Below are 72,089 nucleotides of genomic sequence, written 5' to 3' on the forward strand. Positions count from 1 at the left end.
TCTTTTTATGGTATCGGAGATTCAATTTCTGGGTTTTCTCCTCTCTGCTTCTGGTTTTCGCATGGATCCGGAGAAGGTCCGTGCTGTGCTGGAGTGGGAGCTTCCTGAAAATCAGAAGGCATTGATGCGCTTTCTGGGTTTTGCTAACTACTACAGAAAGTTCATTTTGAATTATTCTTCTATTGTCAAACCCCTTACTGACATGACAAAAAAGGGGACGGATTTTTCCTCTTGGTCAGAGGAGGCGCTTGCAGCCTTTTCTAAGATTAAAGAGAGTTTTGCGTCTGCTCCCATCTTGGTGCATCCCAATGTTTCCTTACCTTTTATTGTTGAGGTGGATGCTTCCGAGGTGGGTGTGGGTGCAGTTTTGTCCCAGGGCCCCTCTCCTGCCAAATGGCGACCTTGTGCCTTTTTCTCTAGAAAACTCTCCCCGGCAGAGAGAAACTATGATGTGGGAGATAGGGAGTTGTTGGCCATCAAGTTGGCTTTCGAGGAATGGCGCCATTGGTTGGAGGGGGCCAGGCACCCTATCACAGTTTTTACCGACCATAAGAATCTGGCGTACTTGGAGTCGGCCAGGCGTATGAATCCGAGACAGGCCAGATGGTCTCTGTTCTTCTCCAGATTCAATTTTGTTGTTACTTTCCGCCCTGGGATCAAGAATGTGAAGGCTGATGCTCTCTCTCGCTGTTTTCCGGGAGGAGGAAACTCCGAGGACCCGGGTCCCATTTTGGCGGAGGGGGTAGTTGTTTCTGCTCTATATTCCGATTTGGAGGCCGAGGTCCAGGCTGCCCAGACTGAGGCACCTGCCCGTTGTCCCTCCGGGAAGTTGTTCGTGCCTCCTGAGCTACGTCACAAACTCTTTAAGGAACATCATGATACGGTTCTTGCTGGTCACCCCGGGAGTAGAGCCACGGTAGATCTCATTGCTCGGAGATTTTGGTGGCCGGCTCTTCGTAAGTCTGTGGAGGGTTTTGTGGCTGCTTGTGAGACGTGCGCTCGCGCTAAGGTCCCTCGTTCACGACCTTCAGGTTCCCTTCTCCCGTTACCCATACCTTCCCGTCCTTGGACACACCTGTCCATGGACTTTATCACGGATCTTCCTCGTTCCTCGGGGAAGTCGGTGATCCTGGTGGTCGTGGACCGTTTTAGCAAGATGGCTCATTTCGTTCCTTTCCCTGGTTTACCCAATGCTAAAACGTTGGCACAAGCTTTTGTCGACCATATTGTTAAATTGCACGGCATTCCCTCTGATATTGTTTCCGATAGAGGCACGCAGTTTGTGTCCAGGTTCTGGAAGGCTTTCTGTTCTCGCCTGGGGGTTCGGCTGTCCTTCTCTTCTGCTTTTCACCCGCAGTCGAATGGTCAGACTGAGCGCCTCAATCAGAATCTGGAGACATATTTGCGCTGTTTTGTGGTGGAGAACCAGGAGGATTGGTGTTCATTTCTCCCTCTTGCTGAGTTTGCTTTGAACAACCGTCGTCAGGAATCTTCTGATAAGTCACCATTTTTTGGTGCATATGGGTTCCATCCGCAGTTTGGGACATTCTCGGGAGGGGCTCTTTCTGGTTTACCTGAGGAGGAGAGATTTTCCTCGTCTTTGTCTACCATTTGGCAAAAGATTCAGAGTAATCTCAGAAAGATGAGTGAGAAGTATAAGCGTGTGGCTGATAAGAGACGTGTGCCTGGTCCGGACCTGAATGTGGGTGATCTGGTGTGGTTGTCTACAAGAAATATTAAACTGAAGGTTCCCTCCTGGAAATTGGGTCCCAAGTTTATTGGGCCTTATAAAATTTTGTCAGTCATCAATCCTGTTGCCTTCCGTCTTGATCTTCCACGGGTTTGGAAGATACATAATGTATTTCACAGATCTCTCTTAAAACCATATGTCCAGCCCACGGTACCCTCCTCTTTGCCTCCTCCTCCGATTTTGGTTGATGGCAATCTGGAGTTTGAGGTTTCCAGAATTGTGGACTCTCGCATTGTCCGCGGTTCTCTTCAGTACCTCGTTCATTGGAAGGGTTATGGTCCTGAGGAGAGGATGTGGGTTCCGATGTCGGACACTAAAGCCACTCGCCTTATCAGGGCATTTCATAGGGCTCATCCTGGGAAGGTGGGTCCTGGGTGTCCGGAGTCCACCCGTAGAGGGGGGGGGTACTGTCACTACCAGAGCTTTGAGACGTTCTCACAGCTCTGTGTCTCCACCCCTGTGATGATGTCACTTAGAGTTTGGAGGTGTTCTCACTGTTCTGTTTCTCCGCCCCTGTGATGAGGTCTTTACTCCCAGCTGTCTCTCCTGCGTTTGATTTCCCTGCCTTTAAATCACCCCTCCTCCTATTGCAGGGTGTGGATTATACTTCTCTTTTCAGTTGTAGCTCTGCCTTGAGTATCTTCACTTCTTAAGCTACTAGTTCTCTGGACCTGTGTTCTGCTGCTGCAAGCACTCCGGATATTGCCAGCGGCCCTTGGATCCGTCTTCTCTGCGGCTACAGCTCCATCAGCTAAGTGTGCAGACTTTGTTGTGTACCTGGTGATTTCCTGACTGGATCTGAGGTGGCCACGGTTCCCTCCATATTCTGAGCAGGGCATCGGTGGCCGTGCCCCTTCCACTATTGTAGTGGTTACAGGGCTCATCAGTCTAAGTTACGCGGGCATGCCTCGTTCCACCATTTGGATCCGGGCATGTGCTTTAGCAGCATAGGGAGAGTGTTGAGGGTCTGACAGGGGTCACCCTTTCTCTTCCCTAGTTTGGGTCCGGTCAGTAGCTCTTCTTACTGTGTATGCTCTGGTTACCCTTAAACAGCCGTGACAATTTCTGACAGTCCAATAAAACCGTTAAATACTGCTGTTATATTGTTGGTTGACAAATTCATATTTTTTGTGACCGTGAAGTAATTGTATACAATTCACCTGTCACACTGTTGTCTGACCTCAAGAAATGTTTTCTCTTTATGACACCGGCATTGCCTTACTCTCAGTGAACTTCATTGTTGACTATTGGCGGTTACATTGTCGCCTGACATAAACTATCTGTTAGTTTGGTTTGTGAACGCAAAGAATGAGGAGAGCGTCAAATAAGGGACGTGGCCCAGGTCGTGGTGCTGCTGGTGCAGCTCCTGTTGCCCGGGAGAGGACGTGGTCGATCTGTGACAGCTACACACACAAGTGAAACACCTTCCTCAGGTGCGAGTAAGCGACAGAACCTGCAGCGGTATTTGGTCTGGCCTAATGCGGCTCTACGAATGGTGAGGCCTGAACAAGTACAGGCGATAGTAGGTTGGGTTGCTGACAGTGGATCCAGTTCCCTCACATTGTCTCCCACCCAGTCTCCTGCTGAAAGATCAGAGTTAGCACCTGCAGCCCATGTCCATCAGTCCTTCACCTCACCCCCTTGCAAATCAGCCAAGCAGTCTGAGCCCCAAGTCATGCAGCAGTCTCTTCTGTTTTTGATGACTCTGTTAGCAGGGTTTTCCAGGGCCATCCACATCGCCCTGCCCCAGAAGTGGAAGAGATTGAGTGCACCGAGGCCCAACCACTTATGTTTCAGGATGAGTACATGGGAGGACCACCGCACCACGTCTCGGATGATGACGAAACACAGGTGCCAACTGCTGCAGTGTGCAGACCGACAAGGAGGGCAGGGGTGAAGAGTGGGTGGAAGATGATGTGGAGGATGATGAGGTCCTCGACACCACATGGAATCAAGGTCATGCGAGTGGTGGTGGTCGCACAAAGCCACCAGCACAGCAAAACAAGGAGCAGGGTGCAAAAGCGGAGCGGCCGTCCCCTAGACAGTACACCTGCTACTGCCCACCGCACCAAGGGACCGAGCACACCAAAGCCAGCTCCAAGGAGTTCCCTGGCATGGCAGTTCATCAGACAATGTGCTGACGACAAGACACGAGTGGTTTGCACGCTGTGCAAGTAGAGCCTGAATCGAGGAATAAACGTTCTAAACCTGAGCACAACCTGCATGACCAGGCATCTAAGTGCAAAGCACGAGCTGCAGTGGAGTAGACACCTCAAAAACCAAGAAAGGTCTCTGGCTCCTCCTGCTTCCTCTTCCGCTGCAGTCTCGCCCTCTTCATCCCCCTTTGGAGTGACAGAGGATGTGGTAGCAACGTCACCACCTCGGTCACCAAGCATCTCCAAAATGTCCCATGGAAGCATTCAGCTGTCTATCTCCCATGCACTGGAGCGAAAGAGGAAGTACCCCCCTACCCACCGCCGATCCCTAGCCCTAAATGCCAGCATTTCCAAATTCCTGGCCTTTAAAATGCTGTCATTCCGTCTGGTGAACACAGATAGTTTTAAGAATCTGATGGTGGTGGCTGTCCCACAGTACGTCGTGCCCAGCCGCCACTACTTTTCCAGGCGAGCCATCCCTTCCCCGCACAACCAAGTGGGGGGCAAAATCAGGTGTGCACTGCGCAACACCATCTGTGGCAAGGCCCACCTAACTACGGATACGTGGACCAGTAATTACGGTCAGGGACGTTATATCTCCCTAACAGCACACTGGGTAAATGCAGTGGCGATTGGGCCTGAGGCAGATAGCAGTTTGGCGCATGTCCTTCCACCACCGAGGATTGCAGGACGTTTCTCTGTGCCTCCTGCTGCTTCCTCCTCCTCTACCGCCTCCTCATCCGGTCAGCGTAACACCTTCACCACCAACTTCAGCACAGCCAGGGGTAAACGACAGCAGGCAGTTTTGAAACTCATCTGTTTGGGGGACAAACCCCACATCGCGCAGGAGCTGTGGACGGGCATGGAACAACAGACTGATGAGTTGTTGGTGCCAGTGGGCCTCAAGTCCGGCCTAGTGGTGTGCAATAATGGGCGAAATCTCGTAGCAGCTCTGGGCCTAGCCGATTTGACGCACATCCCTTGCCTGGCGCATGTGCTGAATTTAATGGTTCAGAAGTTCCTGAAAAATTACCCCGCTATGTCAGAGCTGCTGCAGAAAGTGCGGGCCGTCTGTGCGCACTTTCGGCGTTCTCACCCTGCTGCTGCTCGTCTGTCAGCGCTGCAGCATAACTTCGGCCTTCCCACTCACCCACTCACCATGCCCACAAGGTGGAACTCCAACTTGCACATGCTGGCTAGAATGTGCGAGCAGCAGCAGGCCATAGTGGAGTTTCAGCTGCAGCACGCACGGGTCAGTCGCTCTGCGGAACAGCACCACTTCACCACCAATGACTGGGCCTTCATGCGAGACCTGTGTGCCTTGTTGCGCTGTTTCGAGTACTCCACCAACATGGCCAGTGGCGATGACGCCGTTCTCAGCATTACTATCCCACTTCTATGCCTCCTTGAAAAAACGCTTCAGGCGATGATGAAAGAGGATGTGGCACAGGAGGAGGAGGAAGAGGGATCATTTACAAGGGTTTCAGGCCAGTCATTCACAAATGGCTCCGAGGGTGGGTTCCTACACCAACATACGCCAGGTACACAATTGTCCAGCCAGGGCACAGTTCTGGAAGATGACGAGGTGGAGGATAAGGAGGAGGAGATGGAGGACGAGGAACTGTGTTCACAGCAGGGTGGTACCCAAAGCAGCTCATGGGCATCACTGGTGCGTGGCTGGGGGGATACAGAGGATACAGACGATACACCTCCCACAGAGGACAGCTTGTCGTTGCCTCTGGGCAGCCTGGCACACATGAGCGATTACATGCTGCAGTGTCTCCGCAACGACAGCAGAGTCGGCCACATTCTAACTTGTTCTGATTACTGGGTGGCCACGCTGCTGGATCCCCATTACAAGGACAATATACCATTCCTAATTCCGTCACTGGAGCGTGATCGTAAGATGCACGAGTACAAGCGCACGCTGGTAGACGCGCTGCTGATGGCATTCCCACCTGACAGCGGGGGCTCAGTTGAAGCACAAGGTGAAGGCAGAGGACAAGGAAGAGGTCACCAACGCAGCTGGGGCACCGCCAGCACCTCAGAAGGCAGGGTTAGCATGGCCGAAATGTGGAAATGTTTTGTCTGCACGCCACAACAACCAGCACCACCAGCTGATATGGAACGTATTAGCAGGAGGCAGTATTTCAGCAACATGGTGGAGCAGTATGTGTGCACACGCCTACACGTACTGACTGATGGGTCTGCCCTCTTCAACTTCTGAGTCTCCAAATTGGGCACATGGCCTGAGCTTGCCCTTTACGCTTTGGAGGTGCTGGCCTGCCCTGCAGCCAGTGCATTGTCTAAACATTTATTTAGTACGGCAGGAGGGGGTTATCACAGACAAGCGCAGCCGCCTGTCCACAGCCAATGTGGACAAGCTCGCGTTCATTAAAATGAACCAGGCAGGCATACCACAGGATTTGTCCGTACCTTGTGCAGAATAGACATGTATACCGGCCTCACCCAGCCATTGTTAGACTCCAGTGCACTTTCTCACTTTCTCTTTGTATTATTTTTTATATTTCCCAATGTTTTGGGGTCTACCCAAATTTAAACAAAAAGAATAAATAAAATAAAATAAAAAACAAAAACCAGTGTTGCCTAACTCCTTCTCCTCCACCACCGCTTCCACCTACACTGCTACATCCACCGCCTCCTCAACCTCCTACTCCATATGGACCTCCTCCTCCTAGATCAAGATTATTATTTTTTATTTTTACATATTTTATGTTATTTGAAGTCATTTCCCTATCCACATTTGTTTGCAGAGCACTTGCCATGCTCTTAACCACATTTTGCTGCCTTTTGCAGCCCTCTAGCGCTTTCCATGACTTTTTAGAGCCATTTTAGTGCTCCAAAGTTCAGGTCCCCTTTGACTTCAATGGGGTTCGGGTTCGGGGTCACGTTTGGGTCACATTCGGGTCCCGAACTCGAACTTTTTTGCGAAGTTCGGCCAAACCCATCAAACCCGAACTTCCAGGTGTCCGCTCAACTCTACTTACAATCTACAAGTATATTATTATATTAGATAAATGAGGGGCACTCCGTATAAGGGAATACAAACAGCAAATTAATAATGGCTAGATTTTATTAATCATATTATAAAAAGCCAATGCATCAAACAATCACAATGTTAAAAACATCCATAAAATATAATAAAATGCATAAAATAAAATGAATACCCAATACTGGAGGATTTAAATCGGACAGTACACAATACGATTTTTCTGACACAGTCAGATCGTGTATGCGATTCATTTGGAGCCTGATACAGGCTTGAGTTAAGAACGGACTCTCCAAGTGTATAAAGACCCGGTGCGATTATTCTTATTGTGGGGACTGCTGATTATTCGCGAATACAAATTTTTGGACTTTCACGATTGTCTGGCGAATTTTTTCAGGGCCCTTTTCCATTGGGTATTCATTTCATTTTATGCATTTTATTATATTTTATGGATGTTTTTAATATTGTGATTGTTTGATGCATTGGCTTTTTATAATAGGATTAATAAAATCTAGCCATTAGTCATTTGCTGTTTGTATTCCCTTATACGGAGTGCCCCTCATTTATCTACTATTTTCTCTGGTCTGTTTGTGCGGTCTGGGTGGACCGAGAGGTGAGCACCCTTATCCATTCGGTCTATAGGTCGAGTCACTGGTTTACACTGGTTCTTCTAATTCATATTATTATATTAGTATAAAAGATTAATGAAAGACACAGGACTTTTGTATAGAGAGGTACACCTGCATACAAACTGTTTGTTTGCAGTTCAGGATTAGTAATTTAGTTCTATCTCTTGTCACTAGATGTCACTGTTGTAAAAGATACATATAGAACTGCCTGTAGGAGGTTAGGTAGAATGTGGCTGAAGCCACATGGTATGCAAAGATGTCTTGCACTGATCTAAGAGATGACAACAAGACTTGGGGCTTGGTTTGATTCCTTAAGAGGGGTTCTGACAAAGGAAGTGCTTCAGAGATGTCTATGAGAAATACGACAGCAGCAACTAAACATGTTGGTGATCAGCTTCGAATACCCTGCAAATGTCATTGAGGAGATGAGAGGTATTGGTGCAGGAGATAACAATTATGAGAAAGAGGGTTGATGTGTAAGTGACAGGCTAAAATATATTGGTGTCATGCCTGAGGTGCAGGTTTCGTGTGTGAGCATCTTGTGCTGTGTTGTGCTTTGCCCCACGTCGGTCCCGCACTTTGTACATCAGGTTGGTGGCGAGATAGTGGGCTGCTATATTCCACACCACCACTCAACCTTTCCCTTATAAGTAGGTGTCAGCACCTACTTTTTCCAAGTCTGATGCAGCTAAAGGTATTAGTATTGGCATTTGGCACTAGTGTGCTGTACAATGCTGGCATTCAGGGCAACAAACATGGTTTTCAGGAATGTAGGAGATGCATGGGTAAGCTGTTGCTGGCCTATGGAACTGTTAGGCCTGAGCTTGTCCATTAGGAGCATGTTGGTGAACTGTATATCGCAGAGGGCTCGATAAGAGTCAGTGTGCTGGAGGGTAGACTGGATTGGATGAAAGCCTCTCTATGTCCTTGAGAGTGAGAGTGGATATAAAGGGGCCTTTGAGGTGAGGAACTGGATAGCGGAGGTCTACCTCCTGACCAGATTATGGGATCTTTGACGTAAATGCCTGAGAAGGGAAGACTGGTGTGGATAACCTGAGGTAAGAGAATCCTAATAGGAGATCTGTGTGAAGTAACGTAGGCCATTTCCAGCATTCTCTGCTCATAAGTACATAATATGTAATACTAACATGGGGTATTAATGTGTCAAAGTGAAACATTTTCCTGAAAACAGAAACACTCATACTCTTTTTGTACTCGCCAAGGGAGTGTGGCTCATCTGGGAAGAGACGTGAAATAGCTGGAAGGAGCTTGGCTTGAGATGCACTAATGTGCTCCAAAATTTCACCAAAATTTAAGAGCAAAGTAAGCTTAACCACAAGGCGGTAAAAAGTCAGACATCTAAAATTGTTCACTTCTATGAGAGTTAGAAAAACAGGTGAGTATGATGCATGCTGGGAGTTGTAGTTTCACAGCAGCTGGAATGCCAATAGTTGCTGATCCCTGGTCTAAGGCCTAGTGTCACACCAGTGATCAGAGATCCAGGAGACTGTTACGGCACAGAACAGTCTACTGAAGCTCTCTGGATCCGGCATTGCTGGACGCTGTCTGAATGCCTAAGGGCAAACTAGCCTAAATGCTAGACGGGATGAGTAAATCTGCTCCACTGTGTTTTTACATTTACTAACTTTTTTAGTGTTATATTTTTTAACTTTTTTCAATTTTGTTTTTTAATGTTGTGGCACAGTTAAATTATGCCCCGTCACAGGACAGCTCGGAGAGCATTTCAAAGGATTTGTACTGCCGGTAATAGAACATAGCACATGAGAGAAGGTCCCGTTGTAACACCAGAATCACCAGTGTTAGGGAGGGTAACGGGCAGAATTGGAGGTTTGGTGTGAGAGTGAGGCAGACAATAATATCCCGCCTCTTTTGTCACCCACATGTGGGAACTACCTCTCTCTTGCTGCTGACAGGTCCAGGGCGACAACAAAATAATAAGCAGGACTGCATTAGCCTTAAAGCATAAATAAGGTCAATCAGACCCACAGCAAGATGTCATTTTAGGCTACTTTCACACCATCGTTTTTGCTGGATCCGTCATGGATCAGCAAAAACTCTTCCGTTCTGATAAAACAACCGTCTGCATCCGTTATGAACGGATCCGGTTGTATTATCTTTAAAGGGCTTCTGTCAGCCCACTAAACCGTTTTTTTTTTGTTTACTAATAATCCCTATACTGCCAGCTCTGCATACATAAGTTAAATAATCATTTTGGTTCAGTAGAATTTGATAAAAAGCTATTTTTAAAATATGCAAATTGCCTTGCTACCAGCAAGTAGGGCGGCTACTTGCTGGTAGCAGCCGCATCCTCCGATCCTAATGACGCCCCCTCCTCATTGTGATTGACAGGGCCAGGGAACGGAATCGTTCTCTGCTGGCCCTGCCTGTTTGCATTCAAAATCCGGCGCCTGCGCCGCGGCCGTACCTATCTTCAATCTGCGCAGGCGCACTGAGAGGCGGCCACTCGCTCTGCCGCTCCATCCTCAATGCGCCTGCGCCGATGACGTCACATCTACACCCGGCGCAGGCGCATTGAGGATGGAGCGGCCGCCTCTCAGTGTGCCTGCGCAGATTGAAGATAGGTACGGCCGCGGCGCAGGCGCCGGATTTTGAATGCAAACAGGCAGGGCCAGCAGAGAACTATCCCGTTCCCTGGCCCTGTCAATCACAATGCGGAGGGGGCGTCATTAGGATCGGAGGATGCGGCTGCTACCAGCAAGTAGCCGCCCTACTTGCTGGTAGCAAGGTAATTTGCATATTTTAAAAATAGCTTTTTATCAAATTCTACTGAACCAAAATGAATATTTAACTTATGTATGATGAGATCGCAGTGTAGGGATTATTAGTAAAAAAAAAAAAAAAAACGGTTTAGTGGGCTGACAGAAGCCCTTTAAAGATAATAAAACCGGATCCGTCATAAACTCCATTGAAAGGCAAAGGATGACGGATCCGTTTTCTATTGTGTCCCCATTGAGTTACATTGTGTGTCAGGACGGATCCGTCTTGCTCCGCACCACATCGCGGACAGGAAAACGCTGCTTGCAGCGTCACTCAGTCCGCGATGGGGACGCAACCAAACGGAATGCATTCTGGTGCACTCCGTTTCATTCAGTTCAGTTTTATCCCCATTGACAATGAATCGGGACAAAACGGAGGCATTTTTTTTCCGGTATTGAGATCCTATGACGTATCTCAATAGCAGAAAGGGAAAACACTGGTGTGAAAGTAGCCTTATACTCAAGGTGATGTACAAAATAAGAATAGATCTGTCAACAGTAGCTTGTTGACAGTTTCCAGGTAGCAACATGAAATAAAAAATTGTACAAAAAAATAAATAAATAGAAAAATAGCAATGCAAACTTTTCGCTGTGGTATCTGTGGTTATGCTATATTCTCCATCTGGTATGAATGTAGCAGACCCTAAATCACTGTAAATATTTCGACACAGCCTGAATAAACAGAAGGTCTGGACGCAACCTACTGTAAATACAACTATGGACACCGTGTGATCTCAGCTGCTGACCCCCGGGTCAATGTAAAAAGCCTCATGTGTATATTCCACTCCGTCTATGTCCTGGAAGGAAGAAACTTCAAAACGAGAACACCTAAGATCTAGATACAGGATCCTGGAGTTAATGTGATGCTAGGGATGGAGCTGAGACAACCTCCATGCAACAAAGGTTGTCACCCCATATAACATAATATATTACTGATATTGTCATCTGATATAGCTAGTTAAAATGTAACATGGGTGCTCGGGTTGTGTGAGGGTAAATTAAACAACAACCAGCGTAGGAGTTATGTTCAATGTTGTTCTTACATTCTGGCTCGCGTTTCATTTAGAATTATTGAACCCATGGCCGGTTCTACCTGCTTTAAAAAATATCAATTTATAAAAAAAAACAATACATTCAACATTCATGTACTGAAATAAAAGCAAATTCATAAAATTAAACAAATTCATATAGCTTGTGCGCACTTTTTGTATTTGCATGTATTCACACACTGCGATAATGGTAGTCACAGTCCCTCTTTTCCTGTTGTGGAGCTCACGCAAAGCAGGAATAGTATAGCGGTGTTATGTAGGAGACAAGTACGTGTCTTGCACTGTATATTTATGCAGTGATAGCCCGTTGTTGCTGGTCCCTTATACTGCAATTTGCCTATATCAGCAGGTGGACATGTTTATCGCTTCAATCTTGCGCCATATTGGTCTTTTATTTTATGCCTTTTGTATTGATGTTTTTATGTTACCCTTTGTTACTGTTGTCCATCGAATATAACATATAGGACACACTTGGGTTAGTTTGTTGCTTACCCTTTTCCTGGTGTGTTTAATCGATGTATTGGGTACTATATGTTATATTCGATGGACAACAGTAACAAAGGGTAACATAAAAACATCAATACAAAAGGCATAAAATAAAAGACCAATATGGCGCAAGATTGAAGCGATAAACATGTCCACCTGCTGATTATACGAATATTGCAATATAAGGGATCAGCAACAACGGACTATCACTGCATAAATATACAGTGCAAGACACGTACTTATCTCCTACATAACACCGCTATACTATTCCTGTTTTGCGTGAGCTCCGCATTACCATTATTGCAGTGTATGAAAACACGCGAATACAAAAAGTGCGCACAAGCTATATGAGCTGGTTTTATTTTATGAATTTGTTTTTATTTCACTACGTGACTGTTGAATATATTGGTTTTATAATAAATTGATATTTTTTAAAGAAGGTAGAACCTGCCAATCGGATCAATATTTTATAATTACAGCTGAGTGGTTTCAGCTGGGCCGTGTTATATTTCGGTGACCAATCCAAACTCATCTATTATTGTTCATTTTAGAATTACAATGTTAGATGCTTAATCAAACCTTTTAACTCAAATTCTACTGGAAAGTACAGATATGTCCTTGATGTAATGTAACCGGAGATGTGTGGCACACAAGGATCTGCTTTGAAGAAAAACTTGTGTTTGCTTAGTGCTGGAATGGTCCACTAGAGTACCGGAGGATCCTCCAGTGGGCCCAGGCTCTCATACTATAGTGGGCCCCAAAGGTCCAGGAGAAAAATCCCATTTGAAGTTGCCTTTGGAGCCAGTCACTTGCTACTGGGGTCTATTACTTTGATTTAAAACATTTAATCAGACATTATTTCCTCTGGTGGAACTCCAGTCCGACACTGGTGGCGGTGATAGGAATTGCAGATTGACAAGAGTTTTGCTAGCATAAAGCTATATTATATTGATTTTGTTTTGTTTTCTGGTTTCATGATGATTTTTTTTAATACCTAAACACTGAATACTTTTGCCCCATATACCAGTTTTTCATGCTAGCACTTTCCATCCTCTGTTGTCAGCATCAATGCCTCCTGGCAGGATGTTTACATAAAGAACTTCCTGTTTTCATCAGCTTCCTGCTGTGTTTGCTAACCAATCCCAGCATGCTTAGCTCTGTAATGTTTCACCGGGCTTGCTCCTCCATGGAGAGGGAATAACTACTACAGAGGGAATTGTGTGACAGGAGGAGCAAGTCCAGATAAAAAGTTACAGAGCACAGCATGCTGGGATTGATTAGCAAACAACAGCAGGAAGCTGATGAAAACAGGAAGTTGTGCAGGTAAATACGGGAAGGAACTTGCTGACATGAAAAATAGGTATATGGAGGGGGTAAATCTGTAGTGTTTGGGGCACTCTAGGTAGATTAAAAAAATATTATTGAAATGGAGAACACCTTTAACCAAATTTGAGCAATGGTAAAGATGAACACATCTGTGTTGGCTTCAGTGGCACCATGTAGGCATCTAGGGGCAAGCTTGTCTACACACAAACAATTGTCTATATTGGTTGCTCAAAAAGTGTTATGGTTAAAATAAATCACAACCATGGTCTAAACTGTATACTCTCCATGGTAGACAGGACTGGTAGAGATGAGTCAGCAGGCCTTCTACTGACTGGAAGTGACATCACTGGTTTCCAAAAGACAATGTAGACAGAGGCATACATAAAAGAGACATATCTCCAAAGTAAAGATCTAAATTGACACCTAGAACACATCATTTGTATAGCCTGTGGATCAAGCCCCCACCCTTTTGTTGGCTATAAAGGATTTCATCTTTAAATGGGAGGTATGTGCAACCAGGACTGGAACCTCTCTCCATTAGCCCCACAGCCTCCTGTCTTTACGATATTTATGCTCTTGAAAGTTGTATGTAAAATAAATACAATGATGCGAGTCCCATGGAGGTCCTGTTGTGATGGACCACCTTATGACCACTCTTCTTTGTCATGATTCTTCACATGATTTCCCCTCTCCACCAGCTATGTCTATTAGCAAACAGGACAGATGGAAACAGCTCCAAGGGTCACACCACCCTTTCCTCCTGCCGAAGTTAGGAAGTAAGGAGAGAGAACCTTTCACTAGGGTGCAACTGCAAGAACCAGTAAGATAGACTTCTTTTTGACGTGCTGGTCTATGTATATGACACAGCTAAAGCAATACTTTTTGTATAGTATGAATAGTGAAAACTATGCAATGCCAGGGTTAAGTATTTTATCTTCCTGATTGCAAGACCTGTGTCAATATTAAGTTTGTATGAATTGCACTTTGTTTCCCCATCTCTGTGAGACCTCCGATCGTTGACCCCTGGTAATGGGTGCTGTTTTTTGTTTTTTTTCTGTTGAGTAATTATACAGTTAAATCATCTCCTGTTCTTGGAAAATAGGTTCCTTTCTCATTCATCTCGTAAAACCATGAGGATCACCACCACACTCCGACTGATCGTTTGTCTCTTTGTAACATGTGCGCGATCCTCAGATTCCTGCGTGAAGCTAAAGGGTTTAACCATCGATTTCAGCCAGGTAAGTAGTAAGAATAGAAGACTTCTCAATTGTTATGTTCTTCCCTTCTTCTAAAGGGTAAACAACCGCTTCTTCAGTAACACTGTACAGACCTCACCTTCTTGTTTTATTGACAGTTCTTAAACTGGTAATGATGATACAGGGGAATTCAGGTGCACCAAATGGAGCACCCCGGCCCATGGTGCACCAAAAGCATTATTTCTATAAATAGACGCATTTCTTATGATTAAAAGACCAGATTTTCACAAGAAAAGTATTGCTATGTTTTGGGAAAGGTTAACGATTTGATCATCACTTGAAAATTTACCACCTTACATAGAAACATAGAATGTGTCGGCAGATAAGAACCATTTGGCCCATCTAGTCTGCCCAATATACTGAATACTATGGATAGCACTTGGCTCTATCTTATATGAAGGATGGCCTTATGCCTATCCCATGCATGCTTAAACTCCTCCACTGTATTTGCAGCTACCACTTCTGCAGGAAGGCTATTCCATGCATCCACTACTCTCTCAGTAAAGTAATACTTCCTGATATTACTTTTAAACCTTTGCCCCTCTAATTTAAAACTATGTCCTCTTGTAGCAGTTTTTCTTCTTTTAAATATTCTCTCCTCTTTTACCTTGTTGATTCCCTTTATGTATTTAGCAGTTTCTATCATATCCCCTCTGTGTCGTCTTTCTTCCGAGCTATACATGCTAAGGTCCTTTAATCTTTCCTGGTAAGTTTTATCCTGCAATCCATGGACCAGTTTAGTAGCTCTTCTCTGAACTCTCTCCAAAGTATCAATATCCTTCTGGAGATATGGTCTCCAGTACTGAGCACAATACTCCACATGAGGTCTCACTAGTGCTCTGTAGAGCGGCATGAGCGCCTCCCTCTGTCTACTGGTAATTCCTCTCCTCATACACCCAAGCATTCTGCTAGCATTTCTTGCTGCTCTATGACATTGTCTGCCTACCTTTAAGTCTTCTGAAATAATGACCCCTAAATCCCTTTCCTCAGATACTGAGGTTAGGACTGTATCACTGATTTTATATTCTGCTCTTGGGTTTTTACGCCCCAGGTGCATTATCTTGCACTTATCAACATTAAATTTTAATTGCCAGATTTTTGTTCATTCCTCTAGTTTTCCTAAATCCTTTTCCATTTGGTGTATCCCTCCAGGAACATCATCCCTGTTACAAATCTTTGTGTCATCAGCAAAAAGACACACCTTACCATCAAGGCCTTCTGCAATTTTGCTGATAACGATATTAAACAATATGGGTCCCAAGACAGATCTCTGAGGTACCCCACTGGTAACAAGCCCATGGTCTGAATATACTCCATTGACTACAACCCTCTGTTGTCTGTCCCTCAGCCACTGCCTAATCCATTCAACAATATGGGAGTCCAAGCCCAAAGACTGCACTTTATTGATAAGCCTTCTATGTGGGACGGTATCAAAAGCCTTACTAAAGTCTAGATAAGCGATGTCTACTGCACCTCCGCCATCTATTATTTTAGTCACCTAATCAAAAAATCAATAATATTAGTTTGACATGATCTCCCTGAAGTAAACCCATGCTGTTTTTCATCTTTCAATCCATGGGATTTTAGATTTTCCACAATCCTCTCCTTAAGTATGGTTTCCATTAATTTCCCCACTATTGATGTCAGGCTTACTGGCCTATAGTTGCCCGATTCCTCCCTACTACCTTTCTTGTGAATGGGCACAACATTTGCTAATTTCCAATCTTCTGGGACGACTCCTGTTGCCAGTGATTAGTTAAATAAATCTGTTAATGGTTTTGCTAGTTCACTGCTGAGCTCTTTTAATAGCTTTGGGTGTATCCCATCAGGCCCCTGTGACTTATTTGTATTAATTTTAGACAGATGACTTAGAACCTCTTCCTCTGTAAAGACACATGCATCAAAAGATTCATTAGTCTTCCTTCCTAACTGAGGTCCTTTTCCTTCATTTTCCTTTGTAAAAACTGAACAGAAGTGTCCATTGAGGCAGTCAGCTGTTCTTCATCTTCTTCCATATACCTTCCTTCTTTTGTTTTTAATTTGTTAATTCCTTGTTTTAGTTTCCTTTTTTCATTTATGTATCTGAAGAATGCCTTATCGCCTTTTTTCACTGACTGAGCTACTTTCTCTTCTGCCTGTGCTTTAGAAGCATCCTAGTTTTTATTTTTATTTGTATAATTACTAAATGCTATCTTTTTGTTTTTAATGATTTTGGCCACTTCTGCTGAGTACCACAGTGGTCTCTTCCTTTTTTTGCTTTTACTGACAAGCCTAATGCAATTATCTGTTGCCTTCAATAGTGCCACTTTTAAGCAGTCCTATTTCTCCTGGACTCCATTGAAACTGTTCCAATCTGATAGGGACTCGTATACCACTAATCTAATTTTAGAAAAGTAAGTTTTTCTAAAATCAAAAACATTTGTTTTTGTGTGGTGTGACTCACTCACTGAACTTATAGTAAACCACACTGACTGGTGATCACTAGATCCCAAGCTTTCTCCTACAGTAATATCAGATACCAAATTCCCATTTGTGAATACTAAATCTAAAATGGCCTCCTTCCGGGTTGGCTCCTCAACTACTTACTGTAGAGATAATCCCAGAATATTACCCTGACCTCCCAACCTAATGCTGACTACTTTGCTTCTTCATTGTTGGTGTCACCATATAACCAGTTGACTTCACCCAAGTTCATAGGGTATGTTTACACAGTGCTTTTTCACATAGATTTCAGAGCTTATTCTGAAATCCGCATCCCATTGTTTAAAATGGAAATCTGCACTGCCTTTTGTACACTCAGATTTGAAATTAATGTCAAGTGACATTTCCCATATAGACACAGCGTGGAGACCATGGTGGAAAACCACATGAGGATTGAATGGAATTGGTCCATGCACAGATCCGTAGCAGTTCAAATAGAAAAATCCGCCGATTTCTACTGCATCTGATCTCTAGATTTTGGGGTAAGATAGGACTCAGGGGAAGGTAGTCAGCAGCATCCCAGTTTACTGTTGTAGACTATGGGGGTCATTTATTAAGATTGCCGTTTTAGACTCCAGTCTTAATAAAGCCCTGCACTAGCAGTTGATCCGCCAAAGTTATGTAGAGGCACCAGTAAATGGTGCTATTCACACCCCCACTTTTCTGCATGGACTGAGGGTCTGTGTGTAGAAACTCAGGAAATGCAATATTTTAGTACATGTCTCACAGAACACAGAACTGCAGACCACTGGAGATGATGGTTTCTTGTGGTCACCAAGTCAGTATTCTACATGAAAAAAAATGGACCTGCAGCACTGGCATATTAAAAATGATGCATGTTTTGTGGAGCTAAAAGGTTTTTAATGTCATTACATTATCGATTATCGTTATTACAGACACGTGATTCCTGACATAGAGTTTTCTACGTCTTTTCTCTACAGATCAATGGCCTGTGGAACATGAAAGCCATAGCATCCCAGGAAACGTTGATGGCTCTAAATGATATACATTATTCCTATGCTAAAATATCTCTGGCAGAAAAGGAGGGAACAATAACAGAATTCTCTAATCCGTAAGTTCTTGTCAGGATTCCATGTCCCTTGAGTATTGAAAATTCTTTAATTGGGTAGAGTCATTGTCCCTCATAGTTTAAGGATATCCATTATTTTTTTGGTTGGAGTCCTCGTCATAAGTTTTTTCTGTCTTTTATAACCTTTGAAATGCTGAGGTAGAGATTATTATCATATATGATTTTGAGACCTTGTATAATTTACAAATGATCTTTTCCTTAACGTTCACAGCCTGAAGAGTACCGACCGTGGACCCATTAGTTTTCAGAGGGTGTATGACGAGAAGGAGACTCTGGCTTACAAAAAAGTTGCTCAGAATGGTAAAATAACTGCATGCTACAAAACTATAACTTTGGTGGTAAGCCTCCACAAGTTTCAGGACCAAGTCATAGTTCAAAAACCACCAGTGTAAAGGGGTTGTCCAGGATAAAAACAACATGGCTGCCTTCTCCTGCCCAAAGTTTGTGTGTGGAATTGAAGCTAAGCTCCATTTAGTTCAATTGAGCTGAACTGCAATCCTAGACACGACCCATGGACAGTTGTTGAGCTGTTTTTGGAAGAAAGCAGCACAATGGAAAGCCAGTCATCTCAGATATTCTCACCCATGAAGGTAGATGCACCAAGTCAACTGATCACAGAATATGACCCCAGAAAACTGCACTGCAATCTGCAACAGATATATGCCAAAAAGTGGTGTATTCTGTTCGTAATTACTCCTTCAGTTCCTACTGGCCAAGACAGGGTGGCTTGTTGGCATACCGTGGCCCCCTTAGCACCTAACACTTTGGGCACATGCCTCTTTCTTGGCATAGTGAATCTAAGAAATGGTGAACTCTACTGAGCGATAGCAACAACAACATGGCCATCATTATACAGTAGCTCCTACAAAGGTTGTCGCCAAGTTGTCCTGACCTGTAAATCTGTCTAGTTAAGCCATTATATCGAAGAAGGATGTATCATTAGCAGACTTACTGTTTAGACACCCCCTATGTGAGAAATATAGCCTGTATAGTGCTTGTCATCCAGCTTTGTCAGCTATAAATTAGAACTGGACAGAAGACAATTGTTCTAATATTGGAATATAATATCATGGCAAAGTGGTTGAAGAGGTCTAAGTGTGACATGTTCATTTCTCTTTCATCCAGAACCTTGGTTGTTGACATTTTTTCAAGTTCACCCCAATGTTTTAATCATAAACCGTCAATCAAATGAAGTCATTAAAACATCAGTTTTATACGGTAAGTTATGTGTATGGAATCAGGCCCTGATTATGGTTTTGTCTGATTTCTCAGTGCTTCACACTAGTGCCTCTTACCCCCATGGGTCAGCTGTCACTTGAACATAGACTACTCCAATATGTAGTGGCCAAGTAGTCCCTCTGCAGCAAAGTCCCTGTACAGGGGTAAAAGGAGCAGCCATAGGAGTAGCCACAATCCAAATCTGTTCAAGTGGCATGGCGGATCCACACCCGTATCTTAAAGGCTATGTACACCTTTTTTTTTATGATTGCATTTTACTCATTTTTGGGCCAATAATCATTTTTCCAGTTGGTCTTTATATAAAAATATCGACAAGTTCTGTCACAAAGGGTTAACTGTTTGTCTAGCTGCATGAATCATGCATTTTACTTTCACTTGGTGCCGTTTATTTAAGCCACATTCATATCAGTAAGATGTCAAAGATCAGAGATAAGGAGTCTGTCAGCTCCCCAACTGACGGGACAGAGAGAAAATTCAGAGTAATTATTCTTTTTTTATTTTTAACAAACATTACGTTACCTAATAACATTATGGCAAGTACTGATACTGGAGTTCCAAGATGACTAGTCTGACTGATTTCTACTCGTAGTGAGATCATCATCATCATATCCAGAATCAGAGGTGGAACATTTCAAAGAATGGATCAAATGCAAGGAGTTCGCCTTTCTTAAAGAGTTCAACATCACTGTTGATCATGGTAAGAAAAATAATATCATTGACCTCTGCGATTGTGATGGGACAATTTGATTTTATTTCAACTATTGTACTGTCCGTACATTGTCAACATTTTTCATGGGTCATCATGGTGATGGGTCACCAATAATAAGCTGATCAGAATTAGTCCTAATGCTAAGATTCCAGCAAGTATCAGTTATCTGTGGAAGAATCTGGCAGTATGCGTTGATTTTAGCTGCAGCGCCACCTCGGGAGAAATTTAGTATTACATAGCTTCCATACAAATCAATAAGCCATCTATGTAATGCACAGTTGTGTTAGGTCCTCCATAGTGACAGATGCTGTTTGTAGACACTCTCTGTGTAAATACTGTTAGAGGGGATGTACTCTGTCTAGAAGCATTTATAACCAGTACAGGCAGCATGAAGATATGATAATGAGATAACAGCGAAGGTTCAGGTGGTTTTTAACTACTTTTCGGTATGTCTTGAGTTGATATCATTAGTGATGGCTCATAAGAGAGGATTACTAGTGGCAAAGGCATAACTTGGGGGAGTCTGGTAGAGTACACGTATCTAGGGGGAGCTGGTGTGGAATGTGACCTGGGGAATGTCAAAAGTCAAAATAGGGACATTTAAGCTCTATTCTAGGAACAGCATAAAACAATGCCACTCTTTTTGTGGCCGGTTTTCCAGATTGTATTGGTAAACTTGGGTTTTTTGCCAAGTGTGGTACTGGGTGCCAAGTGTATCATCAACAGGTCACCCTGCCTTTGCCAAAGGTATACAGGACTAAGACAGCTAACAAGGTGAAGGAAAGTTTGTACTGTACATCACAGGGTTGGTTGTGACATTGTCAGAAGCTCATACCCATAAGGTGGAGGATTGGAGCAAAAAGATCTAAGGAATCAAAGTCAGTAATTTATGGAATATTAAATTATTCCACTAGGTGTCAACTAACACTTTACTATAATGTTTATTCTTTTTAGCACAGAAATGTTATGGAATTTTTGAAGAAAGTACATCTCTGGAGGCAACTGAGGTTTGTATCTATATGTGGTTTAAAAATGTAGAACAGCTTGATTCTATCAATCCACCATTCATATAATCCAGAAATTTTGGTAAACTAATAATAATGAGATGAATACAATAACTTAACATATCAACATAGGTTCATTCAGGGTAAAGGGATACCTATAAGTACTGCATAGAGACCTTGTCTTCTTGGACTCTCATGAATTTTATTTGTGGAGAGTTAAGCAAAGTTAGTCTATAAAAGGTAGGTTTCTGACGAGTCACACAGGTGGCATATACACAAAATATAAGGAGCCAAGGAAACAGCTCTGCTTGCTTGGTTTTTCTGTACCTACCCATAGACTTTGCTGGACATTGCCAAGGTGGTGGCAATGTGGGGCATGGGATTCCCTTACATCACCCTGTGTTAGACCACATAGACAATAATTATCTTAACCACTACTCTCTCCATTTCTGTAGGAGAAACTTAGTTCTTGGCATCTTGTGGCTAAGTCTTCCACTTTCATGGACCAACATTATAATTTGAGAATCCTGTACACAGCCCGGCTGGAGATCAGTGAAGAAGAAGGAGACTATACTTTCAAGGAGATCATTACAGCGTGAGTTCTACCTTAATTTCTCAGTCACTGTGTTGGTACATTTTATAGATTCACCCCAATTTTTCTTCTTTATCTCACTATAAACCTCAATACTCTCAAAGACTGAAGTTCTCCATGGTTATATATTTTTCCACCATGGTTAGCCATTTTCAAAAGTACAGTATGTATAACCACCTGTGGTCAAGTGGTTACCAGCGTCAGACTGGCCCACCAGAGGATCTTCTGGTAGGCCCTGTGTTCATACCCATAGTGGGCCCCAAAAGGTACAAGAGAAAAACATTTGGACCTGCCTTCAGAGCCAATCACCTGCCATTAGGGTTTATTTCTTTGATTCTAAATCTATTAGACTTCATCGATAACATAGGACCCCCAAGAAGAAGTCCTCTGGTGGACCCAAACAACCCCAATCTGACATAGCTGGTCACTCAAGCTGTATACAAGCTCGGACTGGTCCACAGGGGTACAGGTGAATCCCTCAGTGGGCCCCTGAGCAAGGTGGGCCCCTCGTTTCCCCCATCCCTGCACAAGTGGCACATAACACAGTAGACATACTGCACTACATACATATATTCACTGTACAGCACTTCAACCAGCCTATGTTCATATAAATTTTTTTTTATAGATTATTAAAGAAACTCCCCAGATCAGAGCTGAGATGACTTCTAGGTAAAGAGGAAAGCTAGACAGTATCCTCTTTTCTCCAGGACCTACCGTCTCAAAGTTGCTGCAGGGACCCCTATATTTAATCATCTGGTAGCATCTTGATGCTATGTGAGCAGATAATATTTGAATGTATTCGTACAGTGAGCCCCCAAAATAAATTTTACTGGAGGGCCCTGGTCACCCCAGTCCGATACTGGCTGTATATATATCTATACATTTTACTCTCTTCAATTTACCTCCTACTTTGTGAATGTTGCCACCAGAGTCACACTGTAGCATGTTCTGTTGCATCTATACCAATTGTAACAATGTCCATATAATAGCTCACATGAACCCTGGGAGTTAACAATCCTGATTCTATTCCGGTTTACATCCAGTTCAATGGAGGATACAACTAACTTCTAAAAGTCTGAGAAACATGCTTAAAACAGAGATGACAATGCAGTGAGCCGGACCGGGGTATGCACTCTGATGCCAAATTATGCAGTGGCTGGCTCAGGTGTAGGGGATAGTCTAAAGTTTTGTTTGTGACGCCAATTGCAGCATGCACAGGGTACAATCAAAGGGCCCTCCAAGGTGTTATAACTCACACCCCAGGTTAAGAATGCCTGAGTGGTGTAATGTCTCTGTATGGTGGGGATAATGGTGTCAACGGTGTCTCCTACCTTAGTACGGCTGGACTCCTGGATCCTGGCTCACTTGCAATAAATTGAGTGTAGTGCAAGTAGAAGTAATAGAGAAATTTGCAGCAGAAATTGAGATCCAAACCTTGGGTGAAGTTCAGACTTGTCTTTACTGATTGTAACTTTCATCCAGGCAAGATACAGCTTTTGTCTTAGGTTCCAGCAGGTATTGGCAATGATTGGCAGGAATTTATCTTCTGCTCTATCAACCTGGAGCTTGCAGGAAAGGACGTCTGCTTTGTAGCTCTATACTGTGGCAGGAATTTGGCTTCTGCACTATCTATCTTCTTCTGTATGGGGACTGACTAGCTGAGGAGGAATATGGCTTCTCCTGGATCTCTGGACTTTACTCACAGTTATCTTCCCAGGGTATGACTTCTTCCTGGAACTGGAGTTGTCTGCTTGCTTCTGTCTTCCAGCTGAGGCTGCAGGGCTCAAACTGGGGATAGGGATCAATGTCTCAGCCGAGACAAGATCCTGGCTTGGTTTCCTATGCAGAGGGACTCATGAAGACTAACACACAGCCTTCCCCAACAGGGGTGGCTGGCACACTAACTCTAACTTCCTTCTCCACCCATGAAGCAGGATGTGGGCACAGCCCACTCTGATCACTGAGGGGTGAGCTATACTGGAATGAACTATTCCAGCCTAGATGTACTAAACTGAACTTAAGTCCTTGCCAGAACATTGCTGCCACCTGCTGGTGAACATGGAAATTACAGCAATATACATTTAACAAGGTTTACAATGCACGGTTGTGAGGATATAATGTAAAATTACATGAGATGACAAGGTAAATGCTTTTAACAGATTGTAGCTGGGTAAACGTTTAGTAACACAACTCTGTGGTGTTACACCATATTAAAGTAACAAATCTCAAATTTTCATTCAGCAATACAAGTTTAGAGCAAAGTTAAGCTCTGTAGCTCATTCTCATAACTTTGCTTTGACTCACTACTTTCTTCCTTAGGCCGAACGATAACATCATCTTAGAGCTGAAGTTTGGCAAGTCATTTCCAGGTACAGACAAAGATAGAGTTCTAATGTCTGAATTTAAATGCATGTGCCGCAAGTTCCCAAAAAGCCTGTGCAGAGGATGTGAGTGGTAGTGGCCCAATGTGCTCCCTCAGGCTGTCCTTGGGGTTTGGTGCGGTGAAAAGGTAGTTTGAAGAATCAGGCCAGAAGTAAAATAGGTTGGCACTAGGAAGCACTTGTCTATATAGGTGTCCATTGTAGTATAGTTTGGCTTAGTGATGGCTTAGGTAGGTGGTGGTGTCTGACCTGTTGTCCCTCACCTTGCAGCAGTGTCTGCAAAGCTGTATTTTGTTGATCACTCTGCTGTCTTGTCACCCAGATGTTTTCTTTAAGCTGAATTTGCTGGTCACTCTTTAGTGTTGGTCTCACAGTAGAAGAATATCCATTTCCTGAGTTTCTCTCTGGAGTGTTGGTCTCACAGGAAAATAATATATGGTTATTGGTAGTAGGAGCCCTTCATGTGCTTCCTCACTCCCCCACTATCAGAACAGGAACTTGCTCTCCCTTCTCCTAGTGAGACTGGAGCTCCCCCTCCTGGTAGGAAGCAGGACCAGCCCACTCCTACCTAGAGGGGAGGAACAGGGTGGTTAGCCCTGTTCGTGCCAACCTTTGCCAACCATTACCTCCCCCATGCTTCCATTTCAGTGACTGATTTTCTTAATTTTGTTGTTAGCTGAGGATATAATTTGTATGACCTTCAAAACTGGAGAGGATTTGCTGCTTCTGGTGATACAAACTAAAAGAGGAAGAACCCTATATCTCGCATGTGAGTATATGGCACTGACATGCATACTATATATTTCAGACTATAAGTAGACTAATTATCTAGACAATATTCTGTATTACAGGGCCCTTTTATAACATTGGTTAACTTAACCAACCACTGTCAATTCTATGTGCGATACCATACATACCTGGCCACAGGGTGTGTTATTAAAGAAAAATACTCAATGTCAGTGCATTCTTGAGCGCAATGCATTTTTTCAGGCACCTGTACTTCAAGAATCTAGAGCTCCATCTAGAGGTGGAAAAAAATGAATAAAATTGTATTATGTCCATGGGCCAAATGAAGGTCCTTGGACGTCACAGACAATCATAGTGCTAAAATCATGTTCAAATATCAAAATGCATAAACAGTACCACTATACATTGCCCAGGGTTGGACTGTCCCACCAGAATACCAGAGGTTCCTCTTGAAGATTCAATCTTTGACACAAAAATAGGCCTCTAAACTAACAGGTACCATAGGTCTACCAGGAGACAACCCCACTTGGATGTTATTTTGGACATAGTGACCTGCATTTAGAGTCTGATTTGACCTCTGTTTGAATTATAATAATAATAATATAATGGTGAAGGGGTTGGCCAATTGCAATGACATTTCTCAAAAGGACATAAACAGTCCTGTATTTCCACCAGCCTAGTCTACTGGTCATAATGGAAGTTTTGTTTGCATTTTAAGGGTATTATTGCCTTTTTGTATTTTTCCTGCGAATCAAAGGTAAAATCATAGATGTATAAATGGAAATCCCCATATATTTACCTTCTTTCTGGGTCACAGTGGTCGGTCACGTGGTTTATATGCAGCATCCGCTCACAGCAGCGCGTGCGGTATTTAGAGGAGCTGGAGATAAAGCTGAGGCTGTGAGGTCAGTAAGAATACTGAAACTCCCATCATTTGTGTCACAGTCTCTATACATGACTTAGTCAAGCTAATATCTAATATAATTTTTATGTCCACTGATAATTGACCTTCTCTTTAGCTTTTTAGGTTTTTTCCCCCCGTTTTTTAAGTCAATACATTTAGCATACAGGGGAATATACAGGTCATGTTTGGGGGGTTCCCAATACTATGCTTCTTTCATAACAGAAAATATGGTTTCCCTTTCCTGTCTGTATGTGCTCTGTAAATGTGCAACAGTCTCCAAAAGAATCCATGTGCTTTGCAACAGTAAACGGAAGCCAGGGAGGGGGAGGAGGGGGATGCGACTGCAATCTCTCTTTCTCAGGGAAGCAGCAGGATGGAGACATCAAAGCAGACAGATGTGAAATCACATCAGCATGGAGATAGATAATGTGTATGTTCAGAGCCAAAAAGAGGCACAGAAAAATACCCAAATGCGCATAATCAATACAACGGTTCTAGATGAAAAACTGGTATACATCTACGTTACTGTGTAAAGCCAACAGAGCCTATGGGCTTGGCATATGAGTCAGAGCCAACGAGTGGATATGAGCCGTCTATTAGAGACCACTACAATAGCTGAGTGCTCTTTACTTTTAATTGCAGCCAGGACACCAACCGTAAGAAAGTCTGTTATCGAGAAATTCATGACCCAGACTCTGTGCATGGAGAATAAATATAGTTACTTCATACCAGGGAGTATCAGGAAAGATGATGATGGTAAGAACGGGATTAAGTTATTTTGTCTGAAATATTTATATGGCAAATTCTGAAACCAGCAGCCAATATTTTTCAGTTCTAGCATGCCTCAACATACAGGAAGAGACATGGAGGCAGTACTATCTGTACCTACGTGGAGAGACGAGGAGGAGGCAGTACTATCTGTACCTACAATATTTATAGTGGGCATTAAGGAGACACTTATGTCTGCACCTATGTCATTTACAGGAAGAAACTGGGAGGGCTGTAGGACCAGTAATTACATAATTTACAGGGAAATACACAGAGGCAGTAATATTCGGGTATTGCTATCTTTCATAGCACTGTCTCTTCCTATAAATAATGTTATATATACTGACATCATTTACAGGAAGAGACCAAGATGCAGCACTATCTGCGATAGCATAACTTATGGGAAGAGACCCAGATATAGCATCATCTGTGATTACATAATTTACAGGGAGAGACCAGGGTGCAGCACTATCAGTGAATACATAATTTACAGGGAGAGACCAGGGTGCAGCTCTATCAGTGATTACATAATTTACAGGGAGAGACAAGGGCGCAGCACTATCAGTGATTACATAATTTACAGGGAGAGACCAGGATGCAGCACTATCTGCGATAGCATAACTTATGGGAAGAGACCCAGATATAGCATCATCTGTGATTACATAATTTGCTAGGACAGAGCAGAAAGCAACACAATCTGTGATGACATACTTTGCAGGGAGAAACTAGAGCGCAGCACTATCAGTGATTACATAATTTACAGGGAGAGACCGGGGCGCAGCACTATCAGTGATTACATAATTTACAGCGAGAGACCAGGGTGCAGCACTATCAGTGATTACATAATTTACAGGGAGAAACTAGAGCGCAGCACTATCAGTGATTACATAATTTACAGGGAGAGACCGGGGCGCAGCACTATCAGTGATTACATAATTTACAGCGAGAGACCAGGATCCAGCACTATCTGAGATTACATAATTTACAGGGAGAGACCAGGGTGCAGCACTATCAGTGATTACATAATTTACAGGGAGAGACCAGGGCGCAGCACTATCAGTGATGATATAATTTACAGGGAGAGACCAGGGTGCAGCACTATCAGTGATTACATAATTTACAGGGAGAGACAAGGGCGCAGCACTATCAGTGATTACATAATTTACAGGGAGAGACCAGGATGCAGCACTATCTGTGATTACATAATTTACAGGGAGAGACCAGGGTGCAGCACTATCAGTGATTACATACTTTACAGGGATAGACCAGGGTGCAGCACTATCAGTGATTACATAATTTACAGCGAGAGACCAGGGCGCAGCACTATCAGTGATTACATAGTTTACAGGGAGAGACCAGGGCGCAGCACTATCAGTGATTACATAATTTACAGGGAGAGACCAGGGCGCAGCACTATCAGTGATTACATAATTTACAGGGAGAGACCAGGGCGCAGCACTATCAGTGATTACATAATTTACAGGGATAGACCAGGGTGCAGCACTATCTGTGATGACATAATTTACAGGGAGAGACCAGGGCGCAGCACTATCAGTGATTACATAATTTACAGGGAGAGACCAGGACGCAGCACTATCAGTGATTACATAATTTACAGGGAGAGACCAGGGTGCAGCACTATCAGTGATTACATAATTTACAGGGAGAGACCAGGGTGCAGCACTATCAGTGATTACATAGTTTACAGGGAGAGACCAGGGCGCAGCACTATCAGTGATTACATAATTTACAGGGAGAGACCAAGGCACAGCACTATCTGTGATGATATAATTTACAGGGAGAGACCAGGATGCAGCACTATCAGTGATTACATAATTTACAGCGAGAGACCAGGGCGCAGCACTATCTGTGATTACATAATTTACAGGGAGAGACCAGGGCGCAACACAATCTGTGATTACATAATTTACAGGGAGAGACCAGGGTGCAGCACTATCAGTGATTACATAATTTACAGGGAGAGACCAGGGCGCAGCACTATCAGTGAATACATAATTTACAGGGAGAGACCAGGGCGCAGCACTATCTGTGATTACATAATTTACAGGGAGAGACCAGGATGCAGCACTATCTGTGATTACATAATTTACAGCGAGAGACCAGGATGCAGCACTATCAGTGATTACATAATTTACAGGGAGAGACCAGGGCGCAGCACTATCTGTGATTACATAATTTACAGGGAGAGACCAGGGCGCAGCACTATCAGTGATTACATAATTTACAGGGAGAGACCAGGGTGCAGCACTATCAGTGAATACATAATTTACAGGGAGAGACCAGGGTGCAGCACTATCTGTGATTACATAATTTACAGGGATAGACCAGGATGCAGCACTATCTGAGATAACATCATTTACAGGGAGAGACCAGGGTGCAGCATTATCAGTGATTACATAATTTACAGGGAGAGACCAGGGCGCAGCACTATCAGTGAATACATAATTTACAGGGAGAGACCAGGGCGCAGCACTATCAGTGATTACATAATTTACAGGGAGAGACCAGGATGCAGCACTATCTGTAATGACATAATTTACAGGCAGAAACCTGGAGACAGCATTATCTGTGATGGCATAATTTATAGGGAGAGACCAGGTTACAGCACTATCTGTGATGACATAACTTGCAGGGAGAGACCAGGATGCAGCACTATCTGTGATGATATAATTTACAGGGAGAGACCAGGATGCAGCACTATCTGTGATGACATAATTTACAGGGAGAGACCAGGATGCAGCACTATCAGTGATTACATAACTTGCAGGGAGAGACCAGGATGCAGCACTATCTGTGATGACATAATTTACAGGGAGAGACCAGGATGCAGCACTATCTGTGATGACATAATTTACAGGGAGAGACCAGGATGCAGCACTATCTGTGATGACATAACTTACAGGGAGAGACCAGGATGCAGCACTATCTGTGATGACATAATTTACAGGGAGAGACCAGGATGCAGCACTATCTGTGATGATATAATTTACAGGGAGAGACCAGGATGCAGCACTATCTGTGATGACATAATTTACAGGGAGAGACCAGGATGCAGCACTATCTGTGATTAAATCATTTACAGAGTAAGGCAAGGAGCAATACTATGTGTGTATACACCATTCACATGCAGACATAGATGAAGTACTGTCTGTACCTACTTAGTTTAGAAGGAGAGATAATCAGACAGTACTATCTGTTCCATATGTGTAATATGGATTGTGATGGGAAGCTAACACAACCTCCGTATTAATACTCTAGTCAAGAGAAAATGTCTTTGCCTCCTTCCAGTTACCAAAGTCCTGTGTTTCTATATTTTTAGAGGTTGACGCTTGTGCTAATCATTTGGAGAAAAAAGTGCCCATTAATTTCCGAGAAGTAAGTCTATAACGTTTTCCTGTATTTGCTGCACAATGCACCTGTACCTTTGTCTCTACGTCTTGTTGGTTTTCATCCTACATTTGGAGGGATTTTCTAACGATTCCAGGTGGGAAAACCTACAACAAGCCCATCAGCAGAAAATAACCTATTATCTGGCAGTGAAGGCTCAGACAGAAAGACAACTGGCTACTAGTCAACAGAGCAATGTGTTACAGGGGTCATTCGAGAATAGATATTGGTGACTACTATATGTACGGAGCTGTGCTTGGAAAGCTGCCGGGAGTCGGCTGAGCTCCCTGAAACAGCTGATTGGCAGAGGTGCCGGGACTTGGACTCCCGCCGATCTGGTAATGATTGACCCATTTAAGGAAAATAAGTATAGACATGTTATGTGACAATAGCAATCCCACTTATATAACTGGTCTTCTGTGGATCAGGAAGGCGGTAGGTGGTAACAGAAGCAGGGGAGGACCACTAACATCTTCTATCATTGATGTGTCTTCAGCCTGGGATAGAAATGTTTCCTTCTCGGTCATCATTACAAATACAATCTATTGTAGAAGGACTAAATAACTAGGGAGATGGTCATCTTTCCTTAGGACAACTTTGCATATCCTTTTCCCATGGAGCATTGTCAATAAGTCTCCAAACCATGGAGCTCTTCCAGTAAGTCCATGTAAGACTGGTCTCTTACTTTCACACAATTTAGACACAATTGAGACACAGAAGACGGCTCACATGTAAAAGCAGCATGTCAGAGCCTGATAAAACCATTGCTTCTGCACAGCTTCTGAATTCACAGAAACCTCCTGTGTGTCTGTAAGTGTGATTCCCCCCCCCCCCCCCCCATTTCCTTATCTGTTCTGTAAGTTCGGATCTTAAAACAAACATAGTGGGAAGTAAGGGAAAGGATGTCACAGCATTACAGTGCTGGCAGATTCCTCAGAAGGAACACAACGGCTGCTTCTGAGAGAAATGTATCTAGCCGTGCAGCTGAAACATGGAATAAAATGGATGAAACCTGTTCTTTCACAGTTATGATTGTAAAAAGAAGCATAGCCATTATGCAAACTTTTTGGGAAAACTCAGGTATGCTTTCGGGACAACTGCTACCACGTCTAAATTGCGTGTGGAGAACTTTAAGGTTTCTAATATTTACCTGTCGATCTTTATTTTAGTCTGTAGGTAAATGGATCCTGATGGCCTCAGCCCATGAAAACACAAAAACGGCTCTCGATGATCTCCTAACTTCTTACGGAGCCACAGACATTAGGGTTGTAAATGATACGGTGTACTTGTCCCACATTTCAATATAGTAAGTATGACCTAATGGGAGTAGTAGTGTCTCAAGAAAGAAAAGAAACCCAGCAACTGGGTATGCCGATTCATAAAAGCTTCTTTTATTGAAAAGTCCATAAAATAGTCCACAGACCAATAAGTAAAATATTCCCCCAAAAAACTATTGACCTTCCAACTCAGCAGAAAGCGGTTTTGCTGCCATCTGCTGGCCACACTTGAATTGACTACCACCTGCTGGCCCCACTGGATTTAAGCTGCCACCTACTGGCCACAATGGAGTTATGCTGCCACCTGCTGGCCCCACTGGATTTAAGCTGCCACCTACTGGCCACAATGGAGTTATGCTGCCACCTGCTGGCCCCACTGGATTTAAGCTGCCACCTACTGGCCACAATGGATTTATACTGGTCACAGAGAAATTATTCTACCACAAAAGTTATAATACCACCTACTTAATACACTGAAGTTATGCTGCCATCTGCTGGTCACACTAGAGTATTATTGCTACCTGCTGGCCACATTGAAGTTATGCTGCCCCCTGCTGGCCATATTGAATATGTGTCCTCTAAAACAGGGGAATTATAATTTATGCCGTTTCCAGATATCAGATTCCTGAGACAGCAGGACTGGGCCCAGAGTCCAGGATATTCCTGCTGAATCAGAGACACTTTGGAGTAAGTGTGTCACAGTGTTGTATTGCTAACTAGATAAAGAAAATCTCTCCATGTCACCTGCAGTACAGGGACAGATAAAACCTTTGCGCCATGACATAGCCCTGTGTGGGGCATTGTATCTATTGAATAAATATATAACGAGACAGATTTGATGGAGTTGTGACAGCGCCACCATTGTCCTTGGGCCATGTCTGGTATTGCAGCTCAGTCCCTTTCACTTACATAGATGATTGTTAACTGAGTGTACACTAATTTATTGTTGTACTTACAGTGGCGGTATAATCAGCAATCTGGATGATATTGACGTGGAGGAGAAGACCGGCCATATTACATACAAAGGTAACACCGCACAGGTTCATATAGAGGAGCTGGGCACATAGATTTCACAGGGCATAGCAGAAACATAGATGGGCTCCACATCACTCCTTGTGATAGCGGGATTTAGCCAATGCAGGAAATCCGCTATTTCCGAATCAGTTCCAGTCCATACTCCCAGAACGTCATCGATGTGACGTAGCCAAGAGGGCAACAGATTGGTCATCCCTTTGGCCGCAGAACACAAATAACAAATGCATTTAGTGAATTTTGCTAATTTTAATACTAATTAATAGAGGAAGGAATTATTATTTTCACTGCTTTGCTGAACTGTGTGCTTGATTGAGGCCCTATGATATGTATTTGTGTGCTTTCTCGAGGGGGTGGGGGTGTCCTGGCTGCTGCAACTGGTGACAGTTAAAGGGTGGAACTGAGCATGTGCTTCCATCTCAGTGAGCAGGACAGAGAAATTAGAAAAAGAGTAAACAGCAGGTGGCGCTATAAAGATAATAGTGGTTATACCAATTTTTTTTTTTTTCATGCAATTACTAAAATATTCATATCCATTTGCTGGTTTGAAAAATGTAGAATTTTTTTCGTGGAACCACCTCTTTTATGTTGGATGTTGAGCACCAAATGCTCCAAACGCTGCATTATCTATTAGACTGTTGTATGTATGGTCCAGCACTATTCACGGATGACCATAGACGTCTGCCGCCATTCATGTTATCTGTCTTCTGTGCTGTGGGGAGGAGTAATAGGACTGACTGATCTCATATACTCATAAACCTTACTTTGTGTCTCCGTAGATACCCCATCAGGGACCAGAGTGGCCATCCACAGTGTGAGCCCCGCCTGCATCATTTTCTCACCTGAAGGGCGCCTCTTTCTTAACTGTATGTACCTGGCTATCTGCAGTAGGAGATATATTCTTCTACACAGTGACAGTGTTATCATAGTTATAGTCTTCTACATGGGGTATTATAGTAGTTATATTCCTGTACATAGGAGCAGTATTATAGTAGTTATATTCTTGTACATAGGAGCAGTATTATAGTAGTTATATTCTTGTACATAGGAGCAGTATTATAGTAGTTATATTCCTGTACATAGGAGGCAGTATTATAGTAGTTATATTCTTGTACATAGGAGCAGTATTATAGTAGTTATATTCTTGTACATAGGAGCAGTATTATAGTAGTTATATTCTTGTACATAGGAGCAGTATTATAGTAGTTATATTCCTGCACATAGGAGCAGTATTATAGTAGTTATATTCATGTACATAGGAGGCAGTATTATAGTAGTTCTATTCTTGTACATAGGAGCAGTATTATAGTAGTTATATTCTTGTACATAGGAGCAGTATTATAGTAGTTATATTCCTGTACATAGGAGCAGTATTATAGTAGTTCTATTCTTGTACATAGGAGGCAGTATTATAGTAGCTATATTCTTGTACATAGGAGCAGTATTATAGTAGTTATATTTTTATACATAGGAGGTATTATTATAGTAGTTATATTCTTGTACATAGGAGCAGTATTATAGTAGTTATATTCTTGTACATAGGAGGCAGTATTATAGTAGTTATATTCTTGTACATAGGAGGCAGTATTATAGTAGTTATATTCTTGTACATAGGAGGCAGTATTATAGTAGTTATATTCTTGTACATAGGGGCAGTATTATAGTAGTTATATTCTTGTACATAGGGGGCAGTATTATAGTAGTTATATTCTTATACATAGGAGCAGTATTATAGTAGTTATATTCTTATACATAGGAGGTATTATTATAGTAGTTATATTCTTGTACATAGGAGCAGTATTATAGTAGTTATATTCTTGTACATAGGAGGCAGTATTATAGTAGCTATATTCTTGTACATAGGAGCAGTATTATAGTAGTTATATTCTTGTAAAAAGGAGCAGTATTATAGTAGCTATATTCTTGTTCATAGGAGCAGTATTATAGTAGTTATATTCTTGTACATAGGAGCAGTATTATAGTAGTTATATTCCTGTACATAGGAGGCAGTATTATAGTATTTATATTCTTGTACATAGGAGGCAGTATTATAGTAGTTATATTCTTGTACATAGGAGCAGTATTATAGTAGTTATATTCCTGTACATAGGAGCAGTATTATAGTAGTTATATTTCTGTACATAGGAGGCAGTGTTATTGTAGTTATATTCTTGTACATAGGAGCAGTATTATAGCAGTTATATTCCTGTACATAGGAGCAGTATTATAGTAGTTATATTTCTGTACATAGGAGCAGTATCATAGTAGGTATATTCTTGTACATAGGAGCAGTATTATAGTAGTTATATTTTTAAAGAGAACCTGTCGCCAGGATTGTGTATAGAGCTGAGGACATGGGTTGCTAGATGGCCACTAGTACATCTGCAATACCCAGTCCCCATAGCTCTGTGTGCTTTTATTTTGTAAAAAAAAAACGATTTGATACATATGCAAATTACCCTGAGATGTGTCAGAGCTTGAAAATATGACTCTTTTTTGGTCACACAAGTAAGATATGACTCTTTTATGTTAATTTGCATATGTATAAAATCGTTTTTTTTACACAATGAAAGCACACAGAGCTATGGGGACTGGATATTGCAGATGTGCTAGCGGCCATCTAGCAACCCATGTCCTCAGCTCTATACACAAAATCCCGGTGACAGGTTCCCTTTAAGAAAACTAGATGATGATCTTTAGATTATTACATCTTTTTACTGTGGCAAATGATGTTGAAAGACTTTGACAACTCGTCCTGCTCTTTTATTCTTATAGTTCAATAGTTTAGTAGGCACAACAAGCATAAGAGTAAATCACAAAACTGGAACGTGACTGGTTATGAATGTTATTCATAATTAATATCTGCTGTCTCAATGGTAGCCCTGACACACCTCAGTCTATTGCCTCCATTCTCAGATATGTTTTTTTTAATCTTTTTATTACAGGTCGTGCAAACCAGTTTCCTTCTATAGGTGACATTAATCAGTTTGCGAAGTATGCGAATTGTCGAAACTTTAATAAGATTTTGTTTCGTCAGCCGTCATGTGAGTATCAGACTTCTGGATTTAGCCATAGTGCAATAAAGCATGAGAAGACCAAGAGCAGTAATATACTAGAGAAAGAAAGGGTGTCTGCCATGAATAAAGGGGAACACATCAGGTATCCCCAGGGGTGCACCACCAATGAGGCCAGGTGAGGCGATCGCCTCAGGCAGCACCAGGTAGGCGTAAGGGGGGGCAGCGGAAGGGCCATTGGGAATGAGCGCTTTCATCATGGCAAAGGGGTTAGGTTAAGAAGTTGGCATTGGAGGGAGAGGTGCCGTTTCAGTTTTTGCCTCAGGCAGCAGAAAGGCTAGGTGCACCGCTGCTTACACATAAAGAATTATCACTTCTCTTATTCTTTGATTCGTTCTTATTTTTTTTTTTTAGCATTTTTGTGCTCGGAGATGCCTGACGAAATTGATGCTCTAGATTTGGAAAAGGTAATTGTCAGCCATATTTACTTTCACAGGGCTTTGATTTCTGTCACCTGGTCACCAAAAGCCGCCCTCTGTCTCCAAGATTTTTACCTTACCACAGTATGAGCCCCATAAGGGCTCCTTCACATGTGTCCTGCCATCCGGTTCAGTTCACTTCGGACATGAAGCAGAAAATGCGGCGGGCTGAAACGACCGCGGCCAGGGGTCCCCTCTTAGCAATGGAATGGATGTTTTGTCGTGACGCCAGTTGCAGTGAAGGAACAAGGGCACAGGGCCCCTTTTAGTGATATGGATGGTACCCAGGGTAGGAATGCCAGAGTGGTGGTGGGTGGCCTAAATGTTCCTTAATGGTGTTGAACTTGTCACAGTGCTCCTACCTGGATACGCCTCGGGCGGTGTGTCGTCCGCAGCAGAGCAAAGGGTTAGTTGGTAAAGGGGATGAAGAAATAAATTGAGTCCAGACCTTGTGATAAGGTTGATAACAGCTTTACTTGAATAAACTTTCTTCGAAAACGATTTAGAGGCTTTGTCTTGGTTTCCAGCAGGCGTTAGCATTAGTGTGGCAGGCAAACTCCTCACAGCTACATCAGTTGCTCTCTGGCTCTGCTGTGCTCACAGGATAGCTGTATAACTTACCTTACGCTTTACTTGACTTTGTAATCTGGTCTGTCTATAGCTTTATCCAGGGAAAACTTTACTCCTAGTCTCTAAAGTTTCAGGCTTTGGTTGGCCTCCGTTTCCAGCAGATCTGAAGCTGCTCTAGCTGGCCCAGACAGGGCAGGGACGAGCTCCTGCTTCCTTCCCCAAGGAGGGGTTACTCTCCACTGACTTCTAACTAACTAGTCCCTCCCTCTCTTAGAGAGAGCTAGAATGGAAAGAAGAGTTCCAATCTAGGTAAAATAGCTCTGCCAATTATGCTGCCACCTGCTGTTGAACCAGGCACATTACATGATAATATAAACAGTTTCCCTAAAATAGATATGCACAGTGTGACAGTCCTGAAAGTAGCAAGGCGCAAAGGTGGTGTCTAATCTTTAAACTGCCATGTGTGTTTCTTGTCAGCACGGGACCGATCACACAGGTCATATGCCGGCGATCACTTTGACTGACCAGTAATAGACTGGCCAATCACAGCGCTGAACACTGGATTTGCAGGCATCTCCCATTCTGACAATCTTAGTTCTGTCAAGGTCCACACTGGTCACTGGTCATCCACCCAGAGATCACCCACTAGGATCTGAGATTTGTGATTTGGATCACAGACCCAGTATGCCCAATTTGCCTGACGCCATTGCCTGATGCCATAGACCTGTTTCCCACCCCTATACTGCCCAGTGTCCATATCACCCTACTGGTCACCCACCCAAAGGTCACCCTAAACCCCACTGGGACCTGTGATTTGTGACCAGGATCATAGACCCAGTATGCCCAATTTGCCTGACGCCATTGCCTGATGCCATCGACCTGTTTCCCACCCCTAGACTGCCCAGTGACCATTTCACCCTACTGGTCGCTCACCCAAAGGTCACCCTAAACCCCACTGGGATCTGTGATTTGTGATCACAGTCCTAGTACACCATTGCCTGATGCCATCACCGTTTCTCACACCTAGATTGCCAAGTGACCTTTTTAGCCCACTAGTCACCCACCCAGAGATCACTCTAAACCCTACTGGGATCAGGATCACAGACACAGCATGCCCAATTTGCCTAAAGCCATTGGCCGATGCCATTGCCTTACCCCATCACCCTGTTTCCCAGTGATCACCCTAAACCCCACTGGTATCTATGATTTGTGATTAGAGATCTCAGATTTAGTAATCCATTTCCGGACAGAATTCAGTAGTTTTTTTATTTCTGGTACTGTAGTTAGCATGGCCCACAGGAATTTCACAGCTTAGGAGTCATACAAAATGCTATACTCATTGAAGGTCAAGTACAGTTTGAGCTTTCATCTTCATCTGAGTAAAGCGACTTTGACCCCCTCTCCACCTTCTCAGCGCCATAGAGTTGCAGGCCCTGCTCTGCCCAAGCTGACATTGGTAGCTGTAGACAAAATTAGCCCCCAGGTGCTTGATTTTACTTCCCCCAGGCCTTAAATTGGACGCCACAAGGTTAAGGCCATCAATCCAAGCTGTTTCTATGATATAGGCCCAAAAAATTGGACAAGTACAACAGTAGTGTGCAAATTTTGGGGCATATTTCTAAGTTGTGGCATCATTAAAAAGCCAAGTATTCAAGAATATTGATCCGCAAATATATTACATAGCATAACCTTTACTTACAAGTTGAACACGTTTGGAGGCTTCTTCTAGAAGTGGTTAATAACGTCATCAGGGGTTTCAAATGATGTATCTGACTACAACTACAGTTTTGTAAGCAAAAGGGTGCGATACCCCTATAGATCATGTATAAAAAAAATTGCAAAAATAGACATACTTTACTAACATTGAGTGTTATCCTTTTCTATTTCTGATGTATTTTCTCACCCATCAGATTGCCGGTACATGGAAGTTTGCTGCCCTTGCCTCCAATGTTCCAGCTGGTGATGTGCAGTTTCAAAATGAAACACAGGTTACTGTGAACAATGAGGAGGTGACATTCATAACTGACGGTTGGTAAGAAAGAAAGCCTTAGTCTGCAGCAGTAATGTATCTGCAATAGAAATGAGCAAATTGGTTGACCGAGCTAAGGTTGACCGAGCTTTATTTAAACTCCAAAATAATTTACTGATTAAGTTAGCCATGCGACAAAGTTAGACCAAAATCCTGTCCAGATTAGGCCTCCCTGTTTTGGGAGCAGCAGCCTTTAAAATCCCCAAAGTAGTTTCCATTAGTGGCATTAAACAGACCCCCATCGCTGTGCCAGGTTTGTTTGAAAAACCTAAGACACAATCACCATCATGGGAAAATTAAATCAAAATTTAAGGCAATTTATGGTAAATCTCAAACAATTTGAATGTATTCATGATGATTTTAAGCAGAGAAAATGCAATCTATTGCAGTGCGACTACTTTCCAGAAGAGAGGAAATAGACGACTTCAATATGTTAAAGGTAAGGGCTATCTCACAGAGTACATTGGCTATACTGTTCCCATCTCATGGGTTGTTGCATATTTCCTAGGTGATCCGTGTGCAATGGAGGTCAGATTTCATGAAACACTGAGAGACACCGGGTTGATATGGGTTGCAACCCCCAGAAGGCAGGGAATCTTCTTGATCCTTTTCTGTAAGTGAATGTGTTGTCTGCATCAGTATAATAAATACATACAAAGTATGGAAGGTTGATGGCATCTGGTCAAATAACTCTACTAGATTGTATATAAATTATGACATTTCAGAGCTCAATTTACAAAAATAGAAAAGTAGATGGAGATTGCCAATGACAGGAATTTGCTTTTGCTGGAATAGTGAGGAACAGAAGTATTTGAACACCCTGCGATTTAGCAAGTTCTCCCACTTAGAAATCATGGATGGGTCTGAAATTTACATTGTAGGTGCATTCCCACTCAGAGAGAGAATGTAAAAAACAATTCAGGAAATCAGATTGTATGATTTTTAAAGAATGTATTTGTCTTGCACTGCTGAGTATTTGAACACCTGAGAAAATCAGTGTTAATATTTGGTACAGAAGCCTTAGTTTGCAATTACAGAGGTCAAACGTTTCCTGTAGTTCTTGACCAGGTTTGCACACACTGCAACAGGGATTTTGACCCACTCCTCCACACAGATCTCCTCTAGATCTGTCAGGTTTCAGAGCTGTCGTTGAGCAACACAGAGTTTCAGCTCCCTCCAAAGATGTTTTATTGGATTTAGGTCTGGAGACTTGCTAGGCTACTCCAGAATCTTGATATGCTTCTTACAGAGCACCTCCTTGGTTATCCTGGCTGTGTGCTTCAGGTCGTTGTCATGTTGGAAGACCCAGCCAAGACCTATCTTCAATGCTCTGACTGAGGGAAGGAGGTTGTTGCTCAAAATCTCACAATAAATGGCCCCATTCATCCTCACCTTAATACAGTGCAGTCGTCCTGTCCCCTTCGCAGAAAAGCACCCCCAAAGCATGATGTTACCCCCCCCCATGCTTCACAGTAGGGATGGTGTTCTTGATGTCATTGACCAGCTCCTCCCTCTAGGCTGATTCTTCACCTTTCTTATCATCAGTGATACCCCACGAGGTGAGATCTTGCATGGAGCCCCAGTCCGAGGAAGACTGACGGTCGTCTTTAGCCTCTTCCATTTTCTAACAATCTATTTTCACCAAGCTGGTTGGCAATTGTCCACAATTTTGTTTCTGGTGTCTTTTGACAGCTCTTTGGTCTTGCCCATGGTAGTAGTTGGCGTCTGACTGACTGTGGGGTGGACAGGTGTCTTTAAAGAGCTCAGGTGCTACTAAGTTAGATTAATGAGTGGAGTAGAGGAGGACTTTTTAAAGGCACAGTAACAGGTCTTTGAGAGCCAGAATTCTTGCTGTTTCTCAGGTGTTCAAATACTTATGTTCAGCAGTGCAAGACAAATACATTCTATAAAAATCATACAATGTGATTTCCTGATTTTTTATTTTATTTTATTCTGTCTCTTAGAGTGGGAATGCACCTACAATGTGAATTTCAGACCCCTCCATGATTTCTAAGTGGGAGAACTTGCAAAATCGCAGAGTGTTCAAATACTTCTGTTCCTCACTGTATATCATTAAAACTCAATAACATGGTAATGTCCACATCATGGCCCAAACGTACCTTGGGAGCTAACATTGCAATCTCCTCCTCTTATACGTTATGTTTATTCCAATGGAGGCTGTTGTCAGGCTGAAAAAAGCTATAAAAACTATTATAAAATACGATTACGATTAGATAGTTGCTGGTTTGGCTGATGTAAAAAAAAAAAATTGAATTTAAAAAAATTAAAAACTAATTGTAAACAATTTAGACGCCCTTGTATTCGGAATGACCTGATGCAATGAACTTGAACAGAAAACACAACGAAAAAGGGGCACTAATATAGGTATCCAATACCAATTACTGATATTACTTTCCTCAAATATCACCATTTATCAAAACTGCCTTTTTCAAAAGTTCTTAGCGTATGATTGCATTCTCTGGCAAATCATGTTCGATTTTCAGTTCCTATAAGTTACACTATGTCTAGCACTGGGGTTTTATAATGTAGGACGTAAGAAGGGTGGTGTCACATGATTGGATGTCAGGACACATCTCACTGCCTTAAAGGGGTTTCTGAGACCTGTATACTGATGACCTGTCCTCTCAATAGGTCATCAGTATCTGATTGGTGGGGGTCCAACACCCGGGACCCCTGACAGTCAGTTGTTTGAGAAGGCACCAGTGCTCGCAGTAGCGCCGTGGCCTTCTCACAGCTTCTCCTAGGCCAGTGACGACACGTTCATCGGTCACGTGGCCTAGGCGCAGCTCAGCCCCACAGAAATTCATAGTGCTGAGCACGATACCAAGCACAACCACTATACAATGTACGGCGCTGTGCTTGGTGAGCACGGAGAAGGCACCGGAGCTAACAGGAGCGCCAGTGCCCTCTCAAACAGCCGATCAGAGGGGGTCCCAGAAGTCATACCTCCCACCGATCAGATACTGATGACCTATCCAGAGTATTAGATCATCAGTATTAAAGTCATGGAAAACGCCTGGCTCCGCCCCTTGGTGCACTAAATCCTTCTTTTGCAGAAAAAATTTAAGTCTTTTTTCTCAAGAAGGCAATCACCCACTTTCACAAGCCAGGTATCAATTTAATCAGCAGGATCACCCCCATTAGGCAGCATGCCTGGTTTAATATAAGGCTGTAACCTGCAACTCACAAAAGCGCTTGACATATTATCAAGAAAAGGTATAAAAACCAAAGTCTTTGGTACACTAAATATCTACATCTCTAATGGCATCATTTACTGGTCTTTTCTGTCACAGCTAAATCCGACCACGTCAGACCCGAGGAGCTCATAAGGTTTAAACACTTTGCAGCCTGTTTGTCGCTCCGTGTGATATTTCCGAGGTAAGTACCGAGGTAAGGGCCGGGTGGAACTGACACTCACCATTATGGATCAAAATACTAGCGGACATGTTTGCTTTAAAAAGTCACCACAGTCACTGGGAAATAACTAATGTCATCATAGTTATCCTGTCATCTTCTCCATTCACATCCAAAGCTGCAGAATTCTGATATGTCATATATAAATTGCATAGTAATACTAGTATATTAGGTAATTGTGATTTATGTAAAACACTTCCAAAAGGGACTATATTATTTAAAGGAGGGGGAAGATGTGCTGGTTGTCAGACCCCCAACAATCAGCTATTGATCGCCTGTCTTTGGATAGGCCGATACTTGTAAAATCCTGGACAACCCCTTTAAAAATTGTATATTAGGAGATCTGAATTGATGCTTTGGAGCAGTGTTCCTCAACTCCGGTCCTCAGGGCCCACCTACCGGCCATGTTTTCAGGATTTCCTTAGTATTGAGCTGGTGATATAATTAGTGTCAAGTCCTCTAAAGCAGTGTTCCTTAACTCTGGTCCTCAGGGCCCAACTGTCGGTCATGAATTGAGAAGATACTACAGAATGAATACCTGTGGGATCTTCTAAAATCATGACCAACAGGTGGGCCCTGAGGATTGGAGTTGAGGAACACTGCTTTAGAGGACTGTAACCTTCCATATAATGATGTAACTGCTATAGAAGCAAGGCAGGCGAATGCTCATGATCCACATGATGAAGCATTCCAGTTACAGCAAGTTATCGCCTATCAACCGGATGGGGTAGAACTGTTAAATTGGTGGAGGTCCAACCACCAATCATGAGAAAAGGAGTCCCGTGCCCCACCATTTAAGTGAAGTTGCAATCAAGAACTCTCACTCCATTCCAACTTTGTTGGACTGCCGGGAGAGACAAATGTTGTACTCTGCCATCTCCGGCAGTCTCCTATAGATGAATGAAGCAGTAGTAGTAGTGTGCATGCTCAACCATTTCTCCCCAAGAACCCCTATTTTTTTATCATTAAGGGTCTCAGTTAGAGTTGAGCGAACACCTGGATGTTCGGGTTCGAGAAGTTCGGCCGAACATCCCGGAAATGTTCGGGTTCGGGATCCGAACCCGATCCGAACTTCGTCCCGAACCCGAACCCCATTGAAGTCAATGGGGACCCGAACTTTTCGGCACTAAAAAGGCTGTTGTAAAACAGCCCAGGAAAGAGCTAGAGGGCTGCAAAAGGCAGCAACATGTAGGTAAATCCCCTGCAAACAAATGTGGATAGGGAAATGAATTAAAATAAAAATTAAATAAATAAAAATTAACCAAAATCAATTGGAGAGAGGTTCCATAGCAGAGAATCTGGCTTCCCGTCACCCACCACTGGAACAGTCCATTCTCAGATATTTAGGCCCCGGCACCCAGGCAGAGGAGAGAGGTCCCGTAACAGAGAATCTGGCTTCATGTCAGCAGAGAATCAGTCTGCATGTCATAGCAGAGAATCAGGCTTCACGTCAGCCACCACTGCAACAGTCCATTGTCATAAATTTAGGCCCAGCACCCAGGCAGAGGAGAGAGGTCCCGTAACAGAGAATCTGGCTTCATGTCAGCAGAGAATCAGTCTTCATATCATAGCAGAGAATCAGGCTTCACGTCACCCACCACTGTAAGAGTCAATTTTCATAAATTTAGGCCCAGAACCCAGGCAGAGGAGAAAGGTCCCGTAACAGACAATCTGGCTTCATGTCAGCAGAGAATCAGTCTTCATATCATAGCAGAGAATCAGGCTTCACGTCACCCACCACTGTAAGAGTCAATTTTCATAAATTTAGGCCCAGAACCCAGGCAGAGGAGAAAGGTCCCGTAACAGACAATCTGGCTTCATGTCAGCAGAGAATCAGTCTTCATATCATAGCAGAGAATCAGGCTTCACGTCACCCACCACTGTAAGAGTCAATTTTCATAAATTTAGGCCCAGAACCCAGGCAGAGGAGAAAGGTCCCGTAACAGACAATCTGGCTTCATGTCAGCAGAGAATCAGTCTTCATATCATAGCAGAGAATCAGGCTTCACGTCACCCACCACTGTAAGAGTCAATTTTCATAAATTTAGGCCCAGAACCCAGGCAGAGGAGAAAGGTCCCGTAACAGACAATCTGGCTTCATGTCAGCAGAGAATCAGTCTTCATATCATAGCAGAGAATCAGGCTTCACGTCACCCACCACTGTAAGAGTCAATTTTCATAAATTTAGGCCCAGAACCCAGGCAGAGGAGAAAGGTCCCGTAACAGACAATCTGGCTTCATGTCAGCAGAGAATCAGTCTTCATATCATAGCAGAGAATCAGGCTTCACGTCACCCACCACTGTAAGAGTCAATTTTCATAAATTTAGGCCCAGAACCCAGGCAGAGGAGAAAGGTCCCGTAACAGACAATCTGGCTTCATGTCAGCAGAGAATCAGTCTTCATATCATAGCAGAGAATCAGGCTTCACGTCACCCACCACTGTAAGAGTCAATTTTCATAAATTTAGGCCCAGAACCCAGGCAGAGGAGAAAGGTCCCGTAACAGACAATCTGGCTTCATGTCAGCAGAGAATCAGTCTTCATATCATAGCAGAGAATCAGGCTTCACGTCACCCACCACTGTAAGAGTCAATTTTCATAAATTTAGGCCCAGAACCCAGGTAGAGGAGAAAGGTCCCGTAACAGACAATCTGGCTTCATGACAGCAGAGAATCAGTCTGCATGTCATAGCAGAGAATCAGGCTTCACGTCAGCCACCACTGCAACAGTCCATTGTCATAAATTTAGGCCCAGCACCCAGGCAGAGGAGAGAGGTCCCGTAAAAGAGGATCTGGCTTCATGTCAGCAGAGAATCAGTCTGCATGTCATAGCAGAGAATCAGGCTTCACGTCAGCCACCACTGCAACAGTCCATTGTCATAAATTTAGGCCCAGCACCCAGGCAGAGGAGAGAGGTCCCGTAACAGAGGATCTGGCTTCATGTCAGCAGAGAATCAGTCTGCATGTCATAGCAGAGAATCAGGCTTCACGTCAGCCACCACTGCAACAGTCCATTGTCATAAATTTAGGCCCAGCACCCAGGCAGAGGAGAGAGGTCCCGTAACAGACAATCTGGCTTCATGTCAGCAGAGAATTAGTCTGCATGTCATAGCAGAGAATCAGGCTTCACGTCAGCCACCACTGCAACAGTCCATTGGCATATATTTAGGCCTAGCACACAGGCAGAGGAGAGGTTCATTCAACTTTGGGTAGCATCGCAATATAATGGTAAAATGAAAATAAAAATAGGATTGAATGAGGAAGTGCCCTGGAGTCCAATAATATATGGTTATGGGGAGGTAGTTAATGTCTAATCTGGACAAGGGACGGACAGGTCCTGTGGGATCCATGCCTGGTTCATTTTTATGAACGTCAGCTTGTCCACATTGGCTGTAGACAGGCGGCTGCGTTTGTCTGTAATGACGCCCCCTGCCGTGCTGAATACACGTTCAGACAAAACGCTGGCTGCCGGGCAGGCCAGCACCTCCAAGGCATAAAAGGCTAGCTCTGGCCACGTGGACAATTTAGAGACCCAGAAGTTGAATGGGGCCGAACCATCAGTCAGTACGTGGAGGGGTGTGCACACGTACTGTTCCACCATGTTAGTGAAATGTTGCCTCCTGCTAACACGTTGCGTATCAGGTGGTGGTGCAGTTAGCTGTGGCGTGTTGACAAAAGTTTTCCACATCTCTGCCATGCTAACCCTGCCCTCAGAGGAGCTGGCCGTGACACAGCTGCCTTGGCGACCTCTTGCTCCTCCTCTGCCTTGGCCTTGGGCTTCCACTTGTTCCCCTGTGACATTTGGGAATGCTCTCAGTAGCGCGTCTACCAACGTGCGCTTGTACTCGCGCATCTTCCTATCACGCTCCAGTGCAGGAAGTAAGGTGGGCACATTGTCTTTGTAGCGTGGATCCAGCAGGGTGGCAACCCAGTAGTCCGCACAGGTTAAAATGTGGGCAACTCTGCTGTCGTTGCGCAGGCACTGCAGCATGTAGTCGCTCATGTGTGCCAGGCTGCCCAGGGGTAAGGACAAGCTGTCCTCTGTGGGAGGCGTATCGTCATCGTCCTGCCTTTCCCCCCAGCCACGCACCAGTGATGGACCCGAGCTGCGTTGGGTGCCACCCCGCTGTGACCATGCTTCATCCTCATCCTCCTCCACCTCCTCCTCATCCTCGTCCTCCTCGTCCTCCAGTAGTGGGCCCTGGCTGGCCACATTTGTACCTGGCCTCTGCTGTTGCAAAAAACCTCCCTCTGAGTCACTTCGAAGAGACTGGCCTGAAAGTGCTAAAAATGACCCCTCTTCCTCATCCTCCTCCTCCTCCTCCTGGGCCACCTCCTGTTCCATCATCGCCCTAAGTGTTTTCTCAAGGAGACATAGAAGTGGTATTGTAACGCTGATAACGGTGTCATCGCCACTGGCCATGTTGGTGGAGTACTCGAAACAGCGCAACAGGGCACACAGGTCTCGCATGGAGGCCCAGTCATTGGTGGTGAAGTGGTGCTGTTCTGTAGTGCGACTGACCCGTGCGTGCTGCAGCTGAAACTCCACTATGGCCTGCTGCTGCTCGCACAGTCTGTCCAGCATGTGCAAGGTGGAGTTCCACCTGGTGGGCACGTCGCATATGAGGCGGTGAGCGGGAAGGCCGAAGTTACGCTGTAGCGCAGACAGGCGAGCAGCGGCAGGATGTGAACGCCGGAAGCGCGAACAGACGGCCCGCACTTTATGCAGCAGCTCTGACATGTCGGGGTAGTTGTGAATGAACTTCTGCACCACCAAATTCAGCACATGCGCCAAGCAAGGGATGTGCGTCAAATTGGCTAGTCCCAGAGCTGCAACGAGATTTCGCCCATTATCACACACCACCAGGCCGGGCTTGAGGCTCACCGGCAGCAACCACTCGTCGGTCTGTTGTTCAATACCCCGCCACAACTCCTGTGCGGTGTGGGGCCTGTCCCCCAAACATATGAGTTTCAGAATGGCCTGCTGACGTTTACCCCGGGCTGTGCTGAAGTTGGTGGTGAAGGTGTGTGGCTGACTGGATGAGCAGGTGGAAGAAGAGGAGGAGGAAGCCGAGAAGGAGGAGGTGGCAACAGGAGGCAAAGAATGTTGCCCTGCGATCCTTGGCGGCGGCAGGACGTGCGCCAAACAGCTCTCCGCCTGGGGCCCAGCTGCCACTACATTTACCCAGTGTGCAGTTAGGGAGATATAGCGTCCCTGGCCGTGCTTACTGGTCCACGTATCTGTGGTTAGGTGGACCTTGCTACAGATGGCGTTGCGCAGTGCACACTTGATTTTATCGGATACTTGGTTGTGCAGGGAAGGCACGGCTCTCTTGGAGAAGTAGTGCCGGCTGGGAACAACATACTGTGGGACAGCAAGCGACATGAGCTGTTTGAAGCTGTCTGTGTCCACCAGCCTAAATGACAGCATTTCATAGGCCAGTAGTTTAGAAATGCTGGCATTCAGGGCCAGGGATCGAGGGTGGCTAGGTGGGAATTTACGCTTTCTATCAAATGTTTGTGAGATGGAGAGCTGAACGCTGGCGTGTGACATGGTTGAGACGCTTGGTGACGGAGGTGGTGGTGGTGGTGTTGGTGGTACATCCCCTGTTTGCTGGGCGGCAGGTGCCAACGTTCCTCCAGAGGCGGAGGAAGAGGCCGAGGCGGCAGCAGCAGAATAGGCCGAGGCGGCAGCAGCAGAAGAGGTAGCAGGGGGAGCCTGAGTGACTTCCTTGGTTTTAAGGTGTTTACTCCACTGCAGTTCATGCTTTGCATGCAGGTGCCTGGTCATGCAGGTTGTGCTCAGGTTCAGAACGTTAATGCCTCGCTTCAGGCTCTGATGGCACAGCGTGCAAACCACTCGGGTCTTGTCGTCAGCACATTGTTTGAAGAAGTGCCATGCCAGGGAACTCCTTGAAGCTGCCTTTGGGGTGCTCGGTCCCAGATGGCGGCGGTCAGTAGCAGGCGGAGTCTCTTGGCGGCGGGTGTTCTGCTTTTGCCCACTGCTCCCTCTTTTGCTACGCTGTTGGCTCGGTCTCACCACTGCCTCTTCCTCCGAACTGTGAAAGTCAGTGGCACGACCTTCATTCCATGTGGGGTCTAGGACCTCATCGTCCCCTGCATCGTCTTCCACCCAGTCTTGATCCCTGACCTCCTGTTCAGTCTGCACACTGCAGAAAGACGCAGCAGTTGGCACCTGTGTTTCGTCATCATCAGAGACATGCTGAGGTGGTATTCCCATGTCCTCATCATCAGGAAACATAAGTGGTTGTGCGTCAGTGCATTCTATGTCTTTCACCGCTGGGGAAGGGCTAGGTGGATGCCCTTGGGAAACCCTGCCAGCGGAGTCTTCAAACAGCATAAGAGACTGCTGCATAACTTGAGGCTGAGACAGTTTCCCTGGTATGCATGGGGGTGATGTGACAGACTGATGGGGTTGGTTTTCAGGCGCCATCTGTGCGCTTTCTGCAGAAGACTGGGTGGGAGATAATGTGAACGTGCTGGATCCACTGTCGGCCACCCAATTGACTAATGCCTGTACCTGCTCAGGCCTTACCATCCTTAGAACGGCATTGGGCCCCACCATATATCGCTGTAAATTCTGGCGGCTACTGGGACCTGAGGTAGTTGGTACACTAGGACGTGTGGATGTGGCAGAACGGCCACGTCCTCTCCCAGCACCAGAGGGTCCACTAACACCACCACGACCATGTCCACGTCCGCGTCCCTTACTAGATGTTTTTCTCATTGTTATGGTTCACCACAACAACAAATATATTATTTGGCCCAATGTATTGTATTCAAATTCAGCGGGATATAAATTTGAGGCCTAGTATTTAGGCGCTGGGTGACCGGTATGGATTTAGTGACAGAATTAGACTTGGAAATGCACAGAAGCGTGTGTGTGAAGTTATTCTGAATGACCCAATGTGCACCTTGAATATTATATACCCTTTTTGGGATAGATTTCAAATAGCTCTGATATAGCAGGAACCACTAAATTATGAAATTGCTAAATTGGGAATTGTACTTCAACCCAGAACAAAAAATGTGCTTTGACGGGCACTAAATAACTTTCCCAGCTACAACAGGACAGCGGTAACGAGAGATTTAGAGGGATTTAAATTTGAGGCCTAGTATTTAGGCGCTGGGTGACAGGTATGGGTTTAGTGACAGAATTAGACTTGGAAATACACAGTAGCGGGTGTGTGTGAAGTTATTCTGAATGACCCAATGTGCACCTTCAATATTATATACCCTTTTTGGGATAGATTTCAAATAGCTCTGATATAGCAGGAACCACTAAATTATGAAATTGCTAAATTGGGAATTGTACTTCAACCCAGAACAAAAAATGTGCTTTGACGGACACTAAATATCTTGCCCAGCAACAACAGTACAGCGGTAACGAGAGATTTAGCGGGATATAAATTTGAGGCCTAGTATTTAGGCGCTGGGTCACCGGTATGGATTTAGTGACAGAATTAGACTTGGAAATGCACAGAAGCGTGTGTGTGAAGTTATTCTGAATGACCCTATGTGCACCTTCAATATTATATACCCTTTTAGGGATAGATTTCAAATAGCTCTGATATAGCAGAAACCACTAAATTATGAAATTGCTAAATTGGGAATTGTACTTCAACCCAGAACAAAAAATGTGCTTTGACGGACACTAAATATCTTGCCCAGCAACAACAGTACAGCGGTGGGTAACGAGAGATTTAGAGGGATTTAAATTTGAGGCCTAGTATTTAGGCGCTGGGTCACCGGTATGGATTTAGTGACAGAATTAGACTTGGAAATGCACAGAAGCGTGTGTGTGAAGTTATTCTGAATGACCCTATGTGCACCTTCAATATTATATACCCTTTTAGGGATAGATTTCAAATAGCTCTGATATAGCAGAAACCACTAAATTATGAAATTGCTAAATTGGGAATTGTACTTCAACCCAGAACAAAAAATGTGCTTTGACGGACACTAAATATCTTGCCCAGCAACAACAGTACAGCGGTGGGTAACGAGAGATTTAGAGGGATTTAAATTTGAGGCCTAGTATTTAGGCGCTGGGTCACCGGTATGGATTTAGTGACAGAATTAGACTTGGAAATGCACAGAAGCGTGTGTGTGAAGTTATTCTGAATGACCCTATGTGCACCTTCAATATTATATACCCTTTTAGGGATAGATTTCAAATAGCTCTGATATAGCAGAAACCACTAAATTATGAAATTGCTAAATTGGGAATTGTACTTCAACCCAGAACAAAAAATGTGCTTTGACGGACACTAAATATCTTGCCCAGCAACAACAGTACAGCGGTGGGTAACGAGAGATTTAGAGGGATTTAAATTTGAGGCCTAGTATTTAGGCGCTGGGTCACCGGTATGGATTTAGTGACAGAATTAGACTTGGAAATGCACAGAAGCGTGTGTGTGAAGTTATTCTGAATGACCCAATGTGCACCTTCAATATTATATACCCTTTTAGGGATAGATTTCAAATAGCTCTGATATAGCAGAAACCACTAAATTATGAAATTGCTAAATTGGGAATTGTACTTCAACCCAGAACAAAAAATGTGCTTTGACGGACACTAAATATCTTGCCCAGCAACAACAGTACAGCGGTGGGTAACGAGAGATTTAGAGGGATTTAAATTTGAGGCCTAGTATTTAGGCGCTGGGTCACCGGTATGGATTTAGTGACAGAATTAGACTTGGAAATGCACAGAAGCGTGTGTGTGAAGTTATTCTGAATGACCCAATGTGCACCTTCAATATTATATACCCTTTTAGGGATAGATTTCAAATAGCTCTGATATAGCAGAAACCACTAAATTATGAAATTGCTAAATTGGGAATTGTACTTCAACCCAGAACAAAAAATGTGCTTTGACGGACACTAAATATCTTGCCCAGCAACAACAGTACAGCGGTAACGAGAGATTTAGAGGGATTTAAATTTGAGGCCTAGTATTTAGGCGCTGGGTGACAGGTATGGGTTTAGTGACAGAATTAGACTTGGAAATACACAGTAGCGGGTGTGTGTGAAGTTATTCTGAATGACCCTATGTGCACCTTCAATATTATATACCCTTTTAGGGATAGATTTCAAATAGCTCTGATATAGCAGAAACCACTAAATTATGAAATTGCTAAATTGGGAATTGTACTTCAACCCAGAACAAAAAATGTGCTTTGACGGACACTAAATATCTTGCCCAGCAACAACAGTACAGCGGTGGGTAACGAGAGATTTAGAGGGATTTAAATTTGAGGCCTAGTATTTAGGCGCTGGGTCACCGGTATGGATTTAGTGACAGAATTAGACTTGGAAATACACAGTAGCGGGTGTGTGTGAAGTTATTCTGAATGACCCAATGTGCACCTTCAATATTATATACCCTTTTAGGGATAGATTCCAAATAGCTCTGATATAGCAGGAACCACTAAATTATGAAATTGCTAAATTGGGAATTGTACTTCAACCCAGAACAAAAAATGTGCTTTGACGGACACTAAATATCTTGCCCAGCAACAACAGTACAGCGGTAACGAGAGATTTAGAGGGATTTAAATTTGAGGCCTAGTATTTAGGCGCTGGGTGACAGGTATGGGTTTAGTGACAGAATTAGACTTGGAAATACACAGTAGCGGGTGTGTGTGAAGTTATTCTGAATGACCCAATGTGCACCTTCAATATTATATACCCTTTTAGGGATAGATTCCAAATAGCTCTGATATAGCAGGAACCTCTAAATTATGAAATTGCTAAATTGGGAATTGTACTTCAACCCAGAACAAAAAATGTGCTTTGACGGACACTAAATATCGTGCCCAGCAACAACAGTACAGCGGTAACGAGAGATTTAGAGGGATTTAAATTTGAGGCCTAGTATTTAGGCGCTGGGTGACAGGTATGGGTTTAGTGACAGAATTAGACTTGGAAATACACAGTAGCGGGTGTGTGTGAAGTTATTCTGAATGACCCAATGTGCACCTTCAATATTATATACCCTTTTTGGGATAGATTTCAAATAGCTCTGATATAGCAGGAACCACTAAATTATGAAATTGCTAAATTGGGAATTGTATTTCAACCCAGAACAAGAAATGTGCTTGAACGGACACTAAATAACTCGCCCAGCTACAGCACTAGGGACAGATTTAGCTGGATATAAATTTGAGGCCTAGTATTTAGGCGCTGGGTGACCGGTATGGATTTAGTGACAGAATTAGACTGGGATATGGCCAAAAAATAAACAGACTATTGCTGGTTAAATGCACTTGGTGTGACAGCTTCACCCTGATGTAGGCTTTAGCCAAAAAACAACCACACCATTGAGGGTTAAATGCACTTGGTGACAGGCGCAGCTTGCCCCTGATTTTGTATATGGCCAAAAAATGAACAGACTATTGCTGGTTAAATGCACTTGGTGTGACAGCTTCACCCTGATGTAGGCTTTAGCCAAAAAACAACCACACCATTGAGGGTTAAATGCACTTGGTGACAGGCGCAGCTTGCCCCTGATTTTGTATATGGCCAAAAAATGAACAGACTATTGCTGGTTAAATGCACTTGGTGTCACAGCTTCACCCTGATGTAGGCTTTAGCCAAAAAACAACCACACCATTGAGGGTTAAATGCACTTGGTGACAGGCGCAGCTTGCCCCTGATTTTGTATATGGCCAAAAAATGAACAGACTATTGCTGGTTAAATGCACTTGGTGTGACAGCTTCACCCTGATGTAGGCTTTAGCCAAAAAACAACCACACCATTGAGGGTTAAATGCACTTGGTCGCAGCTTGTGCTGGCGCACCACAAGACACAAAATGGCCGCCGATCACCCCAGAAAAATGAGACTGACAAACGGTCTGTGCAGCCTAAAAACAGTGAGCAATTGAGGATCAGCAGCTCAATGATCCACAGCTGCAGATCGATCAGTTAATCAAGTCCTTTGGAGGAGTTAATCTGCCTAATCTCGCCCTACTGTCGCAGCCGCAACCTCTCCCTACGCTAATCAGAGCAGAGTGACGGGCGGCGCTATGTGACTCCAGCTTAAATAGAGGCTGGGTCACATGGTGCTCTGGCCAATCACAGCCATGCCAATAGTAGGCATGGCTGTGATGGCCTCTTGGGGCAAGTAGTATGACGCTTGTTGATTGGCTGCTTTGCAGCCTTTCAAAAAGCGCCAAGAAAGCGTCACAAAAGCGCCAAGAAAGCGACGAACACCGAACCCGAACCCGGACTTTTACGAAAATGTCCGGGTTCGGGTCCGTGTCACGGACACCCCAAAATTCGGTACGAACCCGAACTATACAGTTCGAGTTCGCTCATCCCTAGTCTCAGTGGTTGGACCCCTTACCAGCCTAACAGTAATTTCTTATTCAGTGGGTAGGGGATATCTTGTTTTTACTGAAATACCCCTTATCTGCTCCCCCTGGTTTCCATGACACTTGCAGCTGCCACTGCACACCAGTTAATAATAGCTCCAACTGAGTGTAATGCTAGCTGTATACATCAATTTGCAGTTATCTTCCACAAAATGTATACTTTATCAAGTCTAAAAACATTCCTCCTTTACAGATATATTCTGAAATTCATCAGTACGGTATTGTGGACCTTAAAAAGTAGCCGAATGACTTACTTATAAACCCCTACCTTTAAAAAAAAAAATTATGGACAACAAATTAGGCAAATCCTCAGGCTTCCCCGAGCACAAAATTGACCTCTTCACTGGTCTAGGCCACCAGAAATATACAGTTACCCTTTCATTACCCTAGACCATTGGGGATTCTGAAGTTATGACCTACGTGTAGAATTTATATTTTTGTCTTTTTTTTTTTTTCTAGATGAAATATATTAAAGCTTCAAAATGCTTTATGAAGCCCGACATCCTGAGTCAAGATCTTAGAGATTGATGTAAAATAAAGACAAATTATCTGTATCCACTTTATACTATTTGTGTAGAGAAGAAATCCTAACTAGCCGAGAAGATATAGAAGATTAATAAACTTCATATAGGAGATATATATATATATATATATATATATACATGTGCAGGGGACAAAAATGAATCACACTGTTTTATTCAATCCTTGTGTCTTGCTTTGCCCCTGTCACCAGTGTCTATTTAAAGGTCTTTTACCCGGCCCTTGGTGCACGTAGCTGCTCATTTATATATGAATTAAAAATACTTTTTCTCCAGAATGAAGCAGTGGATCACTAAGTTAAAGGTAGTATCATTACATTCAGCTGAGCTAGCCCTACAAGGCATGGTGCCAGATTTATCAGTGAATTTCCTATTTGCTTTAAGGATTAATAAAGCTACTGATCAGCTGAAGTAATCTAAGTGGACGGGATGACCGTGGATCGGCTTACATGGCTGCTTAGCGTGTAATATATCCAGTGGTGGTAGCAATGATTGAGATAATTGTTAATCACATTAAAGGTCCTCGCAGTGGTGCTTCCTGGGCCGTGCAGTGATGGAAAAGGGTGCACTTAGTGGCACACTCTGGATAGGGGGAGTCTTCTGCTTGGTAATGGGTCAGGGTGCCTTCGTGTTGGTGGTGAATCATGAGATGCAAGTCAGAAACCAGTACAGAAGTAGTGCTATGCTATGCAGGTGTTGGTGCATGCAATGATAAGTCCAGTTCTAAGGCTGAGTTCACACGGGCGAGATTTCCGCGCGGGTGCAATGCGGTAGGTGAACGTATTGCACCCGCACTGAATCCGGCACCATTCATTTCTATGGGGCTGTGCACATGAGCGATTTTTTTCACGCATCACTTCTGCAATGCTTTAAAATCGCAGCATGCTCTATATTCTGCGTTTGTAACGCAGGACAGGCCCCATAGAAATGAATGGGGCTGAGTGAAAATCGCAAGCATCCGCAAGCAAGTGCGGATGCGGTGCGATTTTCACTCATGGTTGCTAGGTGACAGTCTATTCACTGTATTATTTTCTCTTATAACATGGTTATAAGGGAAAATAATAGCATTCTGAATACAGAATGCTTAGTACAAGGGCAATTGAGGGTTAAAAAAATAAAAAATAAATTAACTCACCTTGTCCTCTTCATCGCGCAGTTCCCGGTCTCTTCTGATGAGCTGTCGGCTAAAGGACCTTTGGTGACGTCAGATCACATGCTCCAATCACATGGTACATCACCACGGTGATGTACCATGTGATTGGAGCATGTGATCTGACGTCACCAAAGGTCCTTTAGCCGACAGCTCATCAGAAGAGACCGGGAACTGCGCGATGAAGAGGACAAGGTGAGTTAATTTATTTTTTATTTTTTTAACCCTCAATTGCCCTTGTACTAAGCATTCTGTATTCAGAATGCTATTATTTTCCCTTATAACCATGTTATAAGGGAAAATAATACAATCTACACTACAACTAACCCAAACCTGAACTTCTGTGAAGAAGTTCGGGTCTGGGTACCACAGTCGGTTTTTTATCACGCGAGTGCAAAACACATTGCACCCGCGTGATAAACACTGAACATCGGAACGCAATCGCAGTCAAAACTGACTGCAATTGCGTACCCAATCGCGCGGGTTTGCCGCAATACACCGGGACGCATCCGGACCTAATCCGGACACGCCCGTGTGAACCCAGCCTAACAGTTGAACAGTTCTTTACTGGCAATTAAGGTTCCAGTACAGTCTTTGGCATACATGGTCAAGCACGGTTTACATAGTTTCGCAATTTTCATAGTTCTCTCAGTTCCGCGGGTTGTAAACAGGCCTAACTGATTTCTCTCTGTGTCAAACTTCCAGCATCTGTACTTAGCTCTCAAACTCAAGCATCCAAACATAAGGGTGCACCATTTGTCTTGCTGCTCTTTGATCTTGCTTTCTATCACTTCAATTATGCATTCACAGTGCAAGACTATGAATTTCCCACTGCAGAGTGTAGTCCTTAGCAAATCTCCCATCTGCCTCCAAAGTATGTTCCGGATTCCAAAGCCTTTCATGTCTTAGACAAGTCTGTTGTAGAGTCCAAAAGTTTCTCATGTGAATTACCTCCACAGTCTATTTTGCATGCACCTCCTCTTCACACTAGAATGCATAACAATATCATACTTTCCAGAGGCTGGTTAAAGTTCTGTCTCTCACACTGGCTATTTCACTACCCAGAGCTGTTCACTGCTGCTTCACTTCTATGGCTTAGGCTTATCATTTCAGTTATTTCAATCAGTTATTGTGAGTCAAAACCAAGCGTGGGTCAAAAACACAGAATAGGGGCAAATTAAATCATTACACTTGATCTCTGAGTAGTCTTGACTACTGGCTTTGGCTCACAATAACTGAAGTGTGAACTCAGCCTTAGGCTCCATTCACACGTCTGCCACGTGTTTTGCGGATCCACAGAGCCGCGGATCCGCAAAACACGGAAAGCGGCAGTGTGTGTTCCGCATTTTGTAGACTATGCCTGTTATTTACAAGAATAGGACATGTTCTATTTTTTTGTGGAACGGAAGTGCGGACCCGGAAGTGCGGATCCGCATTTCCGTGTCCGGGCAGCCCCATAGGAATGAATGGGTCCGCAATTCTGTTCCGCAAAATGCGGAACTAAATTTTGGATGTGTAAATGAAGCCTTAATGTGACATTAGGTTAGGTGTGGGAGGGAAACACCACACCAAACATAGGAGGGAAAGGGGTGAGGGAATAAGGCCTGGAAACTAGGGAAAGGAGATGGACACCTTCTAATAAAACCCTAACCAAAGTGCTGACTAACTACCAGTATGAACAGACCCCAGAGGTAGGTGAGTTCATACACAGCAATACCTAGTGTCCTAACTCACCCTATCGGACCCTGGTACTAATGTCAGGACTGAGACAACCTGTAACTCCAAAAGGAAAGACGAACAGGAGTCTTCCTCAGGCCTTAATACAAATGCAACACACAAAATAACCCAAACAAAATACAAAAGGGAAAGAAAACACTTAACTTCAAGTGGCTGCTTGAGTGGCAGCACCAGGAACTCACCCAAGATCCACACACCAGCTATCCACAACTCCAGCAGAAGCTATAAACTGCATAGCATAGTGGGAGAAACAACAACAAATAGAGAAGGTTATATGACCATAATAGCCACACCTGGGGAAAGAAGGTGTGGCAAGCACCATAAACAACACAGACGTCATTTGATCCAAACAAAAAACTTGCCAGTCTCACAGATCTCCTGCCACCTGTCGCGGGAATGTCCGTGATACTTAATCTGTTCTGATTCTTTCCACCAAGCAACAGTGACTAATAGTCTGTTAACCCCGTCTGTAACTTGTGGACAAGAAATGCACATAATATACACATAAACACAGTTTTTTCCTTTAACTCTTTAAGTGGTGGAACACTACAATATCACATCAATATAAACACAAATATATGTTGTGCTGTTTTTAAAGGAAACCTGTCACTAGGATTTTGCGCCTAGAGCTGGGGACATGGGCTGCTAGATGGCCGCTAGCACATCTGCAGTACCCAGGTCCCATAGCTCTCTGTGCTTTTATTGTGTTAAAAAACTGTTTTGATTGATATGCAAATGACCTGATATGAGTCCGGTAGCCGGAGATGAGTCCAGCGGAAAGGTGCCCAGCACCGCCCCGCGTCCTCCGAATCTCCTCCTTGCTGGCTGACGTCACAGAGCTGGAGCGCCGAAATCTCGCGATGCGCGAGCTAGCGCATGCGTAGTTCGTTCCCTGTGCTGATGCCAGTACAGGGAATGAACATGATGCCGACACTGCGCATAGGCTAGCTCGCGCATCGCGAGATTTCGGCGCTCCAGCTCTATGACGTCAGCCAGCAAGGAGGAGATTCGGAGGACGCGGGGCGGTGCTGGGCTCCTTTCCGCTTGACTCATCTCCGGCTACAGGACTCATATCAGGTCATTTGCATATCAATCAAAACTGTTTTTTAACACAATAAAAGCACAGAGAGCTATGGGACCTGGGTACTGCAGATGTGCTAGCGGCCATCTAGCAGCCCATGTCCCCAGCTCTAGGCGCAAAATCCTAGTGACAGGTTTCCTTTAAAGTAACAACCATGGTCCTGCTAAGTCCTCAGAATCTGAGTATTTTTTCTCATTTAATACATAAAAAAATAGAAAAATAGATGTAGGAATATTCCAGTAGATTCTTATTATTGTTAAAGAACTACAATATTTCACCCATAGTATCATGCTAGGTTCAAATGAAGCCCAATCGCAGAAGTTCACCACGGAGGTGGATGGAGCTTGACCAACACCACCTGCAATGTTTCGTGAGACTCAGTCCCCGAAGGCTATTGGAAGATTTTTATGTCTATTGTGCTATTTTTCGATGTTCTGCAATATCAGTTTGGAGTATGGTCATATACTGGTAGGACTTCACTGGGAAGAGCCCTGTTGAGGTAGGATCTAGAAGAGGCCACAAGATGTCAGTGGAGACTTGTACTAGAGACACGATGGTGGAGACAGAAAAGTCATGATAGCGAGAGCAAGAGAGATGCAGTGAGAGAGACATAAAGAGACAGTTATATACAGAAAGTGAGAGAGCAAGAGAAGCACATCCTAAACACTTTATAATTGAAAAGATGTACAATTTTCCTCTCCTCCAAAAACATGGCTATCTCATTCTAAAAAACTAATGTAGGATCTCCTGACAATTTTCTATGCACTCCACAGTCAGACAACTATCCATATGTTTCGCTAAATACAGTGGTATGCAAAAGTTTGCACACCCCAGGTCAAAATTACTGTTACTGTGAACAATTAAGCAAGCTGAAAATGAAATGATCTCCAAAAGGCATACATTTAAAGATGAAACACACTTATCAAAATTTTAAGCAATATTAATGTATTATTTGTTTTGTGCAATATTAGTGGAGTACCTTGCAAAAGTATGGGAACCCAAGGAGATTTGAGTGCTCAGATAACTTTGACCCAGGTCTCAGACCTTAAATAGCCTGTTAGAGTTAAGGCTTGTTTACAATCATCATGAGGTGATGCAAATTTCAAAGCTTTATAAACACCCTGACTCCACTAACCTTGTCCCAAAAACAGCAGCCATGGGTTAATCTAAGCAGCTACCTAACAATCTGAAAATGGTTGAGGCTCACAAAGTAGGAGAAGGCTATAAGAAGATAGCAATCCGTTTTCAGGTTGCCTTTTCCTCAGTTATGAAATGGTAGTTAACAGGAACAGTGGAGGTCAAGAGAAGGTTTAGAAGACCAAGACACTCTTTAGAGACAGTTGCTGGTAGGATTGTTAGAAAGGCAAATCAGAACCCCCTCTTGACTACAAAAGACCTTCAGGAAGATTTAGCTATGGAGTTATGGTACATTGTTCTACTGTTCAGCGACAACTGCACAAATATGGCCCTAATGGAACGGTTATCAGAAGAAATCCTCTCCTGCGTCCTCCCCACAAAATTCAGTGTCAGAAATTTGCAAAAGAACATCTAAACACACGTGATGCATATTGGAAACAAGTCCTGTGGACTGATGAGGTTAAAATAGAACTCTTTGGCCACTATGCAAAGGTCTGTTTGAAGAACTTCAACCATTCACCATGGGAGTGGATCAATCATGCTTTGGGGTTTTGTTGAAGCAAATGGCACGCAAAACATTTCACAGGTAGAGGAAAGAATGGATTCAATGAAATTTCAGCAAATTTTGGAAGCAAACATAACAAGTCGAAAAGAGGATGGCTTCTACAAATAGATAATGATCCTAAACACACCTCAAAATCCACAAGAGACTACCTTAAAGGCACAAGCTGAAGGTTTTACCATGGCCCTCACAGTCCAATGATCTGAACATTATTAAAAATCTGTTGATAGACCTCAAAAGTACAGTGTATGCAAGACAGCCCAGAAATTTTACAGAACTGGAAGAATTTCACAAGGAAAAATGGAAGAAAATCCTTCAAACAAGAATTGAAAGACTCTTGGCTGGCTACAAAAAGCATTTACAAGTTGTGATACTTAATAAAAGGGGTGTTACTAGGTACTAACCATGCAGGGTGCCGAAAGTTTTGCATCAGGTCATTTTCCTTTTTTGTTATTTTGAAAATGTAAAAGATGAAAATAAAGAAATTGTTTTTGCTTAAAATACAAAGGGAATGTGTTATCTTTAACTTTATAGAGATATGTAGGAAGAAACGAAGGAGTGGTGCTGCAAAGAAGAGTTTCATCAATCATTGATGCACTTACCTGACGAAGGTGGTCGGTCCGACCCCGAAACGAGGTGTTTTATCATCAATAAAACAGATATCTGTGGAAACTCTTCTTTGCTAGTATCTTCAGCAGTATCTCCTTTGCTTCCTCCATATCTCCAGCAGGAGGGGGTGCAGCAGCGAATACTTACTACAGTACATGCGATCAGCACAACACTATCAGGTGAGTGGCCTACCTCTCTCCCTTGTATCCCACCTAGCACCCTGATCTTGCACACCCAGCTCTCCTCTTCTCGTTCTATTAGTATTTTTATCTTTATGCCTTTTGGAAATCATCTCAACTTTAACTGTTCATAGTAATGCGGTACAGAAATTCCAGTGCAGTACAGGTACGACGGGCTGATCGGGTGGGTGCAGGAGCTGCGCCCGCCTGACCAGCGGCAGGGTTCCGGCAGTCACTGATAGCCGGCCCCCGATGCCAATGCATTAAACCTTGCACGGCCGTGGTCAGCTCTGACCGCAACACGTGCGGTATCCTCACTGGTGCTGGTTTCCATGGGGTCCCCACGCTGCTGTGACAGGGACCCCATGGCAGGGAAGGCAGCCCGATGCCTTCCTTAGGCATCGTGGCTGCCTTCCGGGAGAGCCTGTGAGATCCAGCCCCCTGGATCTCACAGGCAAGCAGGCTGTAATGTCGGGTATATAAAGCAAATGCTTTATATATAAATATTTAAAAAAATTATCGGGTCAAAAAAAAAATTGGGCAAACTATATTGACCCGTGAGATGGACATAAACATCTCAAAGAGTTCAATCGAGAACCTGATTATTTTGTGCAATCAGTAAAACAGGGTTCAAGCGTCTATGCAAAAATATAAATGGTTTATTATACAATAGTTTAAAATACAAACAAAAATTATTCAACATAAATTTCAGTAATATACAATGATGTGCAGTACCCAGAATTCACCACTATATGATATCAACAAAACACTACTCAACCAACACAAGAATATTATGCAATACAGCTTTAAATTTGTGAGAGATATACAATCAATGGATTATGCGGAAAACTCAATCAAGAAGATGACAGATACGAGCCCTTGCTCCGCCCAAAAATGATGACCAATCTTCAGATAATGGTAGTATTGCAACAAAACTTATAAATTATTGGCTTGATATCAAACTAGGGAATACAAAGATTCCCAACAAAGAGTTCTCCAATATTATCCCCTTTTTTCAGTTATATGCATCGTAACTGAAATCAGAGAAAATACTGATGTAGCAACTAACGTTACACGTCCGCAAATGAGCGGGTATCTGGCTAAGTATCAAGCCAATTAATTTAGATCAATACTACATAAAACAAAATATACATTACCCAATGGTCAAGTGATGTGCAGAGTCTTGGGGCAGCCAGCTCTCAAAAGTTTTTCCCGATAATCCCAATAATTCTCCAGAAATCTATAATCCAAATGTTTGTTTCTCTTTTTTTTTTCTTTTTCTCCTTTTCCTCTTTTTTTTCTTTCTGGTAACTGGTTTCTTAACCCAAAACTTATCAGATGAACACGCCCTCCGAGTTTGAAACTTTCCAATCATTGTTGGATGGGTGTGTGCATTGATAAGGAGCATGACGTCATAATACTACCCAGAATGCACTTTTGCTACTGATGTAATATTAACCGCTTATATCTAGGTGGCACTGTTGTATAAGCAATAAGCATCATACCATTAAAGGGGTTGTCCAGGTTCAGAGCTGAACCCGGACATACCCTTATTTTCACCCCGGCATCCCCCTGAGCCTAGCATCGGAGCATCTCATGCTCCGATGCGCTCCAGTGCCCTGTGCTAGATCGCGCAGGGCACGGGCTCTTGTGTTTTCAATAACACACTGCCGGGCGGTAACTTCCGCCCAGCAGTGTGTTCGGTGACGTCACCGGCTCTGAGGGGCGGGCTTTAGCTCTGCCCTAGCCGTTTTACTGGCTAGGGCAGAGCCAAATCCCGCCTATCAGTGCCGGTGAAGTCACCGGGGTTCCTGTCAGCCCCATGGAGAGCCCGGTACGTCACTGGAACTCAGAAAAATGCCTTTGCCCTGTGCAATTTAGCGCAGGGCAAAGGAGAGCATCGGAGCATGAACTGCTCCGATGCTCATGTGAGGGGGGCTGCCGGGGTGAAAATGGAGGGTTGTCCAGGTTCAGCTCTGAACCTGGACAACCCCTTTAAGGGTTAACTCATACATGCCTAATATTTTCAATACTTCACACCTCTGACAACTAGAGGCCTTGTCTCAGGGCTGAGGGACAAACTTTGATACATGAATGTATACTTTGAGGAACATCTAGACCATTCTCACACTGTGGAATTCATGTTCAGATAGGAAAAACAATGAAGCCTCAGAATCTGCAGGTGCTGTGTATCTTCTAACTTTCTAAATGTATAATATATTGTTACAATAACACTAGATTTTGATCAGCACAGTAATCTTCTCATGGACTTACTTCGGCCTACATGAAAATCCATACAAAACAGTGAATATAAATCAGCATTGCTCTTAAAGGCAATGAATACCCATTATAACTAGAATAAGTAGATATAACTGTTTACACTTATGAAAAAGCACAACAGTAAGCGTATTACAGTGGTAATACACTTACAGCCAATGCATTACAATACAGAAGTATTGTAACGCATTGTAAAGGGGATCAGACCCCCAAAAGTTAAAGTCCTAGAGAGGATCATAAAATAAAGTGAAAAAAAAAGTTTAAAAAATAAAGTTTGCCCCCGAAAAATTTTAAGTTTCAAGTAAAAAAAAAAAGCGTCTTTTTCCCAAAATAAAGTAAAAGAAAATTGTAAAAAAAATAGAGGAAAAAAGAAAAGTAGACATATTAGGTATTGCCGCGTCCATATCGACCGGCTCTATAAAAATATCACATGACCTAACCCCTCAGGTGAACACCGACAAAAAAAATAAATAAAAACTGTGCTAAAAAAAACATTTTTTGTCACCTTACATTACTAAAAGTGCAACACCAAGCGACCAAAAACGCGTATGCCCCCCAAAATAGTATCAATCTAACCGTAACCTCATCCCGCAAAAAATTAGCCCCTACCTAAGACAATCACCCAAAAAATAAAAAAAACTATAGATCTCAGACTATAGACACACTAAAACATGATTTTTTTTTGTTTAAAAAATTAGCTTTTATTGTGTTAAATGTAAAAAATAAATAAAAAAAAGTTGACATATTAGGTATCGCCGCATCCGTAACAACCTTAAAAATACCACATGACCTAACCCCTCAGGTGAACACCATAAAAAAAAAAAACGGTGTCAAAAAAGCTATTTTTTGTCACCTTACATCACAAAAAGTGTAATACCAAGCGATCAAAAAGTCATATGCTCTCCAAAATAGTGCCAATCAAACCGTCATCTCATCCCGCAAAAATGATACCCTACCTAAGACAATCTCTTAAAATTTTTTAAAAAACAATGGCTCTCAGACTATAGAGACACTAAAATGTGAATTCTATTTTTTGTTTCAAAAATTGTATCATTGTGTAAAACTTGCATAATGCATAAATAAATAAAAAAGTATACATATTAGGTATTGCCACATACATAACGACCAGCTCTATAAAAATATCACATGACCTAACCCCTCAGGTGTTCACCTTACATCACAAAAAGTGTAATTGTAAGCGATCAAATAGTCATACGCACCCTAAAATAGTACCAATCAAATCGTCATCTCATCCCGCAAAAAATGAGCCCCTATATAAGACAGTCGCCCAAAAAATAAAAAAGAATTATGGCTTTCAGAATATGGAGACACTAAAAAAACTATTTAAAAAAAAATGCTTTATTATGTAAAACTGAAACAAACTACCAAAAAAAGTAGGTATTGTCACGTTCATAAAAATCTGCTCTATAAAAATACCACATGATCTAACCTGTCAGATGAACACTGTAAATAACAAAAAATAAAAACATTGCCAAAACAGGGATTTATCGCCGGAAGAATCCAAATATTATCGAGGTAAGCGGACTGGACCTACGCCTTCCTAGATGGTCCTGAGTCCTCCAGCCTGGCTCAAACCTCAAATCCAAAAAAGCAATGGAGCGGGGCATAGCCGTAGCGAAATGCGGCTTGACTTTGGTGGAAGGCAGTGGCGGATAGAGTTAGTTTGTCATGTGAAGAGGTTTTGCCTGGGAGGAGGGAGGAACGGAGTGGCAATTTCGCGCCGGGGATATAAGGCAGCTAGGGGAGAGGCTTAGTGAGTGTGAGGAACGTGGACCAAAGTTTCCCGCCCACCCTCCCGTCTTTGTGCGTCATCGTCGTAAAGGACAGGATCCTGTGAGGCAAATAACTTGGAATAGGTGTATGGCTCTATCTATTGCGGCGTGCATCTATGAGGTTTTGGTGGTGACTGGAAAGCTGGGGGATCCTGTTTGGGCTAATAGCCTTGCAAGGGTAGAAGTTCGAGGAGCTGGTGCCCTTGGGTCGGAGAGTGCGGCCGAGGGTAAAGTTGGATTAAAAACCTGGATCATAAGCTGGAATTGCCTTCCAGGATCCCTTTGCGTCATATAGGAGTATTCTGGGACAGGAAGGGAAGAAAAAGCTTACATGTTGGATTAAGGTTACAATGTTTACAAGGAATATGTGCAATGTATGGTAATTATGGTTGTTGTTAATAAATTACCGCTACGGCCTTTACACCAAGTCCAGTTTTTAAGTCTTTTTGGGATAACGGTTGGAAAGAAAAGGGGATATGAGCCAGAGAATCTTCCGTCCCAGGAAGTCACAGCACAGCCCTCAGTTCACAGCACACAGACTCCTGAGCTCCACTCTCAGAGGGAGGTAAATCCACACACCTGGCAGTGCTGGGTGGTTTTTATGCCTGGCAAAACCAGGCCTGGAACATGGGGAGCAGTCACCCACCCAGCACTTTGACTACTCCCAGTAAGAGCCATCCCGGATCAGCTATGACAGCCATGCTAAATCTCAAGGTGTCAATTAGCAATAGCTGCTGCTGACACATAAAATACCGGCTCTTACGGTACTTTACTGAGGCCAGGAACCTCAGTGACACATAACTTCCATCCACGATGATTCCAGGTACTTTCTAACAGTAGTCTCAGGTATCCCTTTCAAATTTTGGTGTCTTTCCTTACCAAATGAATGCCCACAAGTTCTCATGGTTAGCATTCATCCAGAGATCTAGATTTCTTAATCTCTTCCTTGATACTAGATATCTCAACCTGTAACAAATCCATTTCTGCTTTTAAATGTTGGAAGTCAACAGCACAAAAACAAGTGTCAATTGTTCATCGTATACGATCGTTGTAAATAAATTGCAGCATCTTGAAGTAATATCGGTGCTAAAGTACATCTTAAACTGCGTGGTATGAACTGTACTTTCACATACTCAATCAGGGCATGTAGGCCCAAACTCACCTCTCTTTTCTTGAGGGTTTCCAACCATTTAACATCAATAGGACATTGTTCCTTTATTTCAGACAGTGAGAGGTCTGGTTTGAAAACTGTAGAATATTTTTCATGGGACAACCCCTTTAAACCATTGTCTTTATTCTCAGTAAGTCTCGAAGGTGGGGGATAGCAAGAGGCTGCTATTGCAGTGGGAGACATATTGGATTGTGAGATTAGATTTGTGTATTCCAAAAGGATTAACTGAGATCCGTAGTTGTAATGCATTTTTTTTAATGTACTTTATTATCGCTCGAGAAAAGGATCAAGTAAGAGGCAATTGAGAGATAACTGAGAATGAAGATATATATGCCTATTTATAAGTAGTGTATGTATATACTCTGTGATGTGCCGTAATCCAGGACTTGTAAACTGTTCTTGTTATATAATGCTTTGAAATGTACCCAATATAGTTCTGTATGGATCTGTCAGGGTTAATGATCCTGACTCAGCCTCTGCAGGAAGATAGGTGCTGGACTTGGGTCCGCCCCTAGCTCATTTACTTGTGAGTTAGCTGAGGAAGTCAGAGGGATCTACATGTGCTCACTCCTCAGAGTACTAGGCCTGAACACTACATAACCCCTATCTCTGAGAGATCCACCGTACTCCAGGAAAGGAGAAAGAAAGAACCGAGAAGGTCCAGAATGTGTATGACTGAGCAGTTTAGTACGTCAGTAAGGTATTCGCAATTAAAGAGAGCTGATACTGAGACTTTACTGCAATAAGAGGGACATTGCTATAACACCTTTCATTCTTAGACACGGTCCGGTAAACCATGTACTAATCCTGTACCCCTCAGCTGGGAGTTACAGCCTTCACTGCAAAAAGAATATTGCCAGCCATAGATTCTACGGAGAGAGAATCTGGAGATATAGAGGGAAGGAGTACTACAATCCCCATCCTTGCTCATATCCATACATTGTTATCCGGGAAGATTTGCACTGTGAATTATTTGGAGCTGTGTTTTCATACCATTGGATGTACTACAACTCCCATTTATTTTCTACTCTTGGCCTGGTTACCGATTCCAGCACTAATTGCCAGCCCCAGCACCTACATGTCTTGCCTTGCACTCTTACCAAATCCACAACACCAAGGGCACCCCAACTACCATCAGGCAGGGGCCCCAGCATCGGGGTGTGCCCCGAGGGAGGAAAGGGTGTGTCCTCTTATCACTACCCGGCCCAAGGGAGCGGCAATGTGAGGATTGCTACTGTGAATACAGAGCCAGATAATATTTTGATGTAAGATAAGCTAGTAGGAATGTGACTGTGGACAAGCTTGTCGACTGTTTACTATACTATGGACCAACAGTATTGTGATTGCAGCTCTTGAGTATAATAGAGGCTGCGACTGCTGTAACTCGGGATCTGTACAAGTCATAGAACAATATAGAATTTATAGATTAACTCCTTTACTATGTGGAATCATTGTTATGTTAACTCTAAAAGGGTATCCAAATGTGGGCATACCCTTTAAGCCTGTGACTTGACAAAAACTTCCAATATTTCTCCCCATAGCGATCTTATAGCTTGCAGGTTCCTACATTCATACTTTCCTCCTTGTGAGTCATGAAATTGCACTGTACCATAAAGCGGAGGAAGTGGTTTTACTTAGAAGTAAGATTAAAATCAGTATTTCCCCCTGGTCTCAGCAGCATCGGCGGGTGGAGAATGTCAGGCTATACCGCCGGCGTGTTTGTAGAATGTGAAGACATAGAGGAAAGAATGCAGCATATGATATACAGTAGCATGCGTCTGACCTCAGTGACTAATACAAGGCAGACAATGTGAAAGTATAATGTGTAGGTGGTGAATTGGATCCAGTGTAAAATCACATAAAAAAAGCCTTTAAATCATTTTTATAATTCAACATATTCAACATAGGGATAAAGGATAAAGTTTGTGCAATGGCCCAGGAAGAGCCGGAGCAGAGGGTGGGAGTGGTAGTGGCTCTGGCTGTCCTCTATTGCTCCCTAGTGCCGTCCAGTGACGGTAGATGGGGTGTCCATGCTGTGAAATGTTTGTATGGGCGCAAGGCTGGGCATGTAGTGTGCAATGACCAGTGCATGGTATAGAAGTCAGAAAACCTGGCTACTGGTGGGAGAATAAACGTCTCTCTTTACTCAAGTGCAAAATGGGAGTTGTAGGATAACCAGTTATAGCCGACGCAGCCCCAACTGTACACAGCTATGTATGGATTTAGACAAGGATCGGTGTCACGGCCCTATATCCTCTTTATCTTCCTCTCTCAATCTATGGCTGGCAACAGCAATAATAGCTGTAGTGTTCACCATGGGATACAGGGTTTTGATAATAGCTCCATGTCCAAGTGTAATGCAGCAAAGTCTGAATGGCTGTAGTAGCAGGTTACCTTGCTGACTCCTGTGTCTGGACAGGCAGAGTCCAAGTTCTGGGAATAAATACCAGATGTGACGCACAGGACTCACTAAGACCAAACAGAGGTGCACTCAGAAAAAGAGGACTCGCCCTATCCTCTTGAAAGTGGGTGTGTAAAACAAAGAGAATCTGGGCACTCTCCAGGTATTCGGACCACAAAGAGTTTATTGATACATAAATTAATTAAAATATCCACTTCCCAAACTATAATAATAATGTCCTATACACACTTCAACAACAATCATACATATCTGAATAATAGCAGAATAAATCATGCTGCGACGTCCCGCTATATATTGCCAGCGGCGTTCCACTGGAGAAACTTTCTTGCAGTCCTTGTGAAAGCCTGCCGGAGAAATTAGAACGGTCTTACAGTATCGATGAGTGTCCCGCAACTGCTCAGCTGGATGGTCCTATACAGTGGGATGCGAAAGTTTGGGCAACCTTGCTAAACGTCATGATTTTCCTGTATAAATCGTTGGTTGTTACGATAAAAAATGACAGTTAAATATATGATATAGGAGACACACACAGTGATATCTGAGAAGTGAAATGAAGTTTATTGGATTTACAGAAAGTGTGCTATAATTGTTTAAACAAAATTAGGCAGGTGCATAAATTTGGGCACCACAAAAAAAGAAATGAAATCAATATTTAGTAGATCCTCCTTTTGCAGAAATTACAGCCTCTAAACGCTTCCTGTAGGTTCCAATGAGAGTCTGGATTCTGGTTGAAGGTATTTTGGACCATTCCTCTTTACAAAACCTCTTTAGTTCATTCAGGTTTGATGGCTTCCGAGCATGGACAGCTCTCTTTAAGTCACACCACAGATTTTCAATTATATTCAGGTCTGGGACTGAGATGGCCATTCCAGAACGTTGTACTTGTTCCTCTACATAAATGCCTTAGTGGATTTTGAGCAGTGTTTAGGGTCGTTGTCTTGTTGAAAGATCCAGCCCGGGCGCAGCTTCACCTTTGTCACTGATTCCTGGACATTGGTCTACAGAATCTGCTGATACTGAGTGGAATCCATGCGTCCCTCAACTTTGACAAGATTCCCAGTCCCTGCACTGGCCACACAGCCCCACAGCATGATGGAGCCACCACCATATTTTACTGTAGTTAGCACGTGTTTTTCCTGGAATGCTGTGTTCTTTTTCCTCCATGCATAACGCCGCTTGTTATGGCCAAATAACTCAATTTTAGTTTCATCAGTCCACAGCACCTTCCAAAATGAAGCTGGCTTGTCCAAATGTGCTTTAGCCCACCTCAAGCGGCACTTTTTTGTGCTGTGGGCGGAAAAAAGGCTTCCTCTGCATCACTCTCGCATACAGCATCTCCTTGTGTAAAGTGCGCCGAATGGTTGAACGATGCACAGTGACTCCATCTGCAGCAAGATGATGTTGTAGGTCTTTGGTGCTGGTCTGTGGGTTGACTCTGATTGTTCTCACCATTCGTCGCTTCTGTCTATCTAAGATTTTTATTGGTCTGCTACTTCGAGCCTTAACTTGAACTGAGCCTGTGGTCTTCCATTTCCTCAATATGTTCCTAACTGGGGAAACAGACGGCGGAAATCTCTGAGACAGCTTTCTGTGTCCTTCCCCTAAACCATGATGGTGAACAAGATTTGTCTTCAGGTCATTTGAGAGTTGTTTTGAGACCCCCATGTTGCTACTCTTCAGAGAAAAAGGAAACTTACAATTGACCCCCTTAAATACTCTTTCTCATAATTGGATTCACCTGTGTATGTAGGTCAGGGGTCACTGAGCTTACCAAGCCAATTTGAGTTCCAATAATTAGTTCTAAAGGTTTTGGAATCAATAAAATGACAACAACAGTGACCACATGTATGCACCTGCCTAATTGTGTTTAAACAATTATAGCACACTTTCTGTAAATCCCATAAACTTAATCTCACTTCTGAAATATCACAGTGTGTGTCTCCTATATGATAGATTTAACTGACATTTTTTATCGTAACAGCCAATGATTTAAACAGGAAAATCATGACGATTAACAAGGTTGCCCAAATTTTTGCATCCGACTGTACTTCTCAGACCAGTGTTCACGAGCGTTACTCGTCCCCTCTCTCCCGCGCTGGTAGTTTGTTTGACACGTGCAGCTAGACTTGTATTGCTGGTCTTGTGCTGTATAGTTCAAACTTCCATTCGCGGACGTTATTTGTATAAACGGCAGGCTATTCACATACATCAGGTAGTCGTAGAGTTTGGGGTCGTGGCTAAACGCATTTTGGGGTATACGGTCACCCCTTCCTCAGTAGCTAGGGGTGACCGTATACCCCGAAATGCGTTTAGCCAGGACCCCAAACTCTACGACTACCTGGCCTCATTCTTCAGTACAAGTGATGAGAGGCAAGGGCTAAATTCAAAATCGCAATATTTCACGAATATTTGTGCGAATTCGAGATTATATTTTTGATTGCGAAAAATCGTAATGCGCTCGAAATACAGACGTGGGTCACTTTTGCTACACTTTCCAAGCTGCTAGAAGTTTCCTGAGACTGGAGAAAATGGTTGTCACGGAAGAACAGTAAAAATAGCTTTATATGCTATTGTGTCAGAGCCTAGGTCCACCTGTCCAGAGGATCCTCAGAGAGATGACATGCCTGGAACAACACCAAGAACATTTTTCCATGAACACACTGGTACCGGACGTTGCCATCTTGGCTTCCAGTATCTGGTGGTAACATGTAGATAGGGACTTATTCCACATTTTCGACATCTTTTGTGCTCATGACTAAATGAACCAGACCATGGAGATGTTACATAACTTGACCCAGGTCCCCAATTTGATGAATATGAGTCAGTGCCGTCATTACAGCCCATAGTAGGAGATTTTCTGGGGCTTCTAGATGAAACCACAGAAGTATCAGTACCAGAACTTTCACTTGATGTTTAATTGCTCTTTCTATTCTTGAGCTTTTTTTTTCCCCTTTCGCTTTCTGACACATTTCATTGTCAGCCACTTGTACTTTCCTTGTTCCTTTCTTTTTCATGTCTCACTTGTTTCTTCCACCTTCTCCTCACAATCAGTCATCTTCTTCTCCTTCATGATTTCCATTCATTTTTATTTTGACCTTTATACTGTAAGTTTCTCTAGTGAAGGCATAAAGTCATTTCTCCCCTCCTCTGTCCTCCTGCCACCGCCCCGTCGTCTGTGGGTGACCGGCTACTGTCACAGTAGGGAATGTTTCAGCTAATTAATCTGGGTTACCACCGCTGTGCAGCAAGTTTCTGTTGTGGCCCTCGGTGACATTCAACTAGACTTCATCAGTAATTTAGTTTAGAGACTCCTATAGACCTGACAACGAGCATGCTGTCCTATTCCATGCCACGTTTAAACCACATTTTAAAATCTGGAATAAACCTTATTAACACACTGCCCAAAACTCATTATGCAGTACTGTCTCAGGCAGACATGTAAATGGACAATGGGTTTTGCCACAAGATGTGCTTTCCCCGCTGTCCGATAAAAAAGTTCTTTGATAGGTTATTTTTGGGTAGTGTATCTCTTGGTGAGAGATTGTTGTGCAGTCACTGTGTACATACATTACATTACTTATCCTGACTGATCCAGAGTTACATCCTGTATTATACTCCAGAGCTGCACTCACTATTCTGCTGGTGCAGTCACTGTGTTCATACATTACATTACTTATCCTGTACTGATCCTGACTTACATCCTGTATTATACTCCAGAGCTGCACTCACTATTCTGCTGGTGGAGTCACTGTGTACATACATTACATTACTTATCCTGTACTGATCCAGAGTTACATCCTGTATTATACTCCAGAGCTGCACTCACTATTCTGCTGGTGCAGTCACTGTGTACATACATTAGATTACTTATCCGGTACTGATCCTGGCTTACATCCTGTATTATACTCCAGAGCTGCACTCACTATTCTGCTGGTGCAGTCACTGTGTACATACATTACATTACTTATCCTGTACTGATCCTGGCTTACATCCTGTATTATACTCCAGAGCTGCACTCACTATTCTGCTGGTGCAGTCACTGTGTACATACATTACATTACTTATCCTGCACTGATCCAGAGTTACATCCTGTATTATACTCCAGAGCTGCACTCACTATTTTGCTGGTGCAGTCACTGTGTTCATGCATTACATTACTTATCCTGTACTGATCCTGACTTACATCCTGTATTATACTCCAGAGCTGCACTCACTATTCTGCTGGTGCAGTAGCTGTGTATATATACTACATTACTTATCCTGTACTGATCCTAAATTACATTCTGTACTATACTCCACAGCTGCACTCACTATTTTTCTAGTCGAGTCATGTGTACATACATTACATTACTTATCCTGTACTTATTCTGAATTATACTCCAGAGCTCCACTCACTATTCTGCTGGTGCAGTCA

At 43.4% G+C, this 72,089-nt stretch overlaps 1 protein-coding gene across 2 annotated transcripts; it reads left to right on the forward strand.

Annotated features, from left to right (window-relative positions):
- Nucleotides 1–11,220: 11,220 nt before the first annotated feature.
- On the forward strand, nucleotides 11,221–53,835 carry LOC122919604. 2 transcript variants are annotated; one of them, XM_044268720.1, is made up of 22 exons: nucleotides 11,221–11,246; nucleotides 14,307–14,442; nucleotides 17,883–18,013; nucleotides 18,243–18,331; nucleotides 19,157–19,249; nucleotides 19,860–19,967; nucleotides 20,934–20,986; nucleotides 21,439–21,578; nucleotides 23,895–23,944; nucleotides 24,633–24,725; nucleotides 26,250–26,363; nucleotides 29,716–29,771; nucleotides 30,953–31,089; nucleotides 32,019–32,086; nucleotides 32,872–32,958; nucleotides 35,038–35,136; nucleotides 35,521–35,573; nucleotides 38,066–38,187; nucleotides 38,574–38,623; nucleotides 38,693–38,797; nucleotides 41,499–41,583; nucleotides 53,478–53,835. In XM_044268720.1, the coding sequence occupies exons 1-22, from the start codon at nucleotides 11,236–11,238 to the stop codon at nucleotides 53,479–53,481; spliced, it is 1,884 nt and encodes a 627-aa protein (XP_044124655.1). In that variant the 5' UTR covers nucleotides 11,221–11,235; the 3' UTR covers nucleotides 53,482–53,835. The 2 variants fall into 2 exon arrangements, with proteins under 2 accessions (XP_044124655.1, XP_044124654.1); XM_044268719.1 differs by lacking the exon at nucleotides 11,221–11,246 and adding an exon at nucleotides 13,111–13,201.
- The last annotated feature ends 18,254 nt before the right edge of the window (nucleotides 53,836–72,089 follow it).

This window comes from Bufo gargarizans, chromosome 9 (assembly GCF_014858855.1).
Source record: "Bufo gargarizans isolate SCDJY-AF-19 chromosome 9, ASM1485885v1, whole genome shotgun sequence".
Taxonomy (NCBI): domain Eukaryota; kingdom Metazoa; phylum Chordata; class Amphibia; order Anura; family Bufonidae; genus Bufo; species Bufo gargarizans.

Bases quoted from the DNA above. Each gene is read 5' to 3' on its own strand.
- LOC122919604 (XM_044268719.1), top strand. From the start codon at position 13,143: ATGCTGGGATTGATTAGCAAACAACAGCAGGAAGCTGATGAAAACAGG. The intron at 24,726-26,249 runs GTGAGTATATGG...TTTTAATTGCAG, and splicing joins AAGAACCCTATATCTCGCAT to CCAGGACACCAACCGTAAGA. The intron at 32,959-35,037 runs GTATGTACCTGG...TTTTTATTACAG, and splicing joins AGGGCGCCTCTTTCTTAACT to GTCGTGCAAACCAGTTTCCT.